At 39.7% G+C, this 72,089-nt stretch overlaps 1 protein-coding gene across 2 annotated transcripts; it reads left to right on the top strand.

Moving 5' to 3' along the window:
• The first annotated feature begins 12,892 nt into the window (after positions 1–12,892).
• Positions 12,893–61,411, top strand: VBP1 (VHL binding protein 1). Of its 2 annotated transcripts, XM_057718550.1 has the most exons (11): positions 12,893–12,970; positions 13,776–13,852; positions 17,772–17,855; positions 17,962–17,995; positions 21,855–21,981; positions 35,453–35,560; positions 44,738–44,862; positions 54,631–54,697; positions 55,794–55,892; positions 58,192–58,330; positions 60,345–61,411. In XM_057718550.1, the coding sequence occupies exons 5-11, from the start codon at positions 21,904–21,906 to the stop codon at positions 60,413–60,415; spliced, it is 687 nt and encodes a 228-aa protein (XP_057574533.1). In that variant the 5' UTR covers positions 12,893–12,970; positions 13,776–13,852; positions 17,772–17,855; positions 17,962–17,995; positions 21,855–21,903; the 3' UTR covers positions 60,416–61,411. The 2 variants fall into 2 exon arrangements, with proteins under 2 accessions (XP_057574533.1, XP_057574532.1); XM_057718549.1 differs by lacking the exons at positions 12,893–12,970; positions 13,776–13,852; positions 17,772–17,855; ... (1 more) ...; positions 21,855–21,981; positions 35,453–35,560 and adding an exon at positions 41,221–41,359.
• The last annotated feature ends 10,678 nt before the right edge of the window (positions 61,412–72,089 follow it).

Below are 72,089 nucleotides of genomic sequence, written 5' to 3'. Positions count from 1 at the left end.
AAGCAGACCTAGAGATAAAAAATAGCAGAGAATCTCATTCTTCATACCCTTAAACATGGCACAGCAACTTGCACGGATTAGGCATTGACACTGAGTATATACGTTCGTTGAGTAAGTGAATCTGACTTGACAGGGTGAGGCTCTAATACACTAGCATATTTGTTAAGCCTCCTCCTCAGTACCTATCCTACTTCTATGTATGTGAAGATGCTGAGTAGTGAATAAATGCTAGCGATGAAGTTGTTTTATAAGGATGGTTTATAGATGGTTTGGAAAGCAAGGATAATATTTGAACTGATAAACAGCAGGGAATCATTGCGTGTTCTTCAACAGGAAAACAAGACAATGAAACTTAGCTTTTGAGGGGCTGTATAAAGTCAATTGATTAATGGTTATAATCTTAAGGCAGGAAATCAGGAGGCTGTTGTAATAAACCAGGTACAAAGCTATGGGAAAGTGGACTCAAGAAGAAAAAGCAATAAGTAATTAAAAGGTGCAAACCAAAGGGTCAGACATGGGGAGACACCACAAGGAAAGCTCCTGACTGAACCTTCACGGAATGACACTTTTCTTGAGAGAGGCAGAATGAAATGATGATTAATACCTTGGTCTTCAGGGTCAAACAAACCTGATTTCAAATCGCAGCCCTTGCACCTAACTACCTGTATGACCTCGGGCATGTTACTTACCTTCTTGAGTCCTACTCATTTTTTAACAAGTATTTACCATAACTTATATACCAGCTACTGTGCTGGGTCTTGGGGAGACAGTGGTGACCAAAATGGACCGAATCGCAGCCCTCATCAAGTATACAGAACGATAGCATAGACAGGCACTAAATATCATGTAATGTCTCAGTACGAATTGTAGTACTTGTAATGAAGAAAATGTTTTGGATTATTCCTTTTGTCATTTCTCTGAGATTTGCTTGCATCTGTATTTAAGTTAAAGTTACCAATTTTGGTTTTGGAAATTATTTCTCAATCTGTATTTTAATGCTTGTCATTGTCTCTAATTTAGATCTAATCCAGTACATAAATGGAACAAATATGAGTGTTGAGCATCTGGCTGATGTTCTTTCTGAGAAAGCTAGGAGCAGCAGCTGGGTGGTGGTATTCAAGGCCCTGATTACTGTGCATCACCTTATGGTGCATGGAAATGAGGTGAGCGTGGCATCTATTCAAAGGGTAGGCATCGCCTTACTTTTAGTACAGAGGACTGTCAGGACACAGTTGCTTAATATGCTTTGTCAAGGACTTACTATATTTTCTTTCATTAGTGACAAACGGGGGAAGTAAGCAGCAGTAGATATTTTAAAACGCATTTTTCCATTTTTACTTGTGAATATATCTTTGCAATCAGTGTTTGAAGTATACTGTTTTAGCCACTGGATGATAAAATGGATAATAGAGTGGCTATTTCTCTTAATTCCTTAGATGATGTAGACCGAGAGAGAGAGAGAGAGAGAGAGAGAGAGAGGGAAGGAGGGAGAGAAAGCCCTCAAAAATGTATTGCTACGTAACTGCTTTACTTTATCAGGAGCACCTGGATACCTGAGTTATTACAGCATCACCTTACCACCCCTCCCCACACACACGCTTTGTGTTTTACAGAACAACGGAAATGTTCTACACCATTAAATTACTTATTTTCTACTTTAACTTTTGTCTCAGTAAGCTTTGCATTGAAAAATTAAGATTTAGAAATTGATTAGGTTTTGAAACTTATTAACGAGCAACAGTAATTACACAGTATGGTATTGGTAAAAATAGAACATATATATAAAGGGAATGTAATAGCTCAGAAGCAGAACTGTACTTATATGGGAGCTTGCTGGCACCAAAAACATGGGGGAAAGTGTGCAATTTAAAATAAAGCCTTTTGGTACAAATAACATCCATATGGAAAAAATAGAATAAGATCTTTATATTATCCCATATACAAAAATAAATTCCACATGAATGAAATAGCTATAAATGCAAAAATCTAAATTTTAAAATTGGAGAGCATGTAGGGGAATATGCTTATGACATTTGAGTAGGGAAGATGTTTGCAACACATGGATTACAGACATAAGACTGATATTCAGGCTACATTATCAGTTGGAAAAAAACAGTACACTGGAATAATGAACAAAAGAAAGGAACAGACAGTACGTAGAAAAGGAAACCAGAATGGCTGATAACCATCTGAAAACATGCTCAGATAAGCACAATTTTAAAATTGTGACAGTATCAAGAGCTGGAACCTTGAGGAAATGGGAACTCGCATACCTTGTGGGTGCCATCGATACGCTACCAATATCAGGAATGAGACGAGTAACATCACAACAGATTCCACGGATATTAAGAGGATGAGAAAGGAATACTATGAAGTCTGTGGACTTTCGCATCTGATGCTGGGTGAAGGGTTGGAGAGTAGTACCTTGAGACATGTTTAATAAAATTGAAAATGCCCAGTGGCCCAGCAAATACATTTCTCATAGCATATTTATAATAGTTAAAAATTGGAAATCACCAGAATTTCCATCAGTAGGCAACAGGTAACTAAAATGAGGTATGTTTATAGAATGAAATGCTATATAACATTAAATAGGATGTATACCAACAAAGCTAGATCTCAAAAACGATGCTAGTAGAGGAAGTAAGTTGCAGAAAGACATTGAGTCAAATATCATTTATATAAATTGTAAAAATTCACAGTTAATATTTGTCTATGGAATAAATATATATGAAACTATAAAGAAAATAGGCTGTAAAGATAACACATTAAAATGATGATAATGGTTACTTCCAGGTAGGAGAAGGAGATTTAACTTGGGGATGGGGCAAAGGGCACTTTTAACTTTACCCGTAGGACTTTATTCCTCTTATTTTAAATAGAAGGAGATATGTCCAAAAGTTAGCAGTTGTCATTTCTGGGTAGTGGGGTACACAAATGTATCAAATTATTGTTTTTATTTTCCGATTAATTAGATTATTAAATAATTTAACATTATTAACATAATTCTATAATTACAGTTGACCCTTGAACATCATGGGTTTGAACTGCTCGTGTCCACTTGTACGTGGCTTTTTTCTGTAGTAAATACTATAGCACTACACTATCTGCGGTTGGTTGAATCTGTGGACGTGGAATCACGGTTACAGAGGTAGGGCATCTACAGAGAGCCGACTATAAATTATATGTGGATTTTCGACTGCACAGTGGGTCGGCGCCCCTAACCCCCAAGTTGTTCAAGGGTCAGCTGTGTTTCAAATTCCTCAGAATTCAAAAAGGGAGAAATGGCTAGATAGAAAGTCGTGGGTGAAAAGTGTGTATTCACATCAGCTTTAACGTGTAAACCCTTGTTTACTTGGGGGGTGTATACACAGACTTGGCAGCACTGCAGATCCCTGTGTTGGCAGGCCCAGGCTTTCGAAATGGATAGAAGCGGTATGATTGATAGAATTATGTTACGTATGCATTCACAGTGACAAGATCGTGAGTGAACGCTATTTGTGGGCGGAAACTAATTTTAGAATTTGGCACATTTGTTTGACAGCGTTTTATCCAACATCTTGCATCTAGAGACTCTTTGTTCACTTTACACAACTTCTTGGATGAAAGTGTCACAGAAGGTAAGATGATTCTTTGGTGGAAATATTTCTATGTGGCAAGGAGGGAAATGTTCTGTAAACCATACTTGGTTAAAAAAATGGTTCTGAATTATGAAGGATGTGCGTGGTGTACATTTTATGATGGAAAATAATTTCTACATTCATTGATACAACACATATTTGAGTACTTACTGAGAATAACACGATACGCGGGTATTTACTCAGTGAGGCTTTCCTGGCTCAGTCTCCCTTCTCTGCCTGAGTTTTATCCTTTCCACTTCTCAGCAGCTAACCATCTCTGTGCTTTTCTTTCCTTTTGCTTGTCTGTCAATCACCATTGGGAGCGTACGATCTATGAAGGTCGGGAGTTTTGTCTGTTTTATTCACTGCTGAACCTCCAACACCTAGGACGGTGCCTGGATAATAGTAAGCACTGAACAACTGTTGAACGAACAAATAAATTGAATAAACGAATCAAGGCACGTTTGGAGGTTGAGTAGTGAGGAGCTGAGTTTCTATCATGACTGGTCTGTCTCCATTTTGCCTGTGAATTAGGGGCAAGGTCATTCGCGGAGTGGAAAGAGGGCAGGGGAGGTATGGTAACAATGGGGTAGGGAGTGTCAGGAAAATGCTCACGGTTTACAGTAGTTTCCATGGAAATGTGAAAGGAACTAATAAAGTTCACTTATTTCCCCTGTTCAATAATGTCACCGTCAATACCACATCATGAGGTGATATCAAGACTTTGAGGAAATAAAAAATAATCTTTAACAGAAAGTTTGAGGAATGTTGTACTAGATGATTAACAAGCTGTTCTAGTATTTGTGCTTCAAAGATACTGTTGAGGTACATGGGTGAATGTAGAATGATGTCTTTGCATTTATTCACATATATTGTAAATGGTTAACATTGGTTAACCTGGAAATACTAACAGTATTTTATTTTTAGGCTATACTATGTCAACCTTCATCAGACGATATAGCAGGTACTTGAATGAAAGGTCACTCGCATATAGACTGATTGCATCTGACATCACCAAAACCAAGAGAGGGTAGGTAAATATTAGTTTGTAAGCAAGAAGTACTGAAGTACATATGTGCTCTGATATGTAGTTTGTCAAAAACACAGCTTTATTTCAACATGCCGATGTCACAGTGCTTCTCCAACTCTTAATTATTATTGATGTTATGATTTTCTTTTATCTTTTATAGGACAGATGGTCTGATGAGAACTATGAACACTAAGGAGCTGCTGAATACTCTTCCAGTCATTCAAACTCAGTTTGATGCTCTTCTTAATTTTAATGTAAGAGCTTTATAAATCCTTTTTTAAAATATCGGTAAACAGCATTGTTTAACTATAGGTGGGAGAGGGAATTTTGTAAAACTGTGGTGGTAATTGATTACTCTTTAATTTCCAGGCAAATCCTGATGAACTAACTAATGGTATAATACGCAGTGCTTTCATGCTCCTCTTTAAGGATTCTCTTCGCCTCTTTGCAGCCTATAATGAGGGGATCCTTAATCTGCTAGGTAAGTTAAAGAATAGACATTACTTTTTAAAAAATAAACTGGTAAAAATAATTTATTTGTAAAAATCTTTTATCTCTACATTTAGACTCATGTGTTTTACATTCAAAATAGAAGATCCTTGCAGGGTCGTATACATTTTAAAATAACGAGACATCATATTGCTTTTTTTGGTTAAAAATAATTGGCTAATCAGCCACAGAACTTTTCAGTTTGTATATAAGGGCTAAAGGTATTTCTGGGAAATTTATCAGGAAATCAACATGGGTTGCCTTATGTATACATTACACATTAAGTCCCACTCCACCAAGGTCAAATAATACAGTTCTGACTTCCCTAAGATATAGCCTATAAGGAATTGTTTTGGTCACATGCCAGCATATGTTTCTTAGGCTTTTCAGGAAATTTCGTCATCTTTTAGCCTTAACAAGTGATTCCTTTCATAGGAAGGGTTCTCCAAACTTCGTTGATGAGAATTCGAGATATTACTTATAGTGAAGAAGTGCCTAGTGCATTTGTAGAGCTATAAAGGGTAGGAAACACAGCTCCTTCCCTCAGAGACCGTCAGAGCTTGATGTTAATAAAAAAGCTCCCAGGCTAGAAGTTGTAGAAATTAAGCTAAACTATCTAAATTGTGTGTGTACACTATTAAATGCCACACATATTGCCAGCACCAGTGTTCAGCATGCAGTAGTTCCTCTGTAAAAAGCTGTTGTTTATACTTATATGAGCAGTGTTGTTGCTTGTTAAAGCAGAAAATAACTGGATTAAAGGTGTAATTGTTTTCAACAAGTTAGAATCATATCCAGAATCAGCTTAACAGAGAGTCATCAGAATGGAGTGAAACTTGGAATTGCTGCAATACTGGCTCCTTTGTGGTAATTTTTGTTTTCCTGTTTTTAGACAAGTATTTTGACATGAGGAAGAACCAATGCAAGGAAAGTTTGGATATTTACACCAAGTTCCTTGGAAGAACGGCCAAATTGGCTCAGTTTCTGAAGGTTGCAGAGGTATGGAGATCTATTTCTATCCAAGGCTTTTGTGTTGTTTTCTGTATTAGTTTAGTATCCTGTTTAACTATACCTCCGCCCCACCACCACCGCCATGCAAACATACAGAAATTGGTCGTTTTAACTATTTTGTAAACAGTACAACTAAGAACTAGAATTAGGTACTTCAAATGTACCTACCAATGCACTTGTGGTCAAAAACAATCTTACAAGGATTTCTGTTTGTGGCCACGAGGACAGCTGATACCAAGCTTACCCTCCCACCAGAAACAACGCTAAAGACATATGACATGAGTCTTTTAAGGCAGCGGATAATAGGTAGAACAGGTCTGTGATCAGTGAGAGAAGGAAACATATGAGGCGAGCCACAGGTTTGCCCTGATAGCTGATTCTGACTGCTTGAAAAATTAGAACACGTTTGTATGATACCAGAATTCTGCTTAGCTCTTCCCCAAACAGCAAAGACTCAACAGCACGTCTGTTCTTTTTTAATTTTATCCTAGGAACAAGTATAAGTTGATGCTTAAGTGTGCAAGGCATACTTGAGCCTGACGTTTTTCTTGATCTGGGTGTGTTGCAGCCCAACAAGGCAGTCATGCTCTTGGAGTATTTTCTCTTTAGTGTACAAATCGGTCTCACACTTACTTTTCTTTGCTAATACTCCTTGCTGTACTGTTTTTTCCCCTTTTTTTGTGATTTCAGCAAGTTGGAATTGACCAGAATGACATTCCATATCTTACTCAGGTCAGTATATCTATCCTCTGTGTGTGACTTTTTGTTTTTATGTTGTGTTTATTATATTAATCATCATCTGAGACTCCATCATTCTCCGTATACTTACAGGTGTATTTTCATTTCCCCAAGAGTAACATTTATATTTGTAGTTATCTATACATAGACTTGTGTCTTCTGAACAGGTCTGTGAGGTGTAGCTGAGCACTGCATGGTGACTCATAGTATAGCAACTCCAACATGCTTTTTATTTTATTTATTTATTTATTTATTGGCTGTGTTGGGTCTTTTTTGCTGTGTGCAGGCTTTCTTTTAGTTGTGGTGAGTGAGGGCTACACTTCATTGTGGTGTGTGGGCTCCTTATTGCCGTGGCTTCTCTTGTTGCCGAGCACGGGCTCTAGGCGCGTGGGCTTCAGTAGTTGCAGTACATGGGCTCAACAGTTGTGGCTCACGGGCTCTAAAGCGCAGGCTCAATAGTTGTAGTGCACGGGCTTAGTTGCTCCCGTGGCATGTGGGATCTTGCTGGAGCAGGGATCGAACCCGTGTCCCCTGCATTGGCAGGCGGATTCTTAACCACTGCACCACCTCGGAATCCCCAACATGCTTTTTAAATTGACAGAACTGATCAGTGGAAACAGCAGAGTACTGGGAATAACGAATGCAGGCTGGAGGCTGCCTTGTCTACCTTTCGGGTGTGTAATCTCAAGCAGCTCGTTTCCATCCTCTGTGCCTCGTTTATGCACTTGCAGAATGGGTGTGATACTATTGTCTGCCTCATAGCAGAGCTGTGAGAATCAAATGAACTCAGGCTTTTTCCTTCCCCAGAAGGAAATCAGGGATTCCTCACATGGCAGTGGGTGTGATGTGAGGCAGAGGTGGCTGTGCAGCAGGTGAGGATGAAATAAAGGTCCGGCAGCCTGTGCTCCATCCCAGGTGTATAATAGGGCTTGAGCAGCAGGGGTTGCTGGCCCAGCCTGGACCTGCTCTGGGCCCCAAGCTAATATGGCAGGCCACTTTAGGTCACTGGGAATATGGGCCAAAGCAGTCTTTCCCGGTCTCCATACTCATGTTTCCTTTTTCACGGTGAGACTTGCAAGATGCAACCCTTTTTCTTCTATTTTGAATGGGATTTTCTGGTAGACCGCTGGCCACTGAAAGCCTAAAAATTTTACTGAATCTTTGTAGGGTTTACCTCCCATGCTCTGGAGTGCATGTAACTTTCCAAGGTCTCCAGTGTGCTGGCCCCTCCCTGCTTATCTGACCCATTTAGTATGATGTCATGAATGGAAGTGGATCAGTGCATTTTTCTGAGAGGTAACCATATGGTCTAGACTTCTTCTGACCATATTCTGACACATGGGTTGAGAGAGTTAACACAGCCTGGGTCGGACTATAAATGTGTAGCATTGTCCATTCCATGTGCCTACAAACTCTTACTGATCCACACTTTAGATGGCAATGGAAAGCAGAACATTCACCCAACTGTTAGCCATGTACCATATTCCTGAGACTACATTAACCCACCTCTACCAAAGAAACTATAGTGTCTGCAACTGGGTTACTGCTTGCTTGATTATGCTGTAGTTTGTCATTCTGCGGGGCCTAACTGGTTTGGGGGCCATACTGGTGAATTATTTGGAGATATGATAATGACCACCACCCCGCATCCTTTTTATCCTTAAGGTTGGCACTGATTTCTGCCATCCTCCTAGGAGGTGATCTTGTTTATTTTTACTGTTTTGACTGGACGGCAGGTGGAGGCTGTGACTTAACTGTAGTTAGAGCCCAGGAGGGGGTGGGGGCAGATCCTGATGGGGCACGTAACTTGTGGGTAGAGGTCTCCATATCGTCTCCAGCAAGGGGGGAGGAGGAAACGTCTTAAAGCTCAGAGTCTTCTGGCGACTCTGGAAACTTAGGACCTTCAAGGCCATCGCCCCCCCCCCCCCCCCCCGCCTCCGGATCTCCCCATCCCATGAGTCAGGGCTTTTACTCTTTCCCAGTGCTTGACTCTGGTGTGGCACACCTGCCTTGGTTGGGACTGGAGGAATGGGGAGTAGTCAGGGGTGTATGGGGAGAAGCCTGTGAAGAGAGACAGGGTGAAGCTGTGTGGAGAGAGAGGAGATTGAGGTCCTTTAGTGAATGAGAGGATTTGGGATCCAGAACACAGTGGATCCAGCAGTAGCCTCAAATGAGAGGGTAGAGAAGTTCAGGGGGAGAGGGGAGTTGCAGTTGCAAATCAATGTTGGCTTTGGTGGCAGAGAAGGAGGAATTTTCTATGTGATGTCTTCTCAAAAATCTTTGAAGGAAAGAAATGTGTCCTCACAGGCATTTGTTCATGTACAAATAGGTACAAAAAGGACCTATCTTGTGCACAGACATTGAACCCCACAGAATGGCCCACAACGGGAACCATTGTTGGATGAAATAATGCACAGCTTCCTGGATGAGAATTCAGATAACGAGACACAGAGATAATGAGAATATCTGGGTTAATAGGGGAGAAGATGGGAGTTTCATTGCCGAAAGGCACCACACTTGCTGGATTTCACTCAACATTCGTTCCCCGATACAGGCCTCTCACCCCTACCGGGAGGAAGGAGCTATAATGAATGAGGTACAGTCCTAGCCCCTGAGTTCCTGCAAAAGAGACAACAAAGCCAATGGAAACATGACTAGATATCTCCCCAAATGTCTTCCTTCTGTTTTTCTCCACATTGCCTTTACTTGCTTGAGGTGGTGAAGGAGGGAAGCGGTCCTGTGCTGAGACCCGCAGTGTGGCTGTCGCGGGGGTCCGCAGCAGCATCCGTTGCCCTGGGCTTGGCCTCCTTCTGTGCTCAGCTCCAGGGGGACATCCGACAGGAGAGCTGCAGGGCGGAGGTCCACACGTCCCATTGGGCAACGCTCTGTCCTCCTTACCTCAGTTCTGGTCCCCAGGATCCCCAGGACCCCTGAATCAAAGCCAAAGTAGATGGCTGTGAGAGAGACTGTGGAAAGCAGGCAAGGTTCTTTGTTGGTAAACGTGCATGCGGGGCCCCCTCCTTCCTCCGTCAGTGAGCCCCTTTTACTGGCAGGGCTTCCTTATCAGCACGCTGGCTTCTGGCCCTCAGCCAGCGCAGAGAGCCATGTGTCCCGGCCCTGGGCTGGCTGAGCCGCCCCCGCACGCGCCTTCTCGGGTGTCCTGGAAGCCCTGGGGCGGAGTGACACGCAAGGCTCCCTGGGAGGGGAGGGCAGGGGAGGGGGCAGGGAGGGCAGGGAGGCGAGAGCGACGCCGGCCTCCTCTTTGCCTCCTCGGGCAGCGTCCTTGAGGGAGGTCTACGCCAGACGCGGCCCGCCTTCGAGGAGCGTGTTGGGTGGAGCCCTCCGAGGCTGCCCGCAGCCTGCGCGCGCGGGAAGGGCCGCCGCCCCGTCAGGCGCGGGCGCGGCATGTCTCAGGCGCGGCCGAGCCCTGCGCCTTCTCCGGGGGCCGCGCCCTCGCTCCCTGGGCGGCTGCTTCCCGCCCGGGCTCCGCGGGCTCCGCGAGCGGCGGTGTGGTGCGCGTGCCCGTGTGCGCGCCTCTTCCCGCCCGCGTTCCCGGCCCGCCGCGCCGCGCGCCAGCCCCGCGAAGCTGCCGAGCCGCGCCTGCCGCGTCCCCGCTTCCACGCGCCCGTCTTCGTGGCCCGCGCGGTTCGGGCCCGCCTCTCGGGGCCGCGCGCTCGGGGCCCGCCCGGGGCTTCCGCCCCGCCGGGTGCCCGCGTCGCCGGAGCGCGGCCGCCGCGCGCCTCCCGGAGCAGCCGGGACGGCCTCACAGCTGCCCTTTCGCTGGGCCGCGCCTCGGGGCCTTGTGAGCTGCCGGTCGTGCCCAGGGGGCTTCTGCGAACCGGGGGTGGCGGCATTTACACACACTGAGAGCTGCCGGTGAATGACCTGAGAGCAAATCGGATGAAAGGCGATGTGGCCAACCAACATCGTGCAAGGAGTGACAACTTCTATTTCTTTATTATTGTGTTATATATATTTATCGAGTGGTGGCGTGAATGAACCAGAAACGTGTCGTGCCTTTGCCAAACGCGTGTTTGCACCGGTGACGTTGGCGGTCCACTGATCATTTTGGGGTCCCTCTACCCCTTCTTGCCTCTCTAGTGTGTTTGAACCTTTGAAGCTGACCCTGGACTCCAGACTTCCTGGTGGCCCTGCTGCTGAGGAGCCTGTGGGCTCTGGCAAGGAACAAATTCTCCAGTTCCTCTGTGCTGAGGGTGCCCGCATGGTCAGGAGGCATCCCAGGGAGGTCTTCTCCTGGTCCTCATATTTGCTCCAGCAGGAAGTCCATCTGAGCAGATTTCTGCTTGGCTGCCTCAGCCCAGCCGCCCATCTGCACTGAGTGGTATCCAGGCCCCTCGGACTGTTCTCAGGCTCACCTGTATAACTGTTGTGCCATTACTGTCATCCTTACCACTCGCTTTTCCTCTCAGAATGGTCCCTCAGCCCTGCGCACACTCTGTGAACAACCGCTTCATGAAACCCTTCTCCAGCTGCTCGCTCGGCAGCCTCCGTGTCACCTCTGCCACCACACCATCATCCCGGCTTCAGCTTGGACCCTTTCACTTCACCCCACTCTGCCTCCATATATTCTGCCCCCTGCTGTTTGTTTTACACGATGCGACCAGAATGCTGATCTCATCACTTCACTCCTCACTTCAAAGCCCTGCAGTAGTCATCCAGTATAGTCAAGTTAAAGTCCAAACTCCCCAGCATTGCCTTGATTTCAAGGTCTTGCATTGTGAAATCCCTCCTAGCTTCATCTCCTCCACGCGCCCCTTGGCAACGTGGTTCCCCTTTATTCGTGGTCTGTGCCACATGCCGTCCTGCCATGCTCATTCCTCTCAGTTGCTACTTTTTTCCTGTATATCCTTCAGCGCTCAGCTCAGTTGTTGCTTCTCTGACATCCCACACTTGCTCAGATTCACCTACTGAAACACTATCTGAGTATCATGTACCTCTCTTTCATAGTACTTTTCACAACTTTCATTATACATTTATTCATTTCATTATTTGATATCTCTCCTCTCCCAGACCTGTAGCCTGAATCTCCCCTTGTCACGAAGCCTGGGACTAGGTTGCTTTTGCTTGTGGCTCTATCCTTAGTGTGTAGCGTCTAGTAGTTTGTCAATAAATCCTTCTTGAAAAGTGAACGATTGGATCAGGGGAGACGTGCTGGGATGTATAGAACCCTGGTTGGGAATTGAACTTATGTAAGAAGCACACTTTTCCCATTTTTAGTAGAAATGGAGAATGAAAACATTCCTCCACATCCATTTAGCAAATACGAGTTAAGCGCTTAACTATGTTCCAAACACCGAGATCCGCCAGTGAACCAAAGAGACAGAGTCCCTGTCTTCATGGAGTTTTATATTTTATGGCAAGAACACAGACAATAAAAATACACACAAACAAACCTATAATTTCAGGGAAGATGATTGCCATGAAGAAAAAGAAAACCTTTAGTGAGGGTAAAGAGACTGTTGGTAGGTATTGTTTTATCTACGATAGCCGAGGAAATCCCCGTTGACGATGTGACATTTCAGGGGAGACCAGAGACCATGAGTGAGATTCTCTGTCTCCTTTTCTTTCTTTCTGTATCTGTCTTCTTGTCTCCTCCTCTCCCTCTTCCCCACTAGGCTTAATGTTTTACTTAAGTTGATTTAGTAATTGAGTGACTCATGAAGGAACCATAAGTAATGAATAATTTCAAGCCCAGCGTCTTCTCCAAAGGAGACACATATTTTAGCAGCTCTTTCATCGTTTTAAGAGGTTTTCTTCTTGTTTTTTTTTTAATGTATGTAAAAGCATAGTTTGAAAATCTGATTTGATACCAAGGTGCTACTTTTAATAATGAATTTACTTCTAGCAATTATTTAGCTTTAATCATTTGCTATGCAGGTATCTTAATTTTTATTCAAAATCTTTTTATGATACAGGAGAGTATGAATTTGCTAAGAACTATCTATCAAGAAACAACTTTTTCCTAATAACTTTATTCTTAGGCACCCTGCAGTTTACTTGAAGCACTAAAACAGCATTTAGTGTCTTTGGAAGAGAAAAATGACGTTTTACCTCCTTATAGGTAAGTTAATAAATGTCTAAATATAGGTTAATTTTTTGTTTTCATCTAAATAATTTGTCTCATTTTAGCAACATCAGAGTGACTAAATAAACTATGGGCTTTGAATGTGGTAAAATACTATACAGCCATTTTAAATGATAATATGGGATAGAGTTTTTCCATCTTTTGTGGAATTCCATACTCTTCGCAGTGTGGTCTGCTTCCCAAAGGAATATCTTTTGTTATACCAAGTGATTCTCAAAGTCAGAAGTTGGCACTTGAATAACCCCTCTTTGAAGAATTTGATTTCTTCCCTAGGGACTCCCCTAGTGAGAATAACTGTTGTGCATAGTAACATTCAAGATGTATGTGTGTGTATATGTACATATACCCATAGACATATTCACACATACACGTACTCCTTTATATATGCACATACATACAAATTGAATAATATAAACTTAGAGGTACGTCACTTCAAAATGTTCACATTAGCTATTTCTGAGTGGAAAAATTATGGTTCATTTCCGTTTCCTTTTTTGTTCTCTGCAGTATTGTGAAAATTTCTGTAAGGGTCATGTATTATTCATTCATTCCACTTTTTAAGGTTGTGTTGATTTTAAGTCATTTGTATTATCAACCTGTACTAGATAAGTCTGTTGACGATTTCTTAATTATCTTTTTATCATAGATGCATGTGTAGGTAGTGTAGAGTTGAATGGACAGATCAATATAGATGGATGGATAGATGAATGAATGAAAGAAATGCAGGCTCAGCTGGGTAGCACATCTGTGACTCTCTTCATCTTTCTTGTGATGTCTTCAGTGTGCAGCATGCATTGACTCCCTCCATCCTGCAGAGTCCAGTTGTGAGAGCTTCAGCAAGCAAAGATTGGTTTGCAGGTAGTATAACTGTTGTGTGGTTATGTCAGTGATCATTGAGGGCAGGATTAGAATCTTTAATTCTTACATGTCCTAACCACCTACTATATGTGCTGCCTCTTCCTAAAGCAGTCTTTGACCTAGCAACTTCATTTCTAGGAATTTGGAATTGTGACTGACAATTCTAAATTATCATTTAGACAGTTGTGAAATGACATATGAACAAGGATATCCGTTACAACATCGTGACAACAAAATGACTCTCCGTTCCGGAATGGAGTGGTCTCGGACATGTAATGTTAAATAGAAAATGAGCAAGGTGGGAAACAGCGCATAGTGTGCTACCACTTTTTCTTTTTAAAAACAAAAAGAAAGAATATATGTGTTTATTTCATTTCTTAAAGAATACTTCTGGAAGGATATCTAAGAAATGAATAAAATGTGCTGCCTCCAAGAAGAAGTTGGTGCTTCGTGGAAAGGGATGGGTAGGAAGGCCTGCACTGTATACCATTTTGTAACTTTTGAATTTTGTACATGCAAATAATTACTATTTAAAAGATAAATTTGACAAAAAAACGCATATACATTCATAAATCAAGTGTGATGTCTGTCTGCAAACATTGTCAGGCTCACCACGGAGAGCCTTGGTGAGCTCCTAAGGTTAGTTTGCCTCAGACTCAGTGAGTCTGTGGGATACAGCTCAGACCAGCTCGCAAGAACTCAACTGCTAAATTTCCAGGAAATTTGAAAGCTGGTTGGTGACACATTGGTAACTTGAAATTGGCTACGATGGGAGTATTTATACCACAGAAATGGGCAGGCACTATCAAACAGGCCTTTTTCCGGACAGCGGGTTGTACATTTTCTGGCATGCTACTGGTCATGATCAGCCGTATTGTGCTTTTTAAGGGCTAATTGTGTTTCAACGATGTTACTTGACCCTCTACGCTAGATGAATATCCCTGTACTAATGAGCCATACTGTCATAGGGTCTATATGTATTAGAACCTGTTTGTTCTTAATTTAACTTAAAGACTTAAACTGTATTTATTTTAAATGTTGTCTTTATTTCTCTTTTGTTCATATTTTCTCAATGGACACACTTTCTGCGTTTTCAACGGGTGAGTTTGACCAAAACTGTGATGAGCGTAAGTACTTTGAGTAGAACCATATGTATAGCAAAAACTGTACATTTGCTTCATTTCCAAACGAAGGACTGTTTTTCTGAGGCCCTGTGGTTTGGGAATCATTATAAGAAGGTTAAGATAAGTTGTGGATTCAGTCTGATGTGAATGTGAACCCCAAGTAGGGTAGAGGGGGAGGAAGGGAAGTACTTATTATGGTTGTTATAAAGGCCTCTGGGCCTGGTTCCCAACAGCCCAAAACTGACTTCTGGTGGGTCTCTGCGCATGCTGGTCTGAGCACTTAGCCTAGGTTGCCTGACACGCATTGCTTGAGCCAGTTGTGTTGACAATCCTGTGGCCAGCTGAAACCACTTTTCCTCTTCAGTCGCTGTGATTTAAGAATACTGGCAATGGAACTAGAGTGCTTGACTTTAATTTTCACTCTACCATTCCTGGACTGTGTGACTTTGGGTAGATCACTTAACTTCTCTGGGCCTCGGCTTCCGTATCCTCCAAAGATTGCTGTTGGGATAAATGAGTCATTAGAAATGTAGAGTGCTGTAAATCAACTGTAATTCGATAAAAAAAAATCAGAAAATTTCAAAAAAAACAAAAAAACAAAAACAAAAAAACAAACAAAAAAGAAATGTAGAGTGCTTAGAACAGGGCCTGACCCATGTGTTACTTAGAAGTATATTTTTAAAATTTCATGTATATGGGGACCTTCTAATTATCTTTTGTTGTTGCTGTTACTGAATTTTGTTATTGACATAGTGCTTACTTGCTGTATGGCAGAGAACCTTCTCTGTATTTCAGGCCCTTGGAATTTGTTGATACTTTCTTCATGGCCCAGCTTATAATCCTTTTTTTTTTTTTTTGGTAGAAGTTTCATGTGCACTTGAAAACTGTATCCTGTTGAGGTTTTTTTTTTTTTTCCTATCCTGTACCATTGATCTATATGTCTGTTTTTGTGCCAGTACCATATTTTTTCTTTTTTTTAATTTTATTTATTTATTTATTATTTTGGGGGGGGTACACCAAGTTCAATCATCTGTTTTTATACACATATCCCCGTATTCCCTCCCTCGACTCCCCCCCCCACCCTCCCTCGAGTCCCCCCCACCTGTTGAGGTTTTTACTTCTGTTGTTCAAATCCTCTGTATCTTCACTGATTATTTTCTCTGCTTGTTCTTACAGTTACTAAGGAAGGTGTGTTAACATTTCCCCTATTTTCTCTTAAAGTACTTTAAGTAGTTGTGTAGTACCAATCAGCTTTTTGTTCCCACCACACCACTAAAATGGCTCTCATCAAAGTCACCAGTGACCTGTAGGTTGCAAATCTGCTGTTAATTTCTCAGTCTTCATCTTACTGGACATGGTTCATCACTCCCTCATCTTTGATACACTTTCTTCAGTTTGCCTCTTGCTTTTCTTGTTATCTAACTCTTGGCTCCTTTTTAGACTGTTTTACACTGATTCCTCCTCATTTCTCTTCTTTATATGCACGTATTTCCTAGATGACCTCATCTAAGCTCATGGCCTTAAGTACCATTTACATGAGAAGAACTCCCAGAGTAGTATCTCCAGCTCCAGCCATTCCTCCTGAACTCCGCAGTTGTGTATCCAAGTGTCTATTCCATGGTAGCACTTGAACTTCTAGTAGGATTCCAAAACTCAGTGTGGCCAAAACTAAGCTTTTGATGCTTGACCCCAGACCTGCTTTATCCATGGTTTTCGCCACCTCAGTTAATGGCAAATAGTAACTCATTTCTTCTAGGAAGAATGCGCCTAGGACCAATGTGACTGAGGCTTGGAGTCATCCTTGACTCCTTTCTTTCCATCAGGGAATCTTTCGACTTTACCTTCAGAACATATGTAAAAGTTGACCACTTCTCACTACCTCTGGTGCTACCACCGTAGTCTGAGTTACCATCATCTCTTGCTTTCTGACCACCCCCCTGCTTCCGCCCTTGCCCTCTACAGTCAGTTCTTTACATAACACTCAGAGTGATCGCATTAAAAGACAAGCCACATAGATTATGTCTCTTCTTTGTTCAGATCCCTCCAATGACTTTCCCATCTCAGGGAACTTGGCCAGAGATGGTGGCCTCAGAGTAAAACCCAAGGTCCTTACGATTCCTTACAAACCCTCCATTGCCTTTCTGACTCCTCTGATTACTTTGACTTCAGAGATATTGGCCTCCTCACTATTCTTCAAACACACCAAGCACATGCTCTCCTCAGGGCCTTTGTTCCTGCTCTTCCTTCTGCTGCATCCACACAGGTTAGTCTTTCACATGCTTCAGGTCTTTACTCAAAAGCCCCCTTCTCAGTGAGCCTTTCCTGTCTAAAATTTAAATGCCCGCTCTACCACCAACATATCATACTCCTTTCCCTGATATTTTTTCCTTAACACTTATCACCATCTGATATATTATGTACTTTATTTGTCTCGGTTATTTTCTGTCTCCAATAGAACATAAGCTAAATGAAGGCAGATATTTTTACCTTCTGTATTCACAACTGTATCTTTAGCACCTAGTGCAGTGTCTAGCACATAAGAGCTCAATTAAAATTTATTTAATGAATAATTTTAAATGACCTTATTTATACTAATTAACCTAATAATTTGAAGTCCTGTCACTTTGTAATGGGAAGGTGTATATATGTATATGTGTGTGTGTATATATATGTATATATATTATAAAACATTACTGTAGTGATAGAAATTTGGTTTAGGTTTTCATCTGATTCTGTCTCTTATTTTCAGATTATTTTTCTGTGTAATGTATTACAACTGACATTGCCTTCACAAGCCCACAAATATGTTGCAGCCCAATGGCAAAGTGGAAGGGCTGTAGCAAACGACCTGGATGGCTCACTGGTTAAGCTTGTAGGAAGTAAGCATCTCTTTTTAGTTTAATATTTTAGATATATATTTTTAAATGCATTGAAGAAAAAGTATTTACACAAAAATAATGTAAAATTTGTGTTTGTTTCATAAAGCAGATCTTAACTTTGGAGAAAGCTCAGTCAACAAGTAAGTTTTTTTATTATTTAAAAAAGACAGCCAGTAAATACATGTTAGAGAATGGGACTGATGAGAGTCACACGTAGAAAAGAGTTATTTTTAACTTAGAGTTTAACCCTTCATGGTTTGTTTGAAGGATCTTTTTCTAAGCATGTCTTAAATATTGGCATTCCTCATAGTTCTTTTTATTCTTGGTTCTTTTCTTACTTTATGGTATAAACTGTATTAAATGAGTAACACTTGTTTTTTATTTTATTAAACAAAGACAATAAAACTACCAGTTGGAGCTCCTCAGCAATGTAAGGTAATCAATGTTACTTCAGTGAGTGGTTCCCTACATTTTCAGCCAAAACCACCCCCGACAAAAAAAAAGAAAGAAAACAGACAAATAGAAACCAAAGGAAGACTGAAGTGATAGTATTAACAACAAATAACGTTAAAAGCACTAAACAGAATAGGATGCTATTTAGGGGGATACAACAATCTTTTTATTTTTATTTTATGTTTTTTTCTTTTTTAAAAAACATTTTTTTATTATATTTTTGGCTGCATCGGGTCTTAGTTGCAGCATGTGGGCTCTTTGTTGTGGCGTGCAGGCCCTCTAGTTGTGGCTCGCGTGCTAAGTTGCCCCACGGCATGTGGGATCTTACTTCCCCGACCAGGGATTGAACGCACCTCCCCTCCATTGGAAGGCAGATTCTTAACCACTGGACCACCAGGAAAGTCCCGATACAACAGTCTTAATAGTGTATGCACAGAGGTAAATACATAAAACAAAAACTATTAGAAATGCATGGAGAACTTGAGAAAAGTACAGTTATAATGGGCAGTTTCAAACCACCTCTTTCATTGTCGGACAAATTTAGTAGACAAACATAAGAAAGGACATAGAGGAATTTAAATAATGGATAATAAATAAATAATAAACCTAAGTGTCTACACACACACACACACACACACACACACACAGAATGTTCATCTTCTTCAAAGCAATCACAAAGAAAACCTTAAAAAAAAACTAAAGAATTTTATGGGCTACATTCTCTCATAATCCAATAAAATTATAACTAATTAATGAAAAGTTGACCATGAAAATCTTAACTACTTACAAATTCAAAATATAATCCTTTGCCAAAGAGGAAATCAAATGGAAAGTTACCAACTATCTAAAGGTAATGAAAAAGAGAACTTCATCCCAAAGCTAATGGGGCACTGTGAAAGCTGAACAGAACAAAATTTCATCATTGTTAAAAAAAAAGAAATTAACAAGAATTTAGTTTTATCTTGAGATAGATATAAATTAATAAAAATATATTAGATAAATTTTATAAAGATAAAAGCTTAAATTAATAAAATTGCAAAAAAAAATCTGAAACTTATTTCTTTAAAGTCCAATAAAATGAGGTCCTCTGATTAAATGGAAAAGAGAATGTAAGAGTATACAACATGAGGAATAAGAGAGCTGACATAACCACAGATGTAGGAGAGATTAAGGTAGTTATACGTGAATACTTTGTGCAACTGTTTGGTAACAACATATTTGAAAATCTAAAGAAAAGTGATGATTTCCAAACAAAATATAATGACAAAATTCATCCAAGAAGAAGCAGAAAGATGCATAGACCAATTGCCACATACAGTAGAGCTTTATCTATCCTTAAAGAATAAGAAATTTCAATTCCAGGCTATAGAAAAAAGGGAAAATCCACAATTCAGTGTATGAAATGACATAACTTCAGTATGAAAGCCCAATAAAGATAGAGCAAAGAAAGGAAACTTCTAAGCTCACTTATTCATTATAGATGTCAGAATTCTAAATAAAATATTCACAAATAAAATCCAGAAATATATTTAAAAATTGCACTACCTGTACAGACCGCTTCTTTTCTTGTTGAATGTGCCACGTGAAACACGCTGTCTGGGATGGTAGTAGGAGAGGTTACGTCCAATGGAAAGTGGATGCACCTGGGACATGTTTGGGGGTAGAGTTGATAGCACTTGCTGTCAGAGGTGAGGAGAAAAGCAAGTTCAAGGGAGGGTGCTTAGGTTTTTGGCATGAGCTACTGCAAGGATGGAATTCTACTGAGACAAGCTCTCGAGGAAATACAAGGGATAGACATTTTCAGACACACAAAATCTAAAAAAAAAAATTACCTACCACGCACCTTTGCTCAGGAAGATCCTACAAGGCGTGTTCCAACAAAAGGGAGAAGTAAACTAAGAAAGAGGAACACGTGGGATTCAGGGAAACAGAGAACCCTACTTAAGTGAGAGGTGGAGGGAATTTCCAATGTAAGAACAATGGAAGTTCCAGGGTTATATTTACTTGTTCAGCAGGCAGTTTAGAATGGAACAGAAGGATGTAGAGCTCTAGGAGAGATACCTGGAAAAAATCAAAATGACATATTTGGTGCTAACATTTATTGTTTACTATGAGACAGATGCTGTTCATTCTAAGTATTTTACACATAATAACAGTCTTTCTACTTGAGGAAGTTATTATTTCCACTAGATCACAAGCTCCATGAAAGCAAATATTTTCATCTGTTTTATATATTCCAAGCACCAAGGATGGTACCTGGCACCTAGTAGATATTGAATGGATATTTGTTGAAAGAATGCAGCGCTTCCACATTTCACATATGCAAAAACTGAGATACAAAGATTCTGTAACTTCTCCAACCTTATACCGCTATTAAATGACCAAAGTGGAATTTAACCCAGGCAGTCTTGCTCTAGAGTCGGGGCCACTGTATTTCAAAGATATAGGGATAGGGAGATGGGAGGGGAAGACATAGTACTATAAACATCTTCTTTAGGATTATGGAATTAAATACCATACGGAAAACAGTGGCTACTTTTGTGAAGGGGAAGCAGTGACTGGTGTTTTTGGTTTTAGATCTTTTCGCACTGTTTGACTTTTTAAACTCTGGATCACCTGGATAAAAACTAAATTTTGAAAAATCAAATGATAAATACAGAATCAATATAAGCTTTTAGATACAAGAACCATTTCTTAGAATTAAAGCTAAAGTGTATGCAGAATAGATTGTTATGTACTTTGGTAGAGGAGCTGAAATAGATGTAGAAAACAGGGATAATAATCTTAACCACTGATATAGCATATAGACTCCTAGTCCTGCGATTAATTAACTGTAAGCCCTTGAGCAAGATATTTGCCTTCTTTGACAGTCTGTTTCTTCATCCATAAAGTGAGAATTTATAATACCTACTTCACAGTTATGAAAGTTAAATGATATTTAAGATTGTGAAAACACCTAACAGAGCCTAGTAAGAATAAGTGTTCAATGAGAGCTTGTTTCCTTTTGTTTCTATTTATTCTCTTATTTATACAAAATATTACACATCTGGTATTATTCTCTTAATAATTCTAATTCTATGAAGCATAGTTTAACCCAATTTTACAAATAAGGAAAGAGGTTAAGTTACTTAGTCAAGATTACACAGTTAGTTAATAGCCTGGTGGGGCTCAGAATGCAGTACTTCTGCCTCTTACTCTAGTGCCCTTTTGACCCACCAACATGGGGAATACTAGGGTTTTTTTCCTTCTATATAAACTATGAAAATAGTTTAGAATTAAATGTATTCGTTCAAGTCACTTTTTTAAATGGGCAACTGCTAGTGTTGAATCCCTTGTATGAATTCCCAAACTTTGTTAGTGGGAGATTTAAATTTGGCATTATCTATAAAAACTAAGCTGAAATATTTAGTTTTGTAACAATACCTTAATTTCGTATATTTTACCTATTGATAGGCATAAACAATGTCTCAAAGGCTATATCCTGAGTAGATGTTTAAATGGTAGATTTATTTCCCAAAATGAGCTAATGTATAAATCCCATTTTAGATCGGATGTGAAGTGGTGTCAGTCTTCAGAGACGGAAGTGACTGGTGGAATGAATTGGCAGTTGAATAGCTGCACCCACATGTCAACCATCTGGAACCCAATTTCTGTCCCTCCTGTTTCACACATGGTAACATTTGTGATGTATTATTATTACCTTTTTTCTTTTCGATATATACATATATACATTTGTATTAGTGAAGTAGGTAGAGCAAGAAATGTCCTCTCTTTAATCAGTTTTAATGTGTTGCGCTAGCATCTGTTGTAGACATGTTAAGCTAACTAACTCTTCCTCTATTTGTGGAAGGGTCGATTGTGTGATGGCGAGATACCTATGGAGTTCCACCATTTTGCTCCACGTTTATTGAGCACCTATTATGTATTTAGGCACTGGGCTGACAGAGCAAATAGAAGCGTTGAATATTCCAAGTGGAATGAATACTTTAGCCTCTAAAGGAATACTTTAGTTGGTTACTTTTATAAAGAAGCTGAACATGAGGTAAAAGGAGATGAGGTGAATTGACAGTAACTGGTTGGCAAATAGAAACTTGATGGGTCATTCACGGAACTGGAAGTAATCTAACATGGCTATCATGTAATGTCTGATGGGTGCAACAAGAGGTAAAGCTCGAGCTTAAAAAGAGATCAGATCTTGTAGGAACTTGTATAGGAGTTTAGGCTTTGTCTTATAAGCAGCGGGGAGTCCAAGCTATGACACGATCACTTTTACATCTTTGAAAGATTAGTTCAGCAGGAGTGTGGAAGATGGTTAGTAAGGAAATAAGACACAGATTGGGGAAGTCAATTAGAAGTCTCTTCAAGTCATCCAGGCAAGAGATCTAGAGTGGTCTGGTCTTAGAATGCTAGAATGTTGGCAGTAGATCTAAAGCATGACTTTTGAGAGCTAAATCTGCAGATAGAATTGACAGGACTTGCTGATATGTCAAAAGTTGAAATATGGGTCCCCAATAAATTATCTGCAAATATAAAATTCAAAAAGCTCTGGAAAGCAAGTTTTTTTAAGTTTGCAATGAACGCTTTTGGCTGCAGAACTTTAGTTGAACTATAATGAGGCTGCAGTCGTAATTTATCTTACTAAGTGTAAATATTCATACACGAATTTTGAAATGTACTGAGGAAACATGTGGCTATGCTGCTGCAGTAGATTTGAGGACACAGATGACTAAGAACCTAGAAAGGGTACAGCAAGAAAGCTTGGGGTTTGGAAGGAAAATGACAAAATATAGAAACAACATAACAATTTGGGTCAAATTTATGTTCATAAAGCTATTAATAGCCCCTATGGTTCTGATGAAAAATACTTATCAGAATCATGGATATTGCATCATTTTTCTACGGCTGCTTTCCAAATATTTTCTCTGTCTTTCGTTTTCTTCTTCTTTTTTTTTAAATGAGTGCATTTTACTTATTTATTTTTAAATGTTTTTTCCATTTATTTATTCATTTATTTATTTATTGGCTGTGTTGGGTCTTCATTGCTGCGCAGGGGCTTTCTCTAGTTGCAGCAAGTGGGGGCTGCTCTTTGTTGTGGTGCGCAGGCTTCTCATTGCAGTGGCTTGTCTTGTTGTGGAGCATGGGCTCTAGGCTCTCCGGCTTCAGTAGTTGTAGCATGTGGGCTCAGTATTTGTGGCTCTTGGGTTGAGTCGCTCCGCAGCATGTGGGATCTTCCCAGACCAGGGATCGAACCCGTGTCCCCTGCATTGGCAGGTGGATTCTTAACCACAGTGCCACCAGGGAGGTCCTGTCTTTCATTTTCTGAAGTTTGATTATGATTTGCCTTGGCATGGCTTTGGCAAGGGGCTGGTATTCTGTTCAGGTTCATACAACTTCTTGAATCTGCATTTTTGTCTTTTTGCAAACTTGGAAAGTTTCCTACCATTATTACTGTACTGATTTTCTTCCCCTTCTGAGACTCTAATAACACAAATATTAGATCTTTGCATGTTGTCCTACTGGTCCCTGAGGCTCTGTTTGATTCTTTTACATCTCTTTTTCTCCTGTTTTTCAGAATGAATGATTTGTATTAGTCTATCTTAAAGTTCACGGAATCTTTTCTTTGTCATCTCCTTTCTGATATTGAGTCATTTCTGAAGTTTCTATTTGGCTTTTCTATATATCTTGTATTTCTTGGCTGATGCTCTCTATTTTAACTTTTGTTTCAACAGTGTTCATGATTACTCATTCAAGCATTTGTGTAATAGCCACTTTAAAGTCTTTGTCAGATAATTCCAACATCTGTGTCATCTCACCATTGGTGTCTGTTGATGGCTCTTTTACATGGGAGTTGAGATTTTCATGGCTATTCATGTGGCAACTAATTTTGGATTGCATCCTGGACATTTGACTGTTAATTTAAAAGACCCTAGGTCTTGTTAAATTATGGAGAATCTTGATATCTGTGCTCTAGCAGACACCTGACCTGGTTAAGTTTAAGCTACAACTTCCAACCGGCTTCTCTGGCCCGTGGTCCAAGTATCAGCTTAGTTTCTACAGCCTTTGCTCTGCTGTTTGGGTCTGTCCTGCATGTGCTTCACATAGTGATCGGCATGGGACCTGGGCTTTGGCCTCTCCAGGGGCTTAATAATCAAAGTCTTTGGTATGCTCATTAAGATCCCATCCACCCATGTATAGATGTGGGGAGGGGGCTGATCATCCCAGCAGTGCTTAACCAGCTTCCCTGATCTTCTCTATCTCTGCTCTCTCTCCAGTATTTTCCAGTTTCTTGGGACTCCTATTCTCTTTCCTCTGGCCAAAAACCCCATACATTTCTGTGATTGAAACAGGTCAAGTTTCCAAGTAGTGGTAGGACAGAGAATTAAAAAAAACATTTTTTGTCCCTGCCTTCATGAAGCCACAGCTCCACCTAATGGAGAAGAAAATTCCTCTCCCTCATATATTTGGCTCTTGCAGTTTTCCCTTGCTGCCACCATAGCCACTGCTGCAGGAAAAGCAGAAAAAGCAAAAACACTGGGGGTTTTTTCTGACTTTCTTCGAGCTTTGGGAGTTCTCTTTAGAGCTACTCAAGCCAGAGCTAGAGAACTTCTGGAGTTTTTTCTCATCTGCACAACGATGATCTCTTCCAGGTTTCAGCTGCTTTGAGTCCAGTGTGGATGATGCTGGAATGGAAAAATTACAGATTCACTGGTACTTCGAATTCTGGTGCTCTTTCCTGATCTACCTGCTGATACTTACTTGTCAGTGTTTTCTGATGGCTGACCATGCATCCTATCCAGATTTTAGAGTTGGAAGTTCAGTGAAAGAGGAAGATTTTCTGTGCTTACTCAGTTTTAACTGGAACTAGAATCCAATCCTTGTCTTTTAGCCTGAGTTTAGTTAATATGTTTTTATGTGGTTATGGATATATTTGGATGTTTCTAGTATAGGCTGATTTTCCCCTATTTTTCTTTTTTCCCCTCTTATTTTTTGCTTTCTTTTGCCATGATTAAATTCTTTTTTTTCTCCTTTCACCTTTTCCCGTTTCTCTTTGGAGTTATACTCTATTGCTAACCACCCCCCCCTTTTGTTACTCTAGAGACTACAACGTACATAATCAAATTACCAAAGTCTAAAGTTAATGAATATTTTCCTCTGAAACAACAAAAGGACTTCAGAAGACTTTAACCCTGATCACACTCCCTGCTGATTTCATATGCTACTGGGGTGAAAGATATGTAACATAAAATTTATCATTCCTGCCATTTGAAGTGTACAATTCAGTGGCATTAAATACATTCAAAATGTTGTGTATCTATCACCACTGTGTAGTTCCAGAACCCTTTCATCATCTCAAACAGAAACTCTACCCATTAAAAAATAACTTTCTGTTTCTTCCACCCTTCCCACAGCCCCTGGTTACCACTTTTCAATTTTCTGTCTCTATGAATTTGCCTATTCTAGGTATGTCATACAAGTGGAATCATACATGATCTGTCCTTTTGTGTCTAGCTTATTTCACTTAGCATAGTGTCTTCAAGGTTCATCCATATTGTAGCATTTATCAGAATTTTATTACTTTTTAAGGCTGAATGGTATTCCTTTGTACATACTTACCACATTTTCTTTATCCATTCATCCATTGATAGACATTTGGGTTGTTGCCAACTTTTGGCCATTGTGAATAATGCTTCTATGAATATTGGAGTACAGATATCTGTTTGAGTCTCCTCTGCTGTCAATTCTTTGGGCAATACCCAGAGGTAGAATTGCTGCATCATATGGTAACTCTATATTTTTTTGAGGACTCACAGTACCATTTACCACAGTGGCTAAACCACTTTATATTCCCATCAGAAATTCATGAGGGTTCCAAGTTCCCAACAACCTCACCAACACTTACTGTTTTCTGGATTTAAAAAAAAAATTATAATAGCCATCCTGATGGGTATGAAGAAGTGTCTTATTGTGGTTTGATTTTAATTTCTCTAATGATTAGTGATGTTGAGCATCTTTTCATGTGCTTATTTGCATTTTTATATCTTCTTTGGAAAAAAGTCTATTCAAAACCTTTGGTTATTTTTGAATTGGGTTGCTTGTTTTATTGTTGAGTTGTAGGAGCTCTTTATATGTTTTGGATATTAATTCCTTATCAGATACATGCTTAGCAAATATTTTCTCCCATTCTGTGGGTTGTCTTTTTACTCCATTGATAGTGTCTTTTCATGTAGAAAATTTTAAAAATTTTGATGAAGTCCAGTATATCTATTTTTTCTTTTGTTGTCCATAGTTTGGTGTCATATACAAGAATTCATTGCCAAATCCAATGTCATGAAAATTGTCCCCTTTGTTTTCTTCTATTTTTATGGTTTTAACTCTTGAGTTTAGGTCTTTGATCAATTTTGACCTAATTTTTGTGTATAGTGTGACGTAAGGGTTCAACTTCATACTTTTGCATATGGATATCCAATTGTCCTAGCATCATTAATATCCAGAATCATTTGTTGGAAAGACTATTCTTTCCCCATTGAATGATCTTGGCACCCTTGTAAAAAATCAGTTGACTACATATGTGAAGGTTCTTTGTTCTGGGCTCTTTCTTCTATTCCATTGGCCTATATGTCTGTCCTTTGGCCAGTACCACACTGTTTTGATTACTGTAGCTTTTTAATAACTTTTGAATACCAGAAGTAGGAGTCTTCCAACTTTGTTCTTATTTTTCAAGATTATTTTGGCTAGTTAGGGTCCCTTGAGATTCTGTATGAATTTTAGGATGGGTTTTTCTATTTCTGAAAAAAAATTCATTGGGTTTTTTTTTTTAATTTATTGTTTTATTTATTTATTTATTTAGGCTGCATTGGGTCTTCACCGTTGTGTGTGGACTTGCTCTAGTTGTGGTGAGTGGGGGCTACTCTTTGTTGTGGTGCATGGGCTTCTCATTGCGGTGGCCTCTCTTGTGGCAGAGCATGGGCTCTACATGCACAGGCTTCAGTAGTGGTGGCACGTGGGCTCAGTAGTTGTGGCTCATGGGCTCTAGAGCACAGGCTTAGTAGTTGTGGCACATAGGCTTAGTTGCTCCACGGCATGTGGGATCTTTTCCGCCCAGGGATAAAACCTGCGTCCCCTGCATTGGCAGGTGGAGTCTTAACCACTGCACCACCAGGGAAGCCCTCACTGGGATTTTGATATGATTGAGTCTATAGATCACTTTATGTAGTATGGTCAAATTAACAATACTAAGTCTTCCAAGCCATGGACATGAGATATCTCTCTACTTGCTTAGGTCTTCTTTAACTTATTTTCAGCAATATTTTGTAGTTGTTAGTGTATCTCTTTTGCCTCCTTGGTTAAATTTATTCCAAGTATTTTATTACTTTTGATGCTATTGTAAATGGAATTGTTTTCTTAATTTCTATTTGGATTGTTCATTGCTGGTGTATAGAAATGTAATTGATTTTTTTGTGTATTGATATTGTATCCTGTAACTTTGCTGAATTCGTGAGTGTTCTCTGTGTGTATGTGTGTGTGATCTTTAGGGTTTCTAAATATAAAATCACATCATCTGCAAACATAGATAATTTTACTTAATCCTTTCCAATTTAGATGCCATAAATTTCTTTTTCTTGCCTAATAGCTGTAGCTATATTTTGAATAAAAATGGTGGAAGTAGGCATTCCTGTTATGTTCCTGATCTTAGGGAGAAAGCTTTCAGGCTTTCACCCTTGAGCATGATGTTAGCTGTAGTCTTTTCATATATAATGTTTATTATGTTGAGGAAGTTCACTTCTATTCCTAGTTTATTGAGTGCTTTTATCATGGTAGGGTGCTGAGTTTTATCAAATGCTTTTCTGCATCAATTGATATTATCTTATTTTTTTCCTTTATCCTATTTGTGGTGCATATTACATTGACTGACTTTCATATGTTGAACTAGCCTAGCATTCCAGGAATAAATCCCTCTAGTTCATGGTATATAATCCTTTTCATGTTCTGCTGAATTTGTTTTGCTAGTATTTTGTGGAGGATTTTTGCCTCAATATTCATGAGGGATATTGGCCTGTGGTTTTATTTTTTTGTATTGTCTTTGGCTTTGGTATCAGGGTAAAGCTGGCCTCGTAGAATGAGTTAGGTAATATTCCCTCCTCTTCAAATTTTGGAACAGTTTGAGAAGAATTGGTGTTAATTCTTCTAACGTTTGGTAGAATTCACCAATGAAGCCATCTGGTCTGAGGCTTTTCTTTGTTGGGAGGTTTTTTTTTTTATTACTGATTCAATCTCCTTACTGGTTATAGATTTATTATTCAGATTTTCTATTTCTTTGTGAGTCAGTATCTTGTTTTTTTAATTACCACAAAATAGTCAGAAGTATCATTGTTTTACAGCATTGGTGTTTGTTTAGATTTAACTAATTTGCTGCTTTCTTTCTCATAATGTCTTATTACATGTTAGACCTTCTGTAGGCTATCACCTGAAGTACATCTTTAACATTTCCTTTAGTAAGACTGAATTGGTGGCCAACTCAATTTTGTTTACCTGGTTTGACAGTTATTTTCTTCTAGTTTGACAGTTATTTTCTTCTAGTATCCTAAAGATATCATTCTACTTTCTTCTGGCCTCTACCACACCACTGACGAGTCAGCTTTCAGTCTAATTATTTTACTGTACCTTTGTAGGTATGGCAGACAGAACAATGTCCCCCCCAAAGATTTCCACATCCTAATCCATGGAACCTGCGACTATGTTTGGTTATATGGCCAAGGGGAATTAAGTTTGTAGATGGAATCAATGTTGTTAATCAGATAACCTTAAAACAGGGAGATTAGTGTGAATTATCCAAGGGGACCCAATATAATCACAAGGGTTCTTAAAAGTAGAAAATGGAGGCAAAAGAGTCAGGGAAAGACGTGATGATGGAAGCAAGGTCAGAGCAATGCCATATTGCTGGCTTTAAAGATAGAGTGAGGGAGTCAAAAGTTAAGGAATGTGGGTGGCCTCTAGTAGCTGGAAAGTGCAATGAAACTGATTTTCTTCTGGAGCCTCCAGAAGGAATGCAGCCCTGCTGATACCTCAGTAGAAAACTAATAGAGTAATTAATCTGAACTGTTTTATTGCCTTTAAAATTTTGTTTCTTTCCAGTTAATTTTACCTTGATGTTTCTAGCTCTGTCTCTTAACACCTTTCTCATGTTTCCCATCTGCTTATCTCTGTGTGCTTCTAGTTTACAAGTTCTCTCCATCTCTGTTCAATTTGCCATTTATCCCATCCCTTGAGAGTGTGTGGGGGTTTTGTTTGTTTGCTTGTTTCTGCTTTGGTAAATTTCATTGAAATATAACATTCATATAGGAGAGTGTACAAATGAGTTTTCATGAAGTGAACATATCCAAGTGAACATATCAATATGAATATGATTGAATATTATTGTTATTCAATTGAATAACTCCTATTATTCAACCCTTTGGTTAAACTTTTTATTTAATGAATTATGCTTTTAATTTCCAAGAATACATTCTCATTATCTGCTCTTTTTTGTAATATGCTGTCCATTTTCATAAATACAATATTGTTTTTTATCACTCTGAGACTAATAATTAAATATTTAATGTTCTATTCTGTTCACTGAGATTTCTCTTTTTGCTTATTTCTATTCACTTTTATATAGTCACCTCAGTCCTCTTTGGTGTTGTTGGTTTTTCCAATTTTGAACTTTAAATAAATGGAATCATACTGTACATATTCTTTTGTGGCTTTCTTTCAATCAGTATTATGTTGGTAAGATTCATTTGTGTTAGTGTGTGCAGGTATAATTCATTCATCCTTACTATTGTATAACATTCATTGTAATGGACATTTATGTCGGACATGTATATGTATGTTGTTTCAAGGTGTTTGATGTTATGAACAAGGTTGCTATGTATATTCTTTTGACTGTCTCTTATTACACATGTGCAAGAGTTTCTCCAGGGGATCTGCCTAGGAGTGGAACTGCTCGACCATAAGGTTTATTTATTAACCATTAAGTTTTCTTTTTTGTGAAATGTCTGTTCAAGCTTTTACCTATTTTTTGTTTGGTTATGTGTCTTTTTCTTATGGATTTATGAGGTAAATTGCTTAGAGTAGTGCCTAGGTCACAGTAAGTGCTCAATAAATATTCGCAATGTAATGATGGTGGTGATGGTAGTGATGATGATGACAGTGATTCTGTGGCAGTTTTTACCTCAGGAACATATCGAAAGATGCTCAACCAGATTATGAATTAGACACATACCAAAAAAGAAAACATACCGTGATATAATTAAACACCAGCAAGAATGGCACATTTTACATTATACTATTTATATTTTAATTTTAGGTAGATATTCATATTTATATATTAATGGACACTATAGATTACTATTATCTTATATTAGTAATAAATTTAAATTAATAAAATAATGTCGTGTTGATGACATTGATAACACTTATTCCACTGGTGGGTGTATATATTGTTACAGCCATTTTTTAAATAAATAAATTTACTTATTTATTTATTCATTTATTTATTGGCTGTGTTGGGTCTTCGTTGCTGTGCACGGGCTTTCTCTAGTTGCGGCGAGCGGGGGCTACTCTTTGTTGTGGTGCACAGGCTGCTCATTGCGGTGCCTTCTCTTGTTGTGGAGCATAGGCTCTAGGCACATGGGCTTCAGTAGTTGTAGCATGCAGGCTCAGTAGTTGAGGCTTTCGGGCTCTAGAGCACAGGCTCAGTAGTTGTGGCCCATGGGCTTAGCTGCTCCATGGTATGTGGGATCTTCCCCGGCCAGGGATGAAACCCACGTCCCCTGCATTGGCAGGCAGATTCTTAACCACTGTGCCTCCAGCGAAGCCCTGTTACAGGCATTTTTGAAAACAATTTAAAATTACCCAGTAAACCTAAACACTATGGCCGAGCAGTCCCACTCCTAGGCAGATCCCCTAACAACCAACAAGATGCCCCGGGGGAATTGTGAACATGCCAGGCATACTTCTCTCTTGACAGAACTTTTTAGACCCTTGCTACACTTTCTCATTCTTGAGCTTTAACCTGCATATAACTCACCTTGGAGAGCTGTTAAAATGAAACAGGTCTGGGATGGAGATTGAGATTTTGCATTTCTGGGAAGCTCCCAGCTGATGTTGATACTTCTGGTCAAAGGATCAGAGTCTGAATGTCAAGGCTTAATGGTAAGTGTCAGGTAGTAGGGCACAAGCATCAAGAATAGAAGTTATTCATGAGATAGTTATCAATTTTGGCTCAAATGATATATATCAAGAATGAAGAATTTTTTTAATAGCAGAATTAGGAGCTAGGGCATAAGAAAACTTTGGGAGATACCAGAAATATTGATATTAAGGATGTATTTCTGCCTCTTTTTTCAAGTCCTTCTGGCCAGTCACCAAACACTCTGGAGTCAAATGTCTAAAGTCAAAGACCACTTGTCTCTCATGTTATATTACCTAGTAGTAAATAAAGAGACTAAGACAAGGGTTAAAGTTCTGACTTGTGGGCTTCCTAGGTGGCGCAGTGGTTAAGAATCCGCTTGCCAATGCAAGGGACACGGGTTCGATCCCTGCTCCAGGAAGATCCCACATGCCGTGGAGCAACTAAGCCCGTGTGCCAAAAAAAAAAAAAAAAAAAAAAAAAAAAATTTCTGACTTGTATAGGCAAAGAGACTAAATCGGGGTTGAGAGCCAGGCATAATTTGATGTTACACCAATAGCACTAAATATATTACTCTGCTGTTCATCTATTGTGATGAAAGCCAAATTATCTTCATTTTTCACATTATATCACACATATGAAAAATATCATATCCAAAGATTGGAAATAAACATTGAAAAATTAAAGTTTTATTTGTTGGAGGTAGTGAGATTGTGGCTGAATTTTTTCTTTCATTTTGTCTATTAGTTTTATTATGTTATTTATGTGGTATAAAAACAAAGCCATAACTCTTTCTTGCTTAGCGGAGTTCATATTTCTCTTTGGTTGGAAGTTCTGAAACCTCCTAAATCTGTCATGTTCAAGGAAAGATCATTGTCCCGGCTGTAAATGGTTGACTATATTCTCAGTATTAAATACATAGCAGAAAGCAGTCTGTATCTTGTAATGTTTCTTGTTAAATACTAGTAGGAAATGTACTGTATACTAACTGACCCTTTCCTTCAAGGTTCCACGCCAGTGGCCTCTCCAGTGACTTCACAGGAAGTGCCTATGTATAGATCGGTAACAAAAAACAGCTTTAGGATTTGAAGAATGGGAGAAATACTTAAAACTCCCTATGGTTTGCACTCACAGAATAAAACATGATAGGGATCATTTAAAATGGAAGGTAGTCCATCCACATTCTTTGCTTGCATTGGTAAAAGAAACAGTAGTCCACTGAGAAATAACGTAGCAAAGGCTTTGGGAGATGGCTAAAGGGAATAGAGAAAGGAACCCTACAAATGGGGAGGAGAAGGGATTGTGGAAGTGGAATAGTTAAGGGAAAGCTGTTCCAGTGTTAATAGATAATCTAAAATGGGAATAATCCATATACACATAATAGACAGTCAATTATAATTTAGTTTAGCTTACATTATTGGTTTATTCCGAGGGTCGTGAGCTACTGTTTGCGGCTGGTTTTCCTCCCTTTCTGTAAGGATTTTGTTGTTTCATATTGTTTTGTTTTATTTGCCATTTTGCTGTTTGGGACCGCTTCCAATCTACATTAAGGATGTAAAAAAAATAAGTGGACTTTAGTAAGGCTGAATATGTTCTTACTGTTCAAGACTTCCAATGGGAGAAAATTTTAATACAGGTAGAATACTCTGGAATTTTTGTGGCTTTTTATCCAACCTTTTTCTAACTCATTTTAGTCTGTTATTTCTGCTCTGCCTATTTGGCAATGTTTTCATATTTCAAATTTGTCTTTACTTAGTTAAAAATTGTTTGCAATCACCAGTTCTCATTTTTACAGCTTCAGTGCATCGCGTAAATTTCATGTTATGTAATACAAGTAATGGAAACTCTGAAGTCCTTTAGCCCACACAGCCTCACAGCGAATTCACTGATGCTTCTGCTGTTGGTGTCACTTTGGAAAAACGTTAAAAATACCGGAAAGTATAGAGGATAGCAAACACCCATGCTCCAACATTCTGAATTAGTAAATGTTAACATTTTGTCATAATTTTTCCAGATCATTTTTTAATGAAAATTTACAAATAAGACCAAAGTGTCCTTGGTTCATCCCTAGTCCCAGTCACCCTCCACCACTCCAGAGACAATGACTGTGATGAATTTTGTGTATTGCCTTCCAGAACATTTTCATACTTTTACTAAGGAAAAATATGCAGTACTCCTATACATGATGTTTAAAAATTGATTATAATTGGTATTATTTTATATTTATGTTTTTGAGATCTGTCTAGAATGATACAGAGTAATTATAATGGCTCAATGCTATTGCACCTATGAATATACTACCATTTAGTAGTATATTTTATCCTTTCACTGAAAAATTCCTTAAATTAGTTCTCTATATACTATGTAACTACTTCTTTTCCTCTCATTCTCTATTCTTTTAAAGTTAAAAACATTTTTATTGGAGCATAGTTGATTTACAATGTTGTGGTAGTTTCAGGTGTACAGGAAAGTGAATCAGTTATACATATACATATATCCACTCTTTTTTAGATTCTTTTCCCATATAGGTTATTACAGAATATTGAATAGAGTTCCCTGTGCTGTACAGCAGGTCTGTATTAGTTATTGTTAGTTATATATTAGTTATCTATTTTATATATAGTAGGGTGTATCTGCTAATCTCAATCTCTCAATTTATCCCTCCCCTCCCCTGCCTTTCCCTTTCAGCAACCATAAGTTTGTTTTTTGGTTTTTGTTTTTTTTTTTTAATTTATTTCTTTGTTTATTTTATTGGCTGTGTTGGGTCTTCGTTGCTGCACACGGGCTTTCTCTAGTTGCGGTGAGCGGGGGCTACTCTTCGTTGTGGTGCACGGGCTTCTTATTGCGGTGGCCTCTCTCGTTGCAGAGCATGGGCTCCAGGCACGTGGGCTTCAGTAGTTGCGGCACGTGGGCTCAATAGTTGTGGCTCATGGGCTCTAGAGCACAGGCTCAACAGCTGTGGCGCACGGGCTTAGTTGCTCCGCGGCATGTGGGATCTTCCTGGGGCAGGGATGGAACCCGTGTCCCCTGCATTGGCAGGTGGATTCTTACCCACTGCGCCACCTAGGAAGTCCCATAAGTTTGGTTTTAATGAGTCTATTTCTGTTTTGTAACTAAGTTCATTTGTATCATTTTTTTCAGGTTCTGCATAGAACCTATATCATATGATATTTGTCTTTCTCTGGATTATTTGTGAGGTTTTTTTAGAATTGAAGTATAGTTGCTGTACAGTATTGTACAAGTTACAAGTGTACAGTATAGTGAGTCACAGTTTTTAAAGGCTGTACTCTAAAGTTATTATAAAGTGTTGGCTATACTCCCTATGCTGTACAATATATGCTTGTAGCTACTTTATTTTACAGCTAGTAGTCTGCACCCCGTACTCCCCTCCCCCATTTGCCCCTCCCCTTCCCTCTCCCCGCTGGTAGCCACTAGTTTGTTCTCTAGATCTGTGAGTCTGCTTCTTTTTTGTCATATTCACTAGCTTGTTGTATTTTTTCCTCTCATTCTCTCTTGAAACTATTCCAGTAAGGATTCTGCCTGCCCCCCATTGTTCTTATCTCAGTCATGAGGAACCCCACATCACTATACCCCTTCCACTTCATATGGCTCTGGGTCATCTTTTTCATTTTCTTCTTTGGAGGTTTTCCAGCAGCTTCTTCAGTGGCAGTTTGTATTACTTCTTTAGAAGCTGCAAAGCACTTGGTTTGTAAACTAGTGATATTTCATTTTCCCCGAATGCAGAATATTCCAGCAGCATCTGAGGAAAATATCGACACTTCAAATTCTAGGTTGTCATTCACATTTATCTCCAGGGTCTGCCACTACTCAGCTGGCATCTTCTCATTTGACAGTCTTTAAATGTAATATTTGCTTTAAAGCAGTTACTTGTCCTCTTGGTACTGTTGTTTTAGGGGAACAATAAAATACTAATTAAGTTTTTACTTTGTCTCTTTTCCATTTGAATTCCTAGGTTCCAACTCCAGCGGGAACTCCTTCACTAATGGCACCTCAATCCATGATTGATACCCAGTCAGGCTTAAGGAGGAGCAAGCCTTCCACCCCATCCACAAGAAATTACGTATGTTTGACCTGTTGTTGCTTAGGGCCTTGGTAGACATGTGCAGTCACTGGAGGCGAGACCAATGTTAGCACAGAGTTTTACAATCTTTTGTGCGTTGTGGTGTCTCATGGAAGAAAAACGAATTCTAACATTTTCAGCACTGTAAAAAGACACAGAACTGTATAAACCCAATCCTCTACAAATTGTGTTCTTAAGCCTCAACTGGGTTCTGATACCTCTTCAGCAAGCCTTTTATTCATTCATTCAACAAACACAATTGAGATCAGTGCTGAAGAGGTGGGTAACTCATTCTGGAGGTTTCAGGCACAACTTTCCTAAGGAAGTGATACCTAAGTTGAATGCTAATATTTAAAAATGGGAGGACTTCCTAGGTGGCGCAGTGGTAAAGAATCCACCTGCTAATGCAGGGGACACAGGTTCGAGCCCTGCCCTGGGAAGATTCCACATGCCACGGAGCAACTAAGCCCATGCGCCTAAAAAATAAATAAATAAAATAAAAAAAATAAAATAAAATAAAAATGGGTACCAGTCGATGGATTGAGAAAAGGATATTCCAGACAAGCATATAAACAGATAGGAAAGCCAAAGCACCATGGGACGTCAAAGGAGGGAACAATTAATTCAGGGATAAAAGGTTGCAGGGCATTGTGTATCAAATGATAAGGAAAATTTCAACTGTAGATGGATGTATAGATGACAGAAGTTTGACGTTAGAGGCAGAGAAAACTGCTTGAGCACAGAAGTGGAAGCAGGCAGTGGTAACATGGGTGAGGAGTAGCTGCAGCACATGCGAGAGTGTCCTGATCCAGGTGTTCATTGCCTCAGAGTATTGTTTTCTAAAAGTCTTTACAAGCGTTCTGCCTTCAGGCTTCAGCCCATGGCCTGGGGGCCACCTGGTTCCTGAATGTTTGTTTTAGGAGGCCTGACAAAGCTTCAAGTATTAGATAATGAGAGGACTGACCAGAGTTTTGTGTAAAACTATTTGTAATTTATTTCATAACCACAAGGAAAAATATGCAGAAATAATGAAAGATATACATATTTGTCCTTCTTTCACACAGGCAGAATCCATATAGAAGTACAAAGCGAAAAGATTCTGAATCAGAGGTGAAAACAAATAAGATCTCACTTATAGCCTCAATTGAATCATCCACATCTTCCAAGTAAAATAAACATTTGTTTGGGCATTCAATACTCTCGAGATTCTTCAATTCAGTGTTTTTGAGGTGATGCACTCTTTCTCTTGTTTTTGTTTGTTTGTTTTTAAGGTCTTTATTGGTATAAAATTGCTTTACACTGGTGTGCCAGTTTCTGCTGTACACCAAAGTGAATCAGCTGTATTTATACATATATCCCCATATCCCATCCCTCCCGCGACTCCCTCCCACCCTCCCTATTCCACCCCTCTAAGTCATCACCCATCATCGAGCTGATCTCCCTGTGCTATGAAGCAGCTTCCCACTAGCTATCTATTTTACATTTGGTAGTGTATTTCAAGTCAATGCTTGAAACTTTATCCTGCAAAATTATCAAAAACTAAAGTTAATATCTTAACTCATCTCTCAAATAACACAACAACCTTAGAACACTTTTAAACTACAAGGGCATTCCCTTCCAACTTATGGACTGTAGTGGCCCAATATTTTAGCCCTGTCCCATTTTGTTAGCCCCCAAATTAAAAGTGTTACAGAGAAATGTTTTTGTTTACACTTGGCAAAGTGTGCACAGATTCTTTGTTCACCATCCCTTCTGGCATTGGAATCATTTCCCTCTTCTTGAAGTAACAGCTTTTAGAAGTTTATTTAGTATAGTTATGCTGGTGATAAACTCAGTTTTTATCTGAAAACATGTTTCTTCATATTCATTATTTTTAAACTAAATGTTTAATTGATACACACATACAAACTCTATGAACATTCTTGTTTAAATCTTTTTGTGGACAAATGTGGATCTATCTCTTGGGTAAATACCTAGGAGTAGAATGGCTGGCTCGTAGAGTAGGTGTTTATCTAAAATTAAAACTGCCAAAAGTTGTCCAAAAATTACTGTACTGCTTTCTTCCACCAGCAGTGTATGAGGATTCTATTGCTCCAAATTCTGGCCCCAAATCACTGCTGTCGGTATTTTAAATTTTGGCCATTCTAGTGGGTTTGTAAGAAATGTGACAAGGTGGTTTAATTTACCTTTCCCTGATGACTAAGCAACTCTTCATATACTTGTTGGCCATTCCAACATCTCTTTCAGTGTGTGAGGTGTCCAACTATTTTGCCCATTTTAATGTTTTTCTTTGTTTTTGATTTTCTTTTTTTTGGCCGCCCCTTGCAGTTTGCAGGATCTTAGTTCCCTGACCAGGGATCGGACCCGTGCCCCCCTGCCCCTCCCTGGAAGCTTGGAGCCCCAACCACCAGGCCACCCAGGAATTCCGTTTTTGATTATTGATTTGTAATTTTGTATATATTCTGAATATTAATTCCACATTAGATGTATTATGCAAATAATTTCTCCCAGTCTGTGGCTTGCCTTTTCACGTTTGTAATGGTATCATTTGATGAGCAGGTGTTTTCTATTTTGAAGTCCGATTTATCAAATTTTTCTTTTATGGTTAGTGCTTTTTGGGTCTTCAGAAATATTTGATTATGTTAGCATCATGATGATATCCTCCAGATCTCTTCTAGAAGCTCAACAATTTTATCTTTTATGTTTACTAGGTTTTTTTTTTTTTTTTTTTGGCCACGCCATGTGGCATGTGGGATCTTAGTTCTCTGTCCAGGGATTGAACCCGTGCCCCCTGCATTGGAAGCACAGAGTCCTAACCACTGGACCCCCAGGGAAGTCCCACATTTTATATTTAGATCTGTGATCCATCTAAAATATATTTTTGTAGGGGTAGAGGTTTACTTTTTCTATATAGTTATCCAGTTGTTCTTGCAACATTTGGGAAAAACAAATGCCTTTCCCCTTGGGTTGTCTTGGTACCTTTCTCAAAAACCAACTGACAATGTATTTATGGGTCTATTTTTTCTTTTTTGTGTGCCATTGATCCAAAGGTCTATCCTTGGTCCAATAACACACTGTCTTGATTATCATAGTTTTCTGTAGGTCTCAAAATCGGGTAGTATTAGTCTTCCATGTTTATTCATATTTTTCAAGATTGTTACAGGTATTCAGGTTTTCTTTGAATTACATAAAATATTACAATCAACTGATCAATTTCTATGAAAAAAGAAGGGCCTCAGAGAACATGCTGATTAGGACTACATTGAATCTATACTTAAATTTGGAGAAAATAGACATATAGATATACTAACAATATCAGTACTTCCAAATCGTGAACACGGTATAATTCTCAATTTATTTTCTCAGGCATTCTTTAATTTCTCTCTATTGATTTAGGATTTTTAACAGTAACTAGCACTTTTCATTATATAACTACCAACTAGTCTGTTTTTTAATTCTAACATAATGGTGTTGTTTAATTTCATAGTCTAAGTTTTTGTTACTACTGTATAGAGGCTCCCACTGTCATTCACCACCGCCCCTATTCCAAGGCTTCAAGCCTTGCCACTGTCTCCAGTCTTCATCCCCTCCACCCTCTAGTCCTACTGCCCTGCCCAATTTCTCCACTCCTCAGGCACCAGCCATCTCCCCAGCCCTCCAACCCCTCCCCTCTCCCCCATCAACAGTTCTCCAGCTCCCATCCCTCCCCTTCCTCTATTCCCACCCTCTTTCCAGTCCTCCAAACCTTCCAACCAACCCAGCCCTTCACCACTCTGTCCAGTTCAAAGCCCTGCCCACGTTCCTCTGCCCCGCCCCTCTCTCCAGTCCTCCAACCCCCTACCTTCTCTTTAGTCCCCTCGGTCCTCACGTCTCTCCACTTCTACAGGTATGCCCAATTGTTTTACTCTTCCAGCTTCAGCCTTTTCTCTAGTACTACCCTCTCCTGGCACCCATCCTCTACCTCAGTCTAGGAAAGTCCACCCACTTTACTCATTCCTTCAGCCCCTCCCCATTACCCAACCTCCGGCCCCACCTCCCTCCTCATTCCTCAGGCCCTGTCATCTTCCAAGTTTTGCAGACCCTCTGGCTCCGCAGTCCTTTTGCAGTTCCACTTGCCTCCTTCTTCCCACTTCTTCAGGCTCGCCTCATTTCCTCACTACTTTAGCCCTACTGTGTGGCAAGTACTTATTAGGTATTCTACATACATAATCTCATTTATTCTTTACAACAGCCTTGTTGGTACGCGGTGTTATTCTCATTTTTAAATATGACTTATGTAGTGTCTTCACCTGTGCTTCTTTCCTACCCCTTATGTCACTATTATAATGTTTATTCTGTTATCTTACCAGTCGTTCATTTTTAAGTCCCTTTACTTGTCTGCAAACCAGGGGTGATAGTAGTAATACTGAGTTGTGGGGTTTAAATAACATGACTCAGTGATTTACACATAGTTCATTTTTATTAAATGTTAATCACAGGGACTTCCCTGGTGGCACAGTGGTTAGGAATCCGCCTGCCAATGCAGGGGACTCGGGTTCCATCCCTGGTCGGGGAAGATCCCACATGCCATGGAGCTGCTAAGCCCGTGCGCCACAAATACTGAGCCCAAGTGCTGCAGCTACTGAAGTCCACACGCCTGGAGCCGGTGCTCCACAAGAGAAGCCACCGCACTGAGAAGCCCACACACAACAGCAACAGAGTGGCCCCCTGCTCACCGCAACTAGAGAAAGCCCATGCGCAGCCACGAAGACCTAATGCAGCCAAAAAAAAAAAAAAAATGTTCATCACTATTATTATATCTGTCTCCCCACTAAGTAAGGGAGCTGACATTTATCCTTTATTCGGACAGGGCCTGTGTCATGGTAGGCTTTGTGTGCGTGGATGAAGCACCACTGTACTGTGAAGCACTCCAGTGCGGGCAAAGGCAGGAACAAACACGGCGGTTAGATGTCAGAAGACAGATCTAAGCATAATTACTTGCTTTCGAAGGGTTGTAGTGGTGGATAATCTTAGGGAGTTCGTTGGGCCTAGAAGCATCAAAAGAGTTCTTAGGATTTTTGTATATACACTGTGAAGGTTTGAAAAGGTTTGAGCTAGGTTGGTGAGAGTCTGATCAAAGGCGGCTTTCGATAAATTGTGATGCAATGGGCAGGTTATTTATTAGAGTTAAGCCACCGGGTTCACTCGGAAGCAGGCACAAAATAAGTCCCCTTCAAGGGCCAGGAAGCTCGTGCAGATGGTGGACCCAGAAAGACACCGAAGCCCAAGCCCTGTGGTGGCCTCCAGGTCCCGGGTTTGCTTGAATCCGAAAAAGGATCAGCTGGCTTCGAAGGCTATTCTGCAGAGCGCTGCCTGTTTTGGAGTGGCAGTGAGGTCCGTTCCAGCTTGGTCCCCGATTGTCAGGGTCCTCCAGCCCACCCGCCCACAAAACCCCCAGAATCCCTTTTCCCAGGATTCTGTATTGGTCCTTCCCGCAGAGCCAGCTTCGCCTCCGCCGCCCTCCTACGCTTGTCACTCGCCTGCGCGCAACCAATTAGAACCCATACGTTGGGCGACTCGCCAGGAAGGGGCGGCTGCTTCCCGTGAGCCAATGAATGCGCACATTCACAAGTGGGGGGGCGGGCCTGCAGTTGTGAGCGAGCCAATCACAGGCCCCCGGCGACAGTCAGCTCGACAAGCTTTTAATCGGGCGCTCGCTCCCCCAAGATGGCGACCGCTAAGGATGCTGGTGGTTTGGGAGAAGTGGCTGCAGGGAATGGACGGCGGCTCCACCTGGGGATTCCTGAGGCCGTTTTTGTGGTAAGAGGCACGGTGGTGCTCGGTACCTTGACACTACGCTGTGGGCTACCCTTCCTTCTTGGTCCCCAGTCCGGCCTCGGTTGTTGGGGGAAGGACTTGAGCTAAAGGACGTGGGAGAGAGCGATCCGTCCGCTCTCTCCCTCCGCACCTGGACTGACTGAGCTGTGTTGGGGCGTGTCGGGGGGCACGCGGCCCGAGGAGGCCCCAGAAGATGAGGGGGCGCGGGGCCGAATGACTCGGGAGCGGGACCGCTCTGAGGGACCGCCTCCCCCCCCCCCACCCCCCACCCCCCCCACACACACTCCAGAAGCGGGATTTCAAGCCTGTTTCCCGGAAGAAGGGAGGTGGTGAGAAGCCTGAGACTCAGCCTAGATGCCGGGGAGAGCGATGCATACATGGTGACGGGGTACAGGGAGTAGGCCGAGGAGCTGGGGCTCTGGTGTGAACATAGAAGTGACAGTGTGGCTGCGGTGGCCTGCTTCCTCGGAAGAAGGCCGAGGGGGACGTCGATCAGGGGAGAGCGTGAAGGCCTTGTGTGGCCCTCTAGGGCCCTGAGGCTTTAGCCGGTTGACCGCGGGCGGTCACTAGGTGTCTAAGTGAAGCCCCTATGTATTCACGTTTAGTTTTAGGTAAATGGTCTTAACAACCTAGAGAATAAATCGTGTGCAGTTGAGACAGGAAGCACGGAATGCAGTGTTGGAAGCTTCACAGAACAGGGAGACCAACCCAAGGCCAAACAGAAGCAAGTAGATGCTTTCAATCCTGTCTCTCCATAAGGCTGTTCTCAAAATAGTATTTGAAAATTATTTGAATCATAAGAGAAAACCCAGCGTCGCCCATCTTTCTCCACTCAGTTCTGGCTGAACTGCTATAAAATCTTAATGGAAATTTCTCAACCTTTTGATTTGTACCTATATTGCCTTATCTCTACTTTTTCGTTAATGATATCTTCCACCCTTCAAAGGACCCATTTCTTTCATTTATTCTTTTATTTAGACCACGTTTATATACACTCTGTGGATATTTGCATTTGCTGATTCGGTTTTGTACTGTTTTCTTTATTTTGTTTTTTCATCTCCCAGCTAATTGTCAACAAGAGAGAAAATTTGTTGAATGCTTTTACAAAACTCCAAGAGGCAGATACTGTTATTTTCATTTTGTACATGTTGAAACTGAGGTACAGAGCCCTTGAGTAACTTGCCCCAAGTCACACAGGGTGTAAGTGAGTTCTGCAGGCCTTGAACTTGGGCATTCTGTGGGGCACCAGACCTTTACTTCCATGCCATGCTCTGCCACTGGGAGGAAAGTGAGGTCGTGATCTTGCTCACTGGCCTTTTTCCTGATCCTAGCACAGTACCTGACACACAGTATAAGCTCATAACTAAATGTCAAGTTGAATTTCCATAGTGCCTTAAATACTACTTCATGGTGCTCAGCAAGAGATGCCTTCAGAAATCTGATTCAGGAGGATAGTCTTTATCAAAGGGCTTTATGAAGTGTTATCTTAAAATTTATTTTCCCTAAAGTGTTATGAGTTATTTTTTCTAGACCTTAAAATTTCTATCAATATGATATAATAAACTATCCAAATTTACATAAATATTTTTATGTTCCAAAACTAATGGGAATAGCATGGTGTTATAGAAAGAACATTGGTTTCTAAGTAGACCAAAGTTTGAATCATGCCTCTGCTTCCCAGTTACTGCTTAATCTTGAGCATATTATTTTCCAATGTTGAGCCTCTGTTTGTTTAACTGAAATAGGGGTAATAGAACTCCAAGAGTTGCTCTGAGAAACAGAATATGCTTTCATTATTGCGAGTAGATTTTTAGTATATATTAGTTTCTATGATGATGGGAGGTGGTATACCACAGTGGTTAGACATCAGACCTTGCCTTTTCCCCTTTCCTGTTGATGCAGTAATTTGTTTTCTTTCTCTGCTTTAATTGTCCATTTGTTGACCTCTCCATCTCTCAGTATCTAGTTCATATACGACCTCCCTGTAGTTTTTCCTGACCAGCACTGCAAAATGGAATTCTTGGCACTTTTATCTGTTCTCTTATATATATCTAATGCTTGTTGAACAATTACTAGCTGTTATGTACTCTTCTAAGTATTTTACATGTGCTCATTTAATCCCTTGTGAGGAAAAGGTACTTTTTTTTTCTTTTTACAGATGAAGAAACTGAGGCAAAGAGAAAGATTAAATAACTTCCCCAAGGTCATCTAGTATGTGGTGAAGCCAGCATTCAAACCAGGCAGCCCCCGGTCTCTTAACCACAGACCTATGCTGCTGTAGTTAATTCTCCTTGCTAGAGTCTAAGCTTCTAATAACATGTGCTAAAAACTTTGACTTATTTCCCTTCCTACAATGATCCTTCTAGGAAGATGCTATCTCCATTTTAACTACAATATACATTTTATCTGCATCCATTTTATCTCCATGCAAAACTGAGCCATTGCCTCAGCCTCACCTTTTCAATTTCTTTTATAGTGTCTAGCTTGATGGCTTCATAGTTCACTCCCTTGCTGTGTTTCTCTTCTTTTTTCTTGTTGCTTTGTTTTTGCTAAAATACTCCCTTATAGCTAGTAAGCATGGATAAGGATAATGATGTAGAGATCCCAGAAAGTGTAAGATAATTGAATTTAACTTACTTGTAATGAAGGACTAAAGTTCTTTAAACTATTAGATGGCTCTTACAGAATCTCCTTAAAGTTTCCATATAGTTTCACTTAGTTCCTGATCCTTACCAAATTAGCAAGCTTTTCTTCAAGGACCAGCATGTCTAGTATACATTTAAAAAATGTTATTGTTTTATTGGTTTTCTTTTGCTTATTTATTTCTGTTACGAAAGATTGTTCAGTTTGCCATTTAGGCTTACTTAATTTCAACCACTTGATACGCAAGGAAGCATTTGTGACTTGTGTTGGGAACCTAATGACCGTATTTGGTATGATTTTTATGGCGGAACTTGTTAAAATTTTAGTAATAAAATTGTTGACTCTGGCACACAATCTGTTGAATTGTGTCTAGGGCATGTGAGTAGGCAATGTATTTGTTGGTAATTTTCATATTTACTACTAGTGCTGCATGGCAGATGTATGAAGCATACAAGGTCATCTTTCCCTGTATATAAATAAAAAGAGAAAGGTGGAAGAATAATCAGTTAGCTACATAATGTATGTGTACTGTCTGAAATAGTCTCTAACTTTTTATAACTACTTTTTTAGTCAAAAACAAGCCTTTGGAGAAAAAGAAACACAAGCGTTTTGTTTTTTTTTAACAAGGTCTTTTTATGTTTAAAAATAAAGCTAAAGCAGTCAAAAATCAGAGCTATGAATTCTAAAATTTGTAATGTATTCTTTTTGACATTAAAGGAAGATGTAGATTCCTTCATGAAACAGCCTGGGAATGAGACTGCAGATACAGTACTGAAGAAGCTGGATGAACAGTACCAGAAGTATAAATTTATGGAACTCAACCTTGCTCAAAAGAAAAGGAGGTAAGTGTAAAAATTTCTAAGTTTTTAAAATTAATATTTTAAAAGATCAAGACATAATTTGCATACAGATAAAATGTACTGCGTTGAATGTTCAGTTTGATGAATTTTGATAAATGTATCCACTTCTGTAACCATTGCTCAGATCAATATATGGAACATTATATTGATTCTGTTACCCTAGGAAGTTTCCTCCTGCCCCTTTCTGGCCAACCCTGCCTACTCCCAGAGACAACCACTGTTCTGATTATTTTCACCATAAATTAGTTTTATCTGTTCTTGAACTTCATATAAATGGAAGCATATAGTAACTACTGTTTTATGTCAGGTTTATTACACTTAGTATAATGCTTTTGAGAGTCATCCATGGTGCTGTGTGTATCAGTAAATTAGTTTCTTTTTAGTGCTGAGTCATTTTCCATTGTCTGTGGACGTACCACAGTTTTTGTCTATTTTTATCTATTTGCTTGTCAGTGGACATTTGGGTTGTTTCCCCATTTGGTTTTAAGTCTTTGGGTGAACATATGTTTTCATTTCTCCTGGGTAATTATCCAAGGGGTAGGATCACTGACTTGTATGGTATGTGTATGTGTAATTTTATGAGAAGCTGCCAGAAGTCCTCCTAGGTGGCTCTAGCGTGTTATACTGCCACCAGCAATGTATGGGAGTTCCAGTTGTTTTTCATTCTCACCAGCACCTGGTGTTGTCAGTCTGAAGAGGCTTTTGAACGTAATAGAATGAATATTGAAGTCCTTATTCCAAAGCATCTAGGATCATAACATCTTAAATGTCTAGTTCATTCTTCTCATTTTGCTGATGAGATGAGAGACCCACTGTGGTTATGACTTTCCCGAGACTTCATAACTAATAGGCATAAGGGCAGAAGTATTCTTGCTGCTCAATCCTTTATTCACTTATGTTTTTATAGTAGCTTATGAAGTCAATTCACAGTAATAAATAGTTACAGATACCTGCTATACACGTGTGCCAGCATTCTTCTGTCAGTTAAATATTTATGGAATTCTTAGTTTGGGGTGAAATGAGGTCGAGTATCTGCTTTCAACAGGGATATCGTCTAGGGGCACAATAGGCATGAAAATAAGTACACAAAGTATAGCAGTCAGCGTGTTGTGGTACAGAGTAATGAGTTAGCACAGGGGAAAGGGTGATCTGAATGGGGGACAGAGGGGTTCAGGGGAAACTTGCAAGAGGAGCAGAGGGCTGTGTAGAATTTTGAAGGCTGGTCATGAGTTTAGAGGCAGACAAAAGTGAGGAAAGGTAGTCTGGGCATGAGGGTACCACTTATGCAAAAATACAAAAGTTTGTTTTTAGATGAGAATTCCCTGGCGGTCCAGTGGTTAGAATTCCGTGGTTTCACTGCCGAAAGCGCAGGTTCAGTTCTTGGTCAGGGAACTAAGATCCTGCAAGCTGTGTGGCATGGCCACAAAACAAACAAACAATGAAAACCAAACTGAAACTCTAACCCTAACCCTAAGGGAAAGTTTGTTTTTAAATATATTTTCTCATTTGATTTTGGAGACAGTTGCAATTTGAAAAAGGGCTGGGTGTTAGATGATATGAAAAGTCATCAACATGGACAGATGAAGAGCGTTCATGGAAAAAAAGGATAGAAAACACTATGAACATTATCTTTTATTTGGGGGAAAAATGTGTATGTGCACCGAAATACCTGGAAGAACTGACACTAATGTTAACAGTGATGATCTTTGGGTGGTGGGTAGTGTCGTTTTTCTTATTTTGCTTATCTGTATTCTTAATTCTCTGCAGTGTACATTTACTGCTTTTATAATAAAAGTTTATTTTTATTTGAAAAAGAAGAATAAAGCCATTGGATTTGAGGTCATTTGCAGGGAGGTTATAGATAGAGAAGAAAATGGACGCAGGACCAAGCCTTGGGGAAGTGGAGGGAATCCGTGTGTCAGTCACATTTCTAACTCCAGTGCTGTGGAGGCCTGTGGGATGGCTCCCAGGTCTGAGCAACTGGGAGTCACCACCATCTGAGAAGACTGTGGGTGGAGCAGGTTTGGGGGAACATTAGGAGGAGTTCAATTCTGGACACTTTTGAGATGTCTTTTGGACATCCGGGTGGAGGTGTTAGGTAGACAATTAGCAGTGTGAATTTTGGGAGTGATCTGGGCTGGAGATAAAATTTGGGAGTCATTTAAAGCCAGGGGACTGAATGAGCTCCATCACCAAGAGAGTGCACGTGTAAGTGAAGAGAAGATCAAAGATCCAGACGTGGCAACAGTAAGAAGTTAGGGAGAAGAGGGATAACCAGCAAAAAAACAGACTGAAAAGAAGCTCTTAAGTGAGGTCAGGAAAACCGGGAGATCATGAGATTCTGGAAGCCTAGCTAAGAAAATGTATCATGGAGGAGGGAATGATCTGTGTCAAATGCTGCGGATGGCTCACCCAAGTGGGATAAGTACTGAGAATGGACTCAGACTTCGCAAAATGGAAGTCATTGGTATTCTGGATAGGAACAGTGTTGGCCCAGTGATTCAAAAGAGAATGATAGAATTGGAGACAGTGAATGTGGAAAACTTTTTTGAAGAGTTTTATCCATTTTAATAATGGGTTGGTTATCTTTATTTGTAGGAATTCTTTATATATTGGACACTAGTCCTTTTAGGTTATATGTGAGAAATTTTTCTTGCTTTTGTAATTTTTTTTCCCCTTATGATTTCTTTTGATGAATAGCTCTTAATTTAAATGTTTTAAGTCAAAAGTTCTCTTAATAGTTAGTGCTTTTGGTATATTAAGAAATCCTATTTTGTATTTCATGTTCAAAAAGACATACTCCTCAGTGTTCTTAAGTCTAAAAATGTTTCCTTTTCATATCTAACTTCTTAATCCATCAGAAATTTATTGTTATGTGTGGTATATGGTAGGCTTCCAATTCCTTTTTTAAATGGAAACACTGTGGACATACCGTTTGACTCATCACCACGTATTTATTTATTTATTTAAAATTTATTTATTTAGGCTGTGTTGGGTCTTCATTGCTGCGTGCGGGCTTTCTCTAGTTGTGGAGAGCGGGGACTACTCTTCGTTACAGTGTGTGGGCTTCTTATTGTGTTGGCTTCTCTTGTTGCGGGGTATGGGCTCTAAGGCAGCTGGGCTTCGGTTGTTGTGGCACATGGGCTCAGTGTTTGTGGCTTGCGGGCTCTAGAGCTCAGGCTCAGTAGTTGTGGTGCACGGGCTTAGTTGCTCCACAGCATGTGCAGTCTTGCTGGACCAGGGCTGGAACCCATGTTCCCTGCATTGGCAGGCAGAGTCTTAACCACTGCGCCACCTGGGAAGCCCAACCATTTATTTTTAATATAGTTTGATTTAAGAACCTTTTTCCTTAATGGTTAATGCTTTTTGTATCTTGTTTAAGAAATATCCCAAGTTCATGAAGATATTCTCTTAATGTTTTATTCTCAAAGCTTTATTGTTTTATATTTCACATTTACATCTATAATCTATGGGTTATTCAGAAGTATGTTGCTAAATTTCAAAGTAATTGTGGAATTTTGAAGTATTTTTCTTTGCCCTTTCTGTTTATTATAAATTGATAGTTGTATATACAGTCTTGTTCATAGTCAGGTTTTTCTTTTGTTCCTTTTTCTTTCTTCCTTTTGTTTTTCTTTTGGCAACACTGTTTCTAGCTTTGTGTATTGTTTCTCCATTAAGAGGTAGATAGTATCTTATGTTGTTTTCTTATGTTGATACTTAATCCTAGATCCATTAATTATGTTTTCTTATGTTGTTGTTTTCTTATGTTGTTTTCTTATGTTGATACTTAATCCTAGATCCATTAATTATGAGTTGCAAAATGATGATGTCTCTTTGGTAAAAGTGGCTACAGGAAATCGGCTCACCTCTCAGTTTGTTCCCTTGCAGGATTAACCCTGTAGTTCCTCACACCTCAATAGCTCTCTGCTGCCTGACTGCAAAAGAAGTGTGTATTTTCTCTGGCTACCGAACAGTTAGAGGTGGGAGTGCTAGGCTGCTGCCAGCTTAACCTGAAACAATTTCTATCTTTTTTTTAAAAGGATTTTTAGTCTATTGCATTAGGTGCATGCAATTTGAGAATTATGACGTCTTCTTGGTGAATTTAACCCTATGTAAAATAATACTTATTGTTTTAGTCAGTTTGGTTGGACATTTACAGCTACTCTGGCTTTCTTTTGGCTAACATTTAAAAAAATTTTTTATTGGAGTATAGTTGATTTACAATGTGTTAGTTTCAGGTGTACAAGTAAAGTGGGTCAGTTATACACACATATATATTCACTCTTTTTTAGATTCTTTTCCCATATAGGCCATTACAGAGTATTGAGTAGAGTTCCCTGTGCTATACAGTAGGTTTTTATTAGTTACCTATTTTACATATAGTCATGTGTGTATGTCAGTCCTGATCTCCCCATTTATCCCCCCCCCCTTGGTAACCATGTTTGTTTTCTATATCTGTGACTCTTATTTCTGTTTTGTAAATGAGTTCATTTGTACCATTTTTTTTTTAAGATTCCACATATAAGTGATAACCTATGGTATTTCTCTTTCTCTGTCTGACTTCCTTCACTTAGTATGATCAACTCTAGGTCCATCCATGTTGCTACAAATGGCATTACTTCATTCTTTTTTATGGCTGAGTAATATTCCATTGTATATATGTAACATGTCTTCTTTATCCATTCATCTGTCGATGGACACTGAGGTTGTTTCCATGTCTTGGCTATTATGAATAGTGCTGCTATGAACATAGAGGTGCATGTATCTTTTCCAATTATGGTTTTTTCCAGATATATGCCCAGGAGTGGTGGCTAACACTTTCTTGGTGTATCTTTTCCAGTTCCTTTTCTTTCAACTTATTTATTATTTATATTTGAGTGTTCCATGTAAACAACATATGGTTATTATTTTAAATCCAGCATATCTTTTTAGATAAACTAATTTTTCTTTTTGGATACTTTCAAGATCATCATCTTTTTTGTGTTATCTCACTATAATTTGTCTTTGTGAGGATATCTTTCTTAAATTCTTCCTTAACTAACTATATGTCAGCTTCCTGTAACCATGGATACCTGTGTGGATTGCTTTTATCCATAACGGATTTTGCTTTTGCGGGAGCTGTAAGTCTGTATCAGCCTTGGACCAGTTGAGCCCTATTGCAACTTCTTGCACTTAAATATGTGAGCTCCCCCACTGAGCTGTGAGTCTGGGTCCCAGGCTCAGGTCTACAGCTGGTATTGGCATCTGCCTCGAGGTGACTGCTTTTCTCTAGTCCTCACTGCTCAGCTCAAAGCCTTTTCCATTTTTATTCCCTTTTATTTTTTTCTGAAAGCTCCCTCACCTCTGTGATATAAGCTCTGCAACAAAAACTACTTCTGTGTTTGATTGAGTTGTTTTGCAACAGATGGCTCTGTGTAGTTTGGGTACTAACCTTTTCTTTACACTTCTGTTGTAGCCTGGCATTTATCTTTAATTCTACTTTCAGCTGTATAAAAGTTAATTAGTATTTCATAATTCTTTTGTGGTGATCTCTTTAACACATAAATTATATGTGCTTTATCTTTCTCTAACTGGAAATTTTGTGATTATCATTTTTTCATTTTTTGTATCATCTGTTAATTTTTTTCCTTCTTTCCTTCTGGGATTCCTGTTAATATGGATGTTGACTCTTCCAATTCTGCCTTCCCTTTTTCTTTATTATTTCCTCTCTTCTGCTACTTTGGCAATTTGTCTTTTGGCAATTAAATGGATATCCATGAGTTCTTTATTTCAACCATTACATTTTTTATACCTAGTATTTTTGGTTGGTTCTTCTTTTAGCTACTTGTTTCTTCTTCATATTACCAATATCCTGTGCTTTCTCTTTGAGGTATTTTTAAATACTCACTGTAAAATATTTTACAATTTGATTTTGTTTCATCTGGTAGAGTTGTCGAGTTTATTGTCTATTTTATTTTGCAGTTGAGTTTATTAGATTACCATTCTGTCTTCCCTGTCATCTTATATTCCCTGAGGGATATCACTTCCTTTGGCGGTTATTGTGTGTGGGAGCAGGAGTAATCCAAGTCCCTCCTGGTGGGCAGGGTTTACACTGGACATTCTTTCCCTGCCTCTGTCTTTGGCTGTTTTCACTGGCATCTCCCCTGGGAGGGGGAGTGTGCAAGGGGAACTGCTGGGGGCCAGTACCTGTCTTCTCAGCTCCTCAGCCTGACCTCCCTGCTTCTGGCCAATTCTATTGTTTTTCTGCCCTGTAGCAGTAATGGGGTAGGTAATGTGACTCACCCAGGGCAATTTAGAGGGAGGAGAAACACCTAAAAATTTACTCTTCAGCCTTAAACTCCTCCTTTGAAGGCTTGATCCACTTCTCTTCTGAGCTGCTGTTGTCCCTCACTTCCCTACCCACTCCCAGGACCCAGAGATTTCCATTGTTCACAGAATAACAAAGACCTAGAACTGGCTCAAGTGTCCATTGATAGGAAGTGGGTAAACAAGTTGTGTTATATTTGTAAATGGATATTACACAGTGGTGAAAATGAATGAAAAAATCTTGGGAACCTCAGTTGAGCTATAAAGCAAACCCCAGAAAAATACATACAACGTGAGACCGTTTGTATTAAGCTAAGAAACTAGCAAAGAATATATGATTTAGGGATACACATAAATGTGATGAAACTATTTGAAAAAGTAAAAAAAAGACTGTAAAGACACAGTTCAGAAGAGTTGCTATCTTTTGGGACAGAGCAGAGTGGGGAGGGTGTATTGCTCTAACTTGCACCGTGGCCTTGGTGGTCTGGTTCCTAAGTTGGCTGGGGTTGTAGCTGCTTGATTCATTGATATGATTCATAACTGTAATATTTATACATACAAAAATATATCATAGAAATGATTTACATGACCAAAAAACTTAATCTGGACATACTGTTATGTGTATCAGATATTTTATAAATGAATACATGTACATCTTTCTGGCACTTACCTATATCAGCATATGCAGAAATATGCAAAATTGAGAGATGTACGCCATCCATATTGAGTTGTAAAGAGTTCATAGACCATTAGCCTTCAAACCACACTTTAAAAAAATTAGTGCTAAGTGTATGTTTCTCGATTCTTCACTGGGCTGTGTTACCAGATAGCAATACCTTTTTTTAAGCGTCAGGCTTATCTGACCCATTTGTTGATTCAGTAGCACAGGCTGTAATAAAGTTTGCCACGCTAACCTCCTTCACACATGCTGTGACTTCCTTTATATGATTCAGGAAGTACATTTTCATTATCGTGTTTAAATTTTGTTTACATGCTGATCTCTAATATTTCCTCGAATTATTCTGAAAGAACCACAGCTTTGTTTTTGTATCGTTAGTCTGGTTTGTTACAAATTACACTGTGATTTGACAGGACTCCCAGAACTGTTTTGCACATTTTTTCCATGCAAAACACTTTAAAGACTTGCGCAGCTTCTAATCGTCCAAAAAAAAAAAAAGGCTAAAAATGTTTCATTCTTTCCTCTCTGAGTTTGATTTTGAGTGTTTTCAGCATATTTTTATCTCTGATTGTCTTGTCAAGTGAGATTGATTTCATTTGGGAATTAGTTGCTAGTGGTTTTTAAAAATTATTTTTAATAGGCTTTATTTTTTAGGCCAGTTTTAGTTTCATAGCAAAATTGAGCAGAGGGTACAGAGATTTCCTACATATCCGGCGCCCCCACACACTCATAGCCTCCCCATGATCAACACCCTTCGCCACAGTCGGACTTTTGCTACAATTGATGTGTTGTCACAAACTCCAGTCCACAGTTCACATGAGCGCTCACCCCTGTGGTGTACGTTCTGTGGCTTTGCGCCGGTGCACAGCCGTGTGTCCACCATCGTAGTGTCACACAGAGGAGTTTCACGGCCCTGAGACTGCTGTGTGCGCCACATGTTCGTCCCTCCCTCCCCCTCCTGACCCCCTGGCAACCGCTGATCCTTTTACTGTCTCCATAGTTTGGTCTTTTCCAGAATGTCTTATAGCTGGCATCGTACAGTATGTAGCCTTCTCAGGTTGGCTTCTTTCATTTAGTCATACGCATTTAAGGTCCCTCCCTGTCTTTTCGTAGCTTGGTACATCGTCTCTTTTCAGCAGCGAATACTATTCCATCGTCTGGATGGGCCGCAGTTGATTTCTCCACTTGCCTACCAAGGTCGACTTGGTTGCTTCCAAGTTTTGGCAATTAGGAATAAGCTGCTATAAGCATTTGTGTGCACTTTTTCTGTGGACCTAAGTTTTTAGCTCCTTGAAGTAAATACCAAGGAGCATGATTGCTGTATTATATGGAAAGAGTATGTTTAGTTTTGTAAGAACCTGATGAACTGTCTTCCAGGGTGGCTGTACCGTTTTGCATTCCCTCCAGCAATTAATGAAGATTAACTTTGCTCCATATCCTCACCAACATCCGGAGTTGTCAGTACTCTGGATTTTGGCCCTTGTAATAAGTGTGTAATGGTAGCTCATTGTTCTGATTTGCATTTCTCTGATGACATATGATGTGGAGCATCTTTTCATGTGCTTATTTGCCATCTGTGTATCTTTGGTAGGGTATCTGTTAAGGTCTTTGGTCCATTTTTAATCCAGTTGTTCATTTTCTTATTGCTGAGTTTTCAGAGTTCTTTGTGTATTTTCGATACCAGTCCTTTATTCGATGTGTATTTTGCAAATATTTTCTCCCAGTCTGTGGCTTGTCTTTTCATTCTCTTGACAGGGTCTTGTGCAGTGGAAGTTGTTAGCTTTGATAAAGTCCAGCATATCAATTATTTCTTTCGTGGATTTTGCCTTTGGTGTTGTATCTAAAAAGGAATCACCATACCCAAGGTCACTTAGGTTTTCTCCTGTGTTATCTTCTAGGAGCTTTATAGTTTTGCATTGTACCTTTAGGTACAATGATTCATCTGAACTTAAGTTTTGTGAAATGTGGAACGTCTGTGTCTGGATTCATTTTTTATGTGTGAATGTCCAGTTGTTCCAGACTAGTTGTTTTTCTTGTGGCTATAATACAACTTACTTGTTGAGTCTGATCAGTCTCATCATGTCCATCATTGTTTTCTTAAATCTCTTCTGTTCAAACCAGTGATCCATTTATAATTTTAAGAACAGTTGTTACCTAACTTGAAAAGAAAGTAGTATTTTTCAACATAAAAGTTAAAGAAAAATTACCCAGATCTTAAAAGAATCATGAAACTATACTATATTTTACTGTGGTGTGTTAGGCATTCAGGTGCTTTTACAGTGTGAGAAGCGCAGGCACTAAGAAGCTGTCCCTGCACTTGCTGGTATTGAACTGCCTGTGACCGAGGGAGTTCGTGGTTTCCAGTGGTTTTCAATTTAAAGTATAATATTTGAATGCATGTTATTTTAAAAATTAATCTATTTAAAATGCAATTCTGATTAAATGCAGAACCTCTGAATCACCTCTGCGGAATATGATTTTCTCTAGAAATGTTAACTAATGATGGGTTTGACATATAGAACAGGACTCTGTGCACAGTAGTCATATCATAAATATTTGCTGTTATATCTAAATATTTTAATGAATATTTGTCTGAAATATCTTAGCTATTTTAATAAACAAAATTTATTCAATATCTTACACATAAAATATCTTAACTATTTCATATTTATAAATTGTCCTCAAAACATATCAATAGAAAATGCAAAGCTAGTAAGACTGTGTCCTGGTGCCAGATACTAAGTTAACCTTTTTCTTATTCACAGGCTAAAAGGTCAGATTCCTGAAATTAAGCAGACTTTAGAAATTCTAAAATACATGCAGAAGAAAAAGGTAAGTGCATTTTTGTTTGTAAACATGAGCGAACCGGGATACTTTAGCAGAGACGTGTTCCTTGACTCCTTGGTCACTGGTATTTGAACCAGTGCTGGAAGATGCAGTTTGCCTTCCTAGCACATGTACTGATGTCACAGACAGTGTGCTTCTGTGAGACATGTGGCTTTCTGCCAAAAGTCAGGTTTAATTCTAGGGCCCACACTTCTTGGGGTATTTTACTTATAGGTAGTATTTGCAAAAGTTAAGTGCAATTTGAAATATTTTAAGTACAAAAAGAAAATGTGTAATAGTTTTTGTTGTTATTGTTATTGTTCTTCCTAAGAATAAGGAGTAAGACTTACAGAACTGGAAAGAATTTTAGAAATTACGTTTCAGGTTCTCATTTCACAGCTGAGGAGACATTTGCAAAGAGGTTACACCTGACCAGTGTCACATAGCTAGTTACTAGCAGAAATGAATTTGAGAATCTTCTGAGTCCTCATCCAATATTTGTTACATAAGCAGGCTATAAAAATGAAATTTCATAAGTATATTGTATTTAAAATATGTGTATGTGTATGTATGTGATTTATTACTTGACTAGTAGAATAACTGCATTTCTAGTATGTTCTTTATGTCATGAGCTTTGTAAGAGACTTCAGAAAACTGCCTGGTTGAGAATGAAACACTGATGAAGTGGTAACAGATAATGCTTGTCTAGTGCTTACTCTGTGCCAGGCACTGGGGTGTGTGTGTGTGTGTGTGTGAACTCTGCTTGCCACAGCCTTCGGAGGTCTAGCAACTACCTGAGCCAGAACGCATGCCCTCCCTGCCCAGCCCTCTGACTCCAGCATTCCTTTCTTTACCACTCTACTTACTTAGTCTGTGTGATGGGACTCTTTTATTTTTTTTTTTATTTTTTATTTTTTATTATTTTTTTTTGGGGGGGTACACCAGGTTCAAACATCTGTTTTTATACACATATCCCCATATTCCCTCCCTTCCTTGACTCATGGGACTCTTTTAAATGGCTTAGTTTCAGCTCTGTGAGCTCTCCTTTATGTATTTGATGTTAAAATGGACTGTTTACAGTACTGTCATTTCTTTTTTGAAGGAGTCCACCAATTCACTGGAGACCAGATTCTTACTGGCAGATAACCTGTATTGCAAAGCTTCAGTTCCTCCTACCGATAAAGTGTGTCTGTGGTTGGGGGTAAGTAAACGTAATAGCTGCAGCTTCCTTGGCTGACATTTGTGAGGCAGCGCGTTTTCCCCAGCACAGCAGTGTTGTTGGAGCTGTGGAAAGTGCTCATCTCCCTTGACTGTGCAGGGAATGAAGGGTGGCATTCAGGGCGATCAGGAGTGTGAGGAAATTTGCCACAGAAGCATGCTCGAGCCTCTCCCAGTCAGAACAAAACGTTCCAAAACCCTGCTTCCCCTCCACCTAATGCTTTACCTCTTAAATGTAACAGAAGGTACTTTGGAACCTTAGATGGGCGTTTCTTCATCATCAGAGTTTGTTAGTTCTAGAAAGATCTCTCTGAATTTAAGGGGGAAAAGATTATTACAAAAACCTTGAGATTTGAACCTATTTTAAAAAATCATGTATTTCAATTTTGAGGATTTCATAGACCTTTTCTGTGATCTTTCCTATTCTATTCCTCTCAGTCCCATGGTCAACCAGCCAAGCCATTCCTGACTGTCCAGCTAGCTATCCATAGGTCTTGTTACCTCAGGCAAGTCCCCATACAAAGTAGCCAGTCACGACTGCTTTCAGGTCTCCCAAGTGGGCAGACTTCCGCTTGCTCTGCTATAGTCATCCCTGAGAGGCACTCTAGTGCCATGAAAGAAGAACAGATTGGTACATGGAAACTCACTTCTCTGTCCCTTAGTGCCTCCTCCTGATTTATGTTAGCTGTAATATTTTCAGAGTTTGTGCATTTATTTCTACAAGCGTAATTCCCGTACTTCTTTAGTTTTAGTTCTGTAAATGGAACAGCTCTGCACCCAGTAGTTCAGATCCTAGGGGTTATTCTCCTTGCTTGCTCTTTCCCTTGGCCCACATTTAATCATCAAGTGGGGATACGATGATTCCATAAACTGGACTGGGACAAAAGGCAGCTTTCTCAGGAGAACTATGGCTAGAGCCCACCTTACACGAGGATGAATTCCAAATGGATCACGTGCTTACATGAAATACGGACACTATCAAAGTTCTAAGCCAAGTCACAGATAACTTATTTTGTAGCCCTGGAATAATGATGGTTTTTCAGGCCTCAAAACTCAGAAACCATGAGCAAAGTCAAAAGATAATGAACAGGAAAAGTATTTGTAACTCATATCGCAGGCAAAGGACTAACAGGTTTGCAGGGTGACTTGGAGTTGTGTTTTGGGCATGTCAGTCTTGAGATGCCTATTAGACTGTCAAGTAGAAAGGCTGATAAGGCAGTGTTTGAGGAGTGAGTCAGCCAAGAAGAAATACTTGGCACGGGGCACTTCCTGAATGAACAGTTGATGTTTTTTGACACAAATGAAGTGTTTTTAAATGTATTCTATTTTCTCTTGTTAAAAGTAAGCAAAGTGTAGAAGTTTTCTGGAAAAAAATGTAATAAGAAGCTTCAGTAATTGAGAAATAAGATTGTGGGTCTGGGTTTGGAGAGGCATTTACTTTGCACTGAGTATTTTTAGTCCTGTCTGAAATTTTATACAGTCAGTAAGTATGTAGCACGTACTTTGTCCTAAGCACTTTCATGTTGTCTCATTTAATTCTTAAAACAATCCTTTGAGTAATTTTTAAATTCCATTTATCAGATGAGAAAAGTGGTTCAGGAAATGCCCGGTGGTAAGTCAGGTGATGGGAGTATGACTCCCCCTCCAGTGTGCCTGTGTCCCCAAGTGTCAGCAGTTACTCTGGAGGTAGGAAGGGGGCAGTAAAAGCTAGCTGTTTCTGTTAATGGATCACATGCAGATAATATGTATGGTTTTGAAAACTTTTGGTATCTTAAGCTCAGAAACAACTATTTCAATTGATTCAAACGTAATACTGTTTAGTGTCACAGTGGAGGTAGTAGAAAGATAGGATTTGGTAATTAAAGATACTGGTTCTTATCCTAATTCTGACATTTATTGAGTATCTCTGAAAGCACAGGTAACCTGACCTCTCAGAGCCTCTGTTTTCTTAACTGTAGAGAAGATAAACTTGCCTCACCAGGGTTGTTATCAAGAGTAAATGATATAATGTACGTAAATATATTCTCTTAACCCAGGGGTCAATAAATGTTCTGTTAAAGGCCAGGGTAAATATTTTTGGTTTTGCAGACCACACAGTTTCTGTCACAACTAGTACTTAGCTCTGCCACTGTGGCGTGAAAGTCTAAGTGAATAGAGAATGGCTGGGTTTCAATAAAACTTAGGACAAAAGGTGGCGCAAGGGCTGTAGTTTGCCAGCCCCTCCTCTAACCTGTAAAGCACTAGGTAAGTGTTTGATAATTGTCATGCTTTTCTCTCTTCAGGCAAATGTAATGCTTGAATATGATATTGATGAAGCTCAGGCATTGTTGGAAAAGAATTTATTGACTGCCACAAAGAATCTTGATTCTCTTGAGGAAGACCTTGACTTTCTTCGAGATCAATTTACTACCACAGAAGTCAGTATCCTTTCCTAAAAAAAGGCAAAGGGAGGAAAGGAACAAGATGTTTTTAACATTCTCACATGCATTGCTTTAATGTGAAGAATGTCTTTGTTCTTAGACTGATGTTAACTTGCAGATTTTATGGGAGTAGGAAATGACATATTTGGAACTAATACTTAATAAGTTTATAGACTAATCTCAATTTGAAGTGTGAACGTGTGGAGACAGCAAATTCATTTTAGCAGATGAGTATTAGCTAGTTAAGTAGTGTATTTATTAAGGGTCTCCTGTGTTCCTGCAGCCATGCTGAGCTGTACAGGGCATGGGCTGGTGAGGGGATCGGTGCAAAAAAGAAGAAGAGTGGCAAAGTCTTGCTCTCTTAGAACTGCACGTGTGAAACAGCTGAATGATCGTCTCATAGCAAAATATAAGTTAAGTTCACTTCATGTATTCAGTACTCAGGCAGTTTAAAGTTAGGGAAGGATAGGTTTGAGCTGGAATTAGTTCAGAGCAGGCTTTGAGAAGATAGGAATGAGACTGTATTTAAAGGTAGCGTAGGATTTATATCAGCAGAGAGAACGGGCAGGGGTGGGCATTCTGGTCAAGGGGGAGGGCTTGCTTGTTGAAACCCAGCTCTTGACCTTTTCTCTCTGACCTGTGTCTCCTCCTGGTTCCGGTCACAGTCATTGGCCCCACACAGTCACCCAAGACAAACCTGGGAGTTGACCTTCACTCCTCTCGCTTTCGTCACCAGAAGCCGACTAGTCACCAGATTCTTGTCAGCTTTCCCTTGTAAACCTCTCTTTCCATTGCTGTGACCTAGACTCAGTAGTTTCCTAGTCTGTTTTCCTCACAGCTGTCCTTCACACTGTCTCCACCGTGAATTCACCGAGTCACACTTCTTTTTATCCCTCTGGTTATAATGCTTCAGTGCTTCTCTGTCACGTGGAAGGTATGCACACGGGCACTCTGTGACGTGTTCCCCACCAGTCTTACCTTGTGCCACTGACTCCGTCCTGTCTTGGCCCTCCACCAGCGCACCCGAGTTCCAGATAACACCGATCGGTTTTTCTCACCCCGCAAAATGTGCTGTGTCGTGTGTGTGTCCACACTTGGCTCCTCCTCCCTAGACTGATTGCCCCCTGTTTACCTGGGTTCCTCTGTTCTTCATATTTCAGCTCAAGCAGCAGAACGTTTCCGAACATGTTCCAGTCCTCTCAGGGTGTTTTGTTGTTCCTCTGTGCTTCCTCACCACTTGGCACATAGTACGTTATTTGTTTTTCTCGTCAGACTGGGAGCTCTTCGAGTGTAGCAGCTCCACTTTCTCTCTGTCCTCCACAGCACATAGCACATGACAGGTGTTGAGTGGTTGGGTGAGGGAAGGCAGGCCTGTTTGAGGCCTATAGCAGGGGTTGGCACGTGACTGATAATGAGGAGACTTCATTCAGAGAAAAAAAAAAACTATAAAACTCCTAGAAGATAACATTGGAGAAGATCTAGATGACCCTCAGTATGGTAGTGACTTTTTGGATACATCACCCAAGGCATGATCCATGAAAAAAATAATTGATATTTGAAGGCCTTCGCAGGGTGATGCTTCTGGAAGGGAGAAGAAGTAGATGCTTAATAAATTGGGTGAATGTCCTTTTAGCCAAATGGAGGATGAGAGATGCAGTTAGTGATGATTAAATTGTAATGATGGAAACACTGTACGTCAGGGTATGCTGTCCACCACCTTCGACATATTACGGCTGAGGGGCTCTCTTTAAAACTATTGGCAGTGTCAAGCACATATTTGTTAAATATAATAGCGTAGTTGACTAAATGTGCTAAACAATTATTGATTTCAGGCCTGGACTTGGTTTTGGTGTAATTTTGTTCCAGTCTTTTCTTGGTAGACGATACTGTACCTTGCTGTAGTCACTAGTTTTTCGTGTGTGACTTCTGTCTTTGATTCAGTGTGTGAGTGAATACTTAGTCATTGAACGTCACCTTTAGAATTGCGTTTGCATTTTCTTTGACAATTCTTGCAGATATGGCCAGGGTTTATAATTGGGATGTAAAAAGAAGAAACAAAGATGATTCTGCAAAGAACAAAGCATAATGCTGGCAATTAAAAATTTGGTTCAGTTTTCCAAACATGTTATTTTAAATACCCCAAAGTTTATCCTTAAAAGTTGACATAACTCTAAATGACTTTTAACAGCAAGAATGATAATTAACACTTAAAAAAAAAGATAAACACCACTTTATTTATTTATAAAAACAAAATTAGTTTCAAATATTTTATGAAATTTGCAGTATTTTTATTTTTATTTTTTGCATTTCCAACAAATTAAATGCTGCTTTCATGATTTTGTTTGTTTGTTTGTCATAAGAAAAGTCTTAGCTGAAATGGCTGAAAGCTGTGAGATGCAATGGAAGCTGATTTCTAGAGAGTTTGGCACAGTTTACTTTTTCTTTATTGGCTGGTGTTACTCTCACTTGTGATGTGGTTAAACCAGTTTAGAGGTAGGAAAAACAGTTTGAGTATTTGAAAACTTGTTTCTCTTTAGTGCAGGTGGGGCTTTATGGCCCTCTATTGCTGTTATTTGTCCTATGTAAATGCAGTTTCGTGAATAACTGCTTAGCCAATAACTATTATAATATTCTGTACTTTTCAGGAAATGGTAGTTTGCATTCCTAAACAGTAAGAGGGCTATTGAGACAACACTTTTTCTAACCCGATATAAGTGCATAGAGCCTTTGCAATGCCAACATAAAGGAGATCTTGGCCAACATGAAATAACAAAATACCCTACTGAAAACTCTTGCCTGAGGCGATTTTGTACTTCCTACCAGTTCTCCAAAGCAGCTGAACAGGAATGTTAAGATAAATATAAATCTGCTATGGTTTAAAAGAGTTGTGAGCTTTTTTATTCATGGTAAAACTTCTTAAGAGTAGTAGAAGATCCCTGTGGAAAGCCATTGGTACAGCGGCTAGTACTGGGTGACACAGATTCTGGTAAAAACACAAATGTATTATTCCATCTCCACGTAGTACAGAGTATACTTGTACAATGTTTTGTGCTTGTATTTCATGATATTAAAACAGTGAAGTTAAGACTGTGGCACAGTACCTTTTTTCATGTTATTCTTTCTAAAATGAACATGGGTCTTTTCACATATTTGTAAAGTTTGTTTACTTCCACGTGTAACCAGCTGTGTCCCAAGAACCTCTTACATTTGTAGAAACAACATAAGATCCCTTTGGAAGGAAAATAGATAAGCAAACATTTGAGAAGTTAACTATGAAAGATACCGAAGTTCCTTGTCAGTTTTTCTTTCATAATTTTTTCTTTGCTAATTTTAAATTCCCATATTTTAGAATTTGAGGTTTGTTTGTGGACATCTTGATATATTTTAAGTGGTACTTTTTCCCAGACTTTATTATGGCAAGTAAATTGGTATAAAATGTCCCTGTTAATGTTAGGATAGGAATGATTTGCTCACAAGATCTTAATTTTGTCTTACTTTAAGTCCATGAAAATCTAAATATGAATTTTTAGGTATTCCAGGCAATATGAAGAAACTGCTTTTTAGAAAAGTGAATTAAAGAGCAAAAATTAAGTTAATTACTCAACAAATATACATAAACACCCAGCTTGTGTCAGAAACAGTATTAGGCCTTTGCCAGATTGTTTCTCTTATGATAGTTTACATTTTCAGAGTAACGTAACCATCCTGATTTGACATGATATTTTCAAGCTTAATGTTAGTATAGTTATACCGGAAAGGGTAATGAGCGCAAGGTCCGCTACAGGATTGATGCTGAAATGCAACTGAAATTTAACAGTTTTTCCTTTGTAAAGTGTTCCTTTGAGAAAGTTTAGAAAATAGGAAAAAAAGACATTTAAGTTCCATTTGAAGTCCCCCTTAATGATTCTGTGGCTTCCATTTCTTTTTCTCTGCATAGGTTTTTAAAAAACATAATTGAAATAATTTTATCTGTATAATTTTCATCCTAATTTCTTATTATGGAATGTGGTTATCCTATAGTGCTTTTAAATTAACATTATTTTTCTGGTTTCATAGTATCCTAACAGGTAAACTCTAGTAAACTGTGATTCACAGACAATTGTTTTAAAATTTTTTTCTGCAAGTAAGAAATAATTTAGCAGTTTACATTTTTACAGAAGTATTTTTCTTGTGTTTAGGATTTTTCCTGAGATTAGATTACCGAGAATGGAATTATAGAGTCAGAGATTACAGCATTTTATTTTGGCGGGTTAACTGAGAGCGGTTTGGCCAGTAGCGATAGCAGGGAACGATGGGAAGCACAGTTGATCGTCCCGGCTGCCCCGACCCTCCTCTGCCTTATAGACGCTGATCGCCACAGCCACAGTGAAACCCAGATCTGGTTCCCGGGTGAGTTTCCTTCCCTCGGTACCATGCTGCCTTGCTCTTCTTTAGAAATACCTAAGAATTAATTAAGTTCAGTCCCTTAATGAATGAATACTCTCCTTTCTTTGTGTGTGTGCTATTCTCTGCCCTAAACCTCATGATACCTTTAAGGGTCTTGAAGCATTTCTTACAGGTTTGTCTTGGTTGCCTCTGATCCCGTATGTCGCCAGGTCTGTGTCTGTTTGGTGCTGATGTGGGGTTGTGTTGTCTCTGAACACTCTGCCGACACCGTGTGCAACACTCATCGCAGCTGGTGTTGGGTTTGACTACACATTTAAACTTAACAAGACCTGGACAGGGCATGTCTGACGCCAGTTTACTCTGAAGGACACAGGACAGGCAAGGCACCATGCCAGGGGGCAGCTTTAGGCACAATTGTTTGTGGAAATTCTTGCAGCATTCCTCACAGGTGACACAGATGGGTGCAGGAGCCGCCCTGGCTTAGAAGCCTTCAGAGAGCACTCTGTCTTGTATATAGCCCCCCGTGCGTAGCCTCAGTCCCAGCCAGGGTCATGGCCCAGGAACAAGAGGCCCACTGCACTCAGGGACCCTGAGCTGTGACTCCCAGCAGGTGTTTACATGCAGTCACAGCCCTCTCAGACCGGATGCAGGGTACCACCTGGGACATTCTGCCGGAAGCAGGCCCACTGGTCCCACAGCTGACCATCTACCTTCATCAGGTTTCCAGGGCAGTCAAACTAGAAAGCGAATCCAAAGTCAGTGCCTCACGTTGAGAGAGAAAGGGGTTTTGAACACCTCTCACTCGGCCTGTTGGGTCTTGCATGATCATGGTCATTTTTGACAATGGCTTACTTCCTTTTCTGGTTCCTTTCATAAGGCCACTTAGCTAATATCTGCCTCTGCAGAAAAGGTAATAATAGTTCAGATATTTTAAAGAGCCAGATGCAAACATCAGGTGGGAGGTCTGAATTTTGACAATTACATGATGGATTGGGGAGTGTTTTTAGTTTTGTGGCCAAGACTAGTCGATAAACTTTTTCATTTTTATATTTTTTACTTTGAAATTTTATAACTACAATACAACCAGTATCATAGAATAGATGGGCCTGCTAGTTTACCATATTTTCTCTATATTAATACTCTTCTGTATCCAGGGAGCACTGTTTACACAACCACTTCTGAAAAGCACCAGTGTTGGAGGCTGGAGGAGTTAGTTACTGTATTATGTGCACAGAACTGCTTTTCTTGTTTGAGTTGTTAGCAGAACGTGGCCCAGGGTTCTGTCTGCACCTGAAAACTCAGGTGTGGATGGTGCTTCAAAGTTCAGCTAAAGAATTTACTTTAAAAAAAAAAAAGAATTTACTTTTGTTTGTGTCCCTTTCTTGTCTGGTGTGCTCAGTATATTTGAGCAGTTTGTGTATAAAGGATCATGCCTCCTGGCCGTGGTTTATGTTCAGTCAATTGTGTAACAACTCTGTTTGCCTTTGGGGGATTCTTTATTCAGAGGTAGGCCATGAATTTTTTTCTGGGTCTTTTAGCTCCCCAAATAAACCCATCTTAGACTGAATCAGCTTATTTTCCTCAGATCAGACTTGTGGATTCTAGAGAGTAAAATATACGAAAATTTAAAAAGCGAAAGGTCAGGAGATAATCTCTTCCTTTTCCTCAATACTTATACATCTTTGGTTACTTAAATCCATGTTCGGAGTGGATTGGGAAATACTTTATTCTCAGTCAGGTGGTCCAGAGGCAGCTTAAGAATTAAATTTTAACTGACCCTAGACATTTAATTTTCAACTTTACTATCACTGTTGGTTGCAATACCAGAGCAAAGTGACAATGTTAGTTTTTCCGTATTGACTTGGTGTCACACTGAAATGCTGACTCCACTGTTGAGTTAAAAGTGGGCTGTGGTCATGCTTGTCTTCTCTATTGGTCCCCAGCTACCTGAGAGATGACCAAGGTCTAGGGCTGACCCTTGCTTTCTGGATAGAGTCTGTATAGGTCAAATGATAAAGAAGGGAGAAAATAAGTGTTATCCCAGAGAAGGATTGGTGCAAGACAAAGATGCTCCTGGAAGACGAAAGGCAGGACGAGCAAGGGAATTTGGCCCTGGGCAATACAGAGGTGGTCAAGTTAGGAAGTAAGCCTGGACCCCCTTCCCTTCCTCCCTGCTCCCTATTATACCCTGTCCTTGACTCTCCCCTATCCCAAAAGGCTTCAGTTGGTTACATCAGGAACTTCTGAGTGTAGATGGGGCCCAACATGGTTCTGGAAGAAATCCAGAACCAGTAACTGTAGGGAAAAACTGTTCACGCATAGTAATGCCCTAGCAGATAATAAGAACAAAGCTTGGAAGGGTTTTAAAAAGGGAAGGAGTGTGGTCAGAGTGCCTTTGTACAGCTTACACTTTTCCTGTATGACTCTGCATGTGTCATAAGACAGAATTACTCAGATTGCTTCATAATATTCAACTTAGAAGTGGTGGTTATGGAAATCAACTGTATCCGTATTATAAACATTATCTAGTATCTTTTGTTAACTTAACCTGCCTCCCTCTGCTGCTTTTTTCCCACCCCAGAAAAATGTTTCTATGGAATTTTTATTAATACAAGTAAAGTTTTTAGAGTAACATGCTTTTAAAAAATGTTTTGAATACTTCAAATGAGATGGCAGTGGGATGTTTTGGACTTCTTGTAGAATTTAAATGCAATGAGAACACTAATAAACTTAGGAACAGGGGATTCAGATGAAAATATGAACTCAAAAGAATAAAAATAAATATCCAACACACTAACTGTTGTTGCCTCCATCTGTAAAGGTTGCGGGTGATCTGTTCCTTCCGCTTGACCCCCTCCCCCCTTGTGGTCTTGTCCTTCTCCTGGTCCCTCAGCCACTTATGGCCACAGTCACAGCTGAGACCTTGTCATTACCAATCACTGCAGCCCCTTCCTAATCTCAACCTCAAGTCATTCTGTTCCCTTCCAGGTTTTCAGTGCCCCCAACATCTTGACTTCTTTCATGGTCTGTCTTGCTCACTTCCTTGCACACACCACTAATGCTCTTGTCACCCTCCTGTGCTGTCCTGACCTGACTAAGGCAGTGTGTCAGTCAAGTCTGTTCTTGACCTCATCTGCCAATATTTGTAATCCTTCATGGTCACTTCACTCACTAAACACAAAAACAAAAGTTAAGGAAAACGATGCAACAAAAGATTTTGTATGGGAGGCCCCTTCCTGGTGCAGCCCGCAGCCTGTGGTACTCTGCTGGCAGGTCGCACTGCCTCCTGTGCCTCTGTGGTTTTTCCCACTGGCTCAGCCCATCCTCCTCATTTCAGCCCCCACCTAGCCCTGCCCTAACCAAGACATTTGGAAGCATTGTAAGCACACCGGGCGGTGTGGGGACCATCTTTAATGTACACAGGGCAGCACCCGTTCAGCCAGGTTCTGGCCTGGGCAGTGTACACGTTATCTCCTCGGTGCCGGTGACCACATCTGTTTTAGGTGATATGTCCCAAACCTGGTTTTTCCTTTGGCCTTGTTATTGTTGGCCTATGAGTTTGCCAGGGTTGCTGTAACAAAGCATCATGAACTGACTGGCTTAAACAATAGAAATATGCTGTCTCAGAGTTCTGGATGCACAAGTTTGACATCAAGATGTCAGCAGGTCACCCGTCTGAAGGTGCTAGGGTACGATCTGTTCCCGGCCTCTCTCCCAGCTTCTGATGATCCCTTGGCTTGTGGCAGCATCCCTCCCGTCTTCACGTGGCATCCTCCCTGTGTGTATGTCTGTGTCTAAATGCCCCCCTTTTATAAGAACACCAGTCATGTTGGATCAGGGGCCCACCCTATTCCAGGATGACCTCAACGAATTGCATCTGCTGACTCTATCTCCAAGTAAGGTGAAATTCACAGGTACTGAGTGTTAACTACAACATATGTTTTTCGGGGGGACACAATTCAGCCCGTACCAGTTGGTGTGTGGCTTTCCAGAATGTTGGTATGTCAGGAGTGCATGTGTCACACCATGGTCCACAGCAGGACAACTGGCCTTGCTCCACTTCCCCTCGCCCAAATCCTCTCTCTCCTGCATCCTTGATCTTCTGCACTGAATCTCTTATCTTAAAAAAAATTCTCTCTCGGCCTCACTTCCCCCAAGGTGTCATCCTCATTCCCCTTCCCTTCACAGAAAGTGTTGTCTGTACTCACAATCTGCGTTGTTTCCCTCCTGTTCTCTGTCAGCTGCGTTGGACACAGAAGATTGCTCTCTCCTCCGAACATTCCCTCTGTGGTTTCTATCCTCCCATCTCTGCCTGCTTGTATCTCCTAGACCTCTGGAGGTCGTTCAACCTTGTGTTGGAAAATACTACCTCTGCCCTGGTGATGCTCAGGTTTTTATCTCCAACTTGGACCTTTGGACCTCAGAATTTCAGACTCTCATATCCAGCTGCTTACTTGACAGTTCCATCCGCAAAACTTCATAGGCATCTCAAGCTCAACATGTGGAAAACTTAACTCCTCCTTTCCTTGCCCCACCCCCGCCCCGATCTGCCCACACTCTTACATATTCTGATTTCATATTCATATTTGTCAGGAAATCCAGACTCTAATATCATGGTATATCTAAAATTTGACTCTCCACCTCCTCAGCTACCATCCTGGTCCAAGTCACCAACATCTGGATCACTGCCACAGCCTCCGAAGTGGGCTCTCTGCTTCCGCCCTTGCCTCTCTTCAGTCCACTGTGTAAAGAACCCTCCCGTCTCACTCAGGGCAAAGCCAGCAATCCTGCCAATGGTCCACATTCATTGCCATGAGACAGCTTCCTCTCTGTCTCTTCACTTACCTGCTGCCCTTCCCCTGTGCCTTCTGCCCTAGCATGCCTGTCTCTGCTGTTCCTGGAATGGACTCATTTTGCTCCTACTTCAGGACTTTTCCACTTGCTCTTCTCTCTTCCTGGAAAGTGCTTCCCCAGAAATCTACATGGCTTTCCCCTCAACTCTTTCAGGTCTCCACTCAAATATAACTTCATAAATAAGCTTTTTATGACCACCATGTGCACATTTGAAATGAGTAGCCCCACGCAAAACACACACAAAGGCATGTCCTTATCCCTCTTCCTTGCTTTATTTTCCCATTGGTACTTAGCTCTAGCATGTATGCCGTGGTCTGCTAGGGACAGCCCTGGTTTATACCTATGGTAGAGTAGTTAAACCCTGTTTTTAGCTCCCCCTTCTGCTTTCAATACTGTCTCAGCTTGGTTGGGATTTCTGGCTGGAACACGGAAAAGGGAAGGCCCAGGGAACTGGAAAGTACTGGAGCATACCAGAGACGTCAAAGACTGAACAAAAAGTCCACTGCTCAGTTTCTGGACTGTGCAGAGTGCTGCACGAACGTGGGAGAGATCCCAGTGGCTCAGCAAAAAGCTTTTGAGAACAACTGGCATTGGAAAGATAGCCCACAGAGACTAGTTTGGAATGTGAGACCTTAACCCATTCAGATAAATTGTCTGCTAAAACAAGAATTTAAACAAGACTCTGAGCCACATAATATTCAGAATGTTCAGAGTACAACTGAAGATTACTTGGCATGTGAAGAACCAGAGAAATATCCACTTACTCGAAAAAAAAAAACCAAAGTATAAATTTATGTAGATAACATAAAAAAATTAAAACATTACAATGCAGAAAAAGTCAAATTGATAAAACAATAACAGAACCGGTTCGTGGAAAATACTGATACAGATAGGCAAACCTCTAACTCCTCCTCTGAATAATAAAACACAGAAGCATGTAACATTATAAACGAAAGGCTTCTATCCACCAATGCAGATATTTTAAAATTATCCTAAGCACAACTGTATGCCAATGCATTTGAAAACCTAGATGGAAAATATAACTTTCAAGGAAAATATAAATTACCAACATTTACCCACAAGGATGCATGTGTTAATCTAGACAGGCTGTGTGATGCTATGTTAGTCGCTCCCAATCCCTGTGGCCACTTCACTCTGGAATCCAGGCTGATGGATTAAACTATTCTACAGTATATAAAAAGACAGATTCCCAACCATTTCATGAATTCATGAGGTCAGAATAACCACGATGCCACACCTGACAGAAAGCACCAAAGATCAGCATTTCCCAATGTGTTTCTCACTGAACAGTAATTCTTTAAAATCCTTCAGAAAGTGAATTATTTTGTCGCAGGCTCTGGCCAGTGTAAGAAGACCCCCCTAATATAATAAATACAAGAAAGGAAGAGAGAAAATTATCATTATTTATAGATTATAATGTCTACCTAGAAAATAGAAAAGATCAATTGAAAACCTAAAGTAATGAGAGTTTAGTAATGTGTCTGGTTACAAGATGTAAACATACACAAATCCACAGATTTCCTACACAATAGAAATAGCCAACTAGAACATGTAATGAGAAGAAACGTATTTAAGTAAAATATGAATACACTTATGATATATAAATATTAAATTAAGGATTAAATTAATGGAGTGACATATTCTATCAGTGTCTGTAAATTAATGCAATCAAATCCTAACCCTACCTGAGGGGAATCACTATGTGAAATGATTACTACAGGCAGGCTAATTAACATGTCCTTCTCCTCACATAGTTACTGTTTTGTGTGTGTGTGTGTGTGTGTGTGTGTGTGTGTGTGTGTGTGTGTGTGTGTGGTGAGAGCACCTGAAATCTAGTCTCAGCAAATTTCCAGTGTTCAGTACAGTATTATTAAGTATAGTCACCATGCCGTACATTAGATGTCCAGAATCTATTCATCTTACATAACTACAACTTTGTACCCTTTTACCAACATCTCCCCATTTCCCCCTGCCCCCGTGCCTGGCAACCACTGTTCTACTCTCTGCTTCTATGCATTGAGGTTGTCAGATTCCACATACAAGTGAGATCATGTAGTTGTTTTCTTTCTGTGTCTGGCTTTTTCAACATATGAATGGGTAAAGAAACTGACACATTTATTCTTAAGGTCTAATATACTGCGTGAGGATATCAAAGAAAATTTTGAAGGGAAAAGAGATCATAAATACATACTATGGCATTATCATAACTAAAACAATGTGGTATTAGGACAGGAATAGACAGGTTAATGAACTATAAAGCAGGAGTCCACATTCTATACATAAGTCAATTCCTAAGGGAATCCTAAATCCATTATAGGAAATCATAGGAAAATGGTTTTCTAGTATTTGGGTGAAGAAGGTCTATCTAAATCTAACATTAACAAAAGATTAAGACAACAAGCCATAGAAGAAAAATAACAAGGTACATGGTACAGAAATCACAACTTGTCCTTCAGGCACCCAGTTCTGCAACTCTGAGACAGCTGTTTCCAGTTTCTTGTAGACAACATATTAAATAATTATTAAATACTAAGTACCAAACATTATTACTGAATTTTTTTTACTAATAAGTAATATTATTTTTTATTAAATATTAAAGACTTCTGTATTACCAAACACCATAAATAAAGTTAAAAGTCAGAAAAACATGAAAAAATATTGTAAAATACGTGATGGATAAAGAATTGTTTTCCATGTATAAGGAGATCTTACTAATTAATAAAAAAAGCCAGTACCTTTTTATTAGTTAGGATTATTTTCAGCAGCAAGGAACAGAAAACCAATAACCAAAGATATGCAAATTTTAAAATATTTATTATTCACCCCTCAGATTTCCAAAGAGTTAAAAGATTGACAGTAGCACTCAGTATAGGCATTATTATACACTGTTCATGGGCACTCAGTTAAACCTAGGAATTATACCCAAATTTTAAATATGTGTATTATTTGATTCATAAATTGGCCACATTTATGCCTTTGACTTCAGGACATAATTGGTCAGATACACAAAGATATGTATGTATTGCAGAATTGCTTTATAACAGCAAAAAAATTGTACATAAGCTAATGTTCACCAGTGAGAATTGATTAAATAAGTTGTATGTCCATACGTATAGCAGAATTCTGTTGTATCAGTTAGGAGTCTTTCAGCTACGAGTGGAAAAAATGGCGTAAACTAAAAGGGGATTTACTGTCTCATGTAATGAGAAGTCTTAATATAGAGTGGCTTCAAGATAGTTAAATCTGTAGCTCAGTGGCATCGTGAAGGACCCAGCTTTCTTCTATATCTACTTTGTCATCTTCAATATGTCAACTAATTTCTTCTGATCACATTCAACAATTATGGGGACTTCCCTGGTGGTCCGGAGGTTAGGACTTGGTGCTTTCAGTGTTGGGCCCGGGTTCAATCCCTGGTTGGGGAATTAAGATCCCACAAGCTGCATGGCACAGCAAAAAAAACAAAACAACAACAACAACAACAACAACAAAACAAAAAATACTAGGCACTGATTGACAGTAGAGATATGAACATATGAGCAAAAATAGCTACTGCCATCATGCATTCACAGAAAATATACTGTAAGTGAAAAAGGTAACAGCACAGTAACATGATATGATTTATGAAAAAGATTCATTTAGGTACAACGATACATAAACTGAGTATGTTCACTATGTGACATTTATGAAGTGCCAGGGCCTTTGCTAAGTATTTTATGGTCTCATTTCACCCTCACAACAACCTTATAAGTTAAATAGTATTATTATCCAATTTAATATATGTGTAAACTGAGACTCAGAGAGATTGAATCACATATATGTTAACTTGTAGAGTCAGATTTGTACCCGTGTTTGTCTTACTCCAAAATCCACAGTTTTAGCCACTCTGTTAAATACCCTTTTGAAAAGTAAAATGAAAAAATCTAGAAGGAAATAGACCAAACTTTGAATAACCATTTTCTTTACGAACTGATGACTTGAATGCAGTTGACCAGAAGAGCCAGGAGACAGAGGGAGAGACATGAAGTTAGGGGGTACCTTCATAGACTGGTAGTGGGCAGTGACTGATTGCCTGAAGGTTCTAAGGAAGTTTAAAACAGGATTCAAGGGACAGAGTGGACAACCAGAGCTTGTAATCAGAAAGGAGTTTCAGACATTGTATAAAATTTTGTAATGCTTTAGGATAGGGCCATGTATTTTACGGAAGTGAAGTAACAGTCAAGGTCATTGGATTGAAGTAGGACAAGAAAAGAAATCACTCATTCAAATATTTATTGATTATTCAAGCCTATATATATGGTACAGGTTGTGGAAATACTGGTGAACAAGATGATGAAGGTTCTTACTTTCATGGGCCATACGATTGGAGTAGGCAGAAGCCAGACCATGCAAGTCCTCGTAGCCATGTTAAGAAATGTAAGGTTTGTTTGGATTTTATTCTGCATGTGATGAGAAACCACTGGTGGGGTTTTAAGCAGGTGAATGACTTGATCTGATTTCCA

The sequence above is a fragment of the Hippopotamus amphibius genome, chromosome X (assembly GCF_030028045.1).
Source record: "Hippopotamus amphibius kiboko isolate mHipAmp2 chromosome X, mHipAmp2.hap2, whole genome shotgun sequence".
In the NCBI taxonomy this organism is placed as follows: domain Eukaryota; kingdom Metazoa; phylum Chordata; class Mammalia; order Artiodactyla; family Hippopotamidae; genus Hippopotamus; species Hippopotamus amphibius.
The sequence above is the reverse complement of the archived record's forward strand: the minus strand, read 5'-3'. Positions and strand labels throughout refer to the sequence as shown.

Bases quoted from the DNA above. Each gene is read 5' to 3' on its own strand.
- VBP1 (XM_057718550.1), top strand. From the start codon at position 21,904: ATGAATTGGCAGTTGAATAGCTGCACCCACATGTCAACCATCTGGAAC. The intron at 21,982-35,452 runs GTAACATTTGTG...TTGAATTCCTAG, and splicing joins TCCCTCCTGTTTCACACATG to GTTCCAACTCCAGCGGGAAC. The intron at 58,331-60,344 runs GTATCCTTTCCT...CAATTCTTGCAG, and splicing joins ATTTACTACCACAGAAGTCA to ATATGGCCAGGGTTTATAAT.